Here is a 70,342-nt window from a genome sequence, read left to right on the forward strand (position 1 = left end):
CTGCCTACCTCCAGATAGCACATCTCACTCCAGAGGGGAAGAAAAGAGGATGGGACAAACCCCAGAACTTCGGAGCCTATACCTCCTTTTAATGGATACTAGCAGTGTCCTACGGTGAGAGGGGGCTGGCAGGGAACCTCACAGACCACAGTTTCATTTGAAGACCCGACGTGGGCTGCAGAGGGAGCGAGACTGGCTCTCAGGCACCTCACCTGCACCATATGGAGAGTAACAGTGACTGACCATGAGGGCTGCCGCGCAGTTAAACATCAAGCACTTAGGACGATGCTGGGAGTTATTCAAGAAGTGATGATGTTATTATAAAAAAGAGGGGAATCTCTCATTTAAAAAATCACTCAGTCCTGACACGTTCTGGCTCACAACACATGCAGCCAGGTGCTGGGGAAGACAAGTGGATGGGCAGTGTTGGGGCCAAGACCCAGGATAGGCCAGTGCCTGCACCAGAGGCCCCTCCTCTTGGCTTAGCTGATGGGGACTCACCTCCTCCCTCCTGGGATCTCCTCCTCTGACCCCTGGGGGCTCCCCCTGCACTCCTGACCTGGTGTCTGGACCTGGCCTCTTTCCCTGGGTCCCAATCGTGTTCTCAGCTAATGTCCTCATTTCTGTTTCCTCCCACCTCCTGCCTTGCCACAGGTGTGCCAGGGAGTGTGCAAGTCCCCAGAGATGACGGAGTCATGTCCACAGGAAGGAGGATGGGCCGAAAGGGGACCTCTTGCATTTGTCTTTAAATTAACAGCTGCCTTTGGCTGCAAACTCACCATATGTCCCCACCTTGGCTAAACCCTTTTCATACCCAAGCTCATCCCAACTTTACCAAATCTCAGGTGCCAACTAAAAATTGGCACTGGGGAGCGCTGGGCCAACTGACGTCCTTCAAAGTCTAACGACTCCTATCCCTGGGCTCTCAGATGTCTGACATTCTTTACCGGGCATGTTTGCCCTAACAAACTAATAGCCCTAGGTAACGCCTAATCTTACCATAGAGCAGGCTGGCTTGTTTCAGCACACCTTCTCAGAGTCAAACGCCACTGCCCTTCATGGACCCTAAACCTCTTACCTTACTTACAGCCAGTCAGAGACTTGCACACAGGCCAGTCAGTCACCTTGTGACCCAACCTATAAAAGACCCCAATAACCAGCCCTCAGGGCTCACACAGGCACCTCTCGTCTGTGTGGCCTGCTGTTATCTATGATAAATAATAAACTCTTTTCTATTCTCATACTTTATCTCTGGTAAATTCTTTTACCAACCCATGTGTCACTGGCTTACCAACTGGCCGCCCGTTGCACCCACAACAGGGAGGGGGGGAAGTACAGCTCAGTGGTAGAGTGCATGCCTAGCATGCATGAGGTTCTGGGTTCAATCCCCAGTACCTTCATTAAATAAATAAATAAACCTAATTATCTCTCCTCCAAAAATAAATAAATTTTCAAAAATAAATAAAAAAGCAAAAATTGGCACTTGCCATCTGTCTCTGCACAACCTGCTGTAGCCGCTGACCTTTAACACCTCCTGAAAGGAGTCCAGGGTGGAGATTAGGAATGAGGTGCTCTGTGCTCTGGGGAAAACCGGCATTAAAGGCCTTCAGATAGTTAGATATTCTCAGGAGAAGATTTTATGAGCCCTAATTCTCTCCTCTCCTCATATTTAGAAAAGAACTAAAATCATTAATGGTGACATCTGCCCCTCGTGACTAGCAGCAAGCCCCTGCCTAGAGGTGTGCTTGACTGCGCGTGCCCCCCCTCACTAAAATCATATACATATGAAATAATAAAATCATATTATATATATAATACTGAGCTCCCCCTGCCTCTTCGGAGCAGTTACTCAGAGCTACCTGAAATGTTGTCTCCTGGGCTATAGTCCTCATTTTGCCCCAAATAAAACTTAACTCTCATATTGTGTGACTTTATTTCTGTTGACACAGGACAGGGAATAACTAGCACCATTTTGCTATGAGGCAAAGTCCTCTTTCCCTCTTCCTAGCGTCTCACAGGAAGGATGTGGTAGAGCCCGGAGTCACACCTGGGTATATGCCAGTCTGCAGCCAACACTGAGGGGCGTTTCTAAGGACAGGCTACTGTGAGTTATATTAGGGTACACAGAGAGGGGCAGAAGGAGGCCGCAAGCAAAGCTGGGGTTTTCAGTGCAGGAGTCTGGAGTTTGGCTGGTCAGACCAGAGAGCACATTTGGGAGACTCCAGGGCAGAGGGGAGGGACAGAGACAGGACCAGATCCCAGGGGAGATGTCTGGAGTGGGCAGAGGAGGGGCAGGGCTGAGGGCTGGAGGAGGCCGGGAGTGAGAGGACAGGTTCATTCAGCCCTTAGGGATCTGGAGGGGAGTATCTTTGACATCCTGGAAGCCTGTGAAGGTGTGAGGCTCTGTGCTGAGGTGTCAGTGGGCCCAGACACAAGCCCTTTAACAGAGGACTGCTAGTGACAGAGAGTGTGTGCCCAGTTAACTTGATTTCAGATAAACAACACTTTGGAACTTACTTAACCAAAAATGTATTGACATTTAAATGGGGTCCTATACTTTTGTTTGCTAGGTCTGGCTGCTCTATCTGTGCAGGAGACACGTACAGAAACTCCCATTCTGGTTCCAGAGTGAGGTGGGCTGAGTGGGCCCTGCACACTTTCTGGGGGTCCTTGAGCCTCAGTCTGTTTCTTTAAGAGCTCCCCTGAGGCACTCTAGCCGGCCCCCGGAACAGTTTCTGGCATGCTCCAAACAGGATTTCGGTTAACAAGGGCCTGCTTCGTGGCTGGTTGTGGAATGTCAAAAGAGGGAAGTCTTTTGAATGTGACATTAAGAGACTTCTTTGAGATGCACCTGTGTCACTGCAACACTGTGAAAGGAAGGGTAACTGCTCACAGAAGACAAATATTTGCATACCTTTAAACCGCAGAAAGTGGTGGGTGTTTAACACAGCAGAATATTTGTTCTGAAATGTAAAATGAAAAGCTGAAGCTTCAGGGGAGAGAGGCTGGGAGGTGTCACAGCAGAGAGAAACGCAGGGGAGGCTGTGTCCTCCTTTCACAAACACAAGAGCCAAGGGAGACTGTTCGTAGTTGGCAGAATGAGGAATAGAGTTTAAGCTGGAGGCTGGATGAGTTGAGGGTCTGAGAACAGAGATACCACTTCAAAGGCAGAGAAGGTGAAGGGAAGTGGTGTAAATTCTCCCCGATCGTAAGTGACGTCTAAAGGTCAAGACCCAGAAGTACGAGCACATGACGTAACCACATGGAAATGACCATGGAAGTGAGAGAAGCAGTTACAAAGCAGTGGTGTTTGGCAGGCCTGGAGATGTCAAGAATGATGACACAACTTTGCTTTGGGTTTAGGGTTTTCTTGTCATTTTGATTTTTAATGGTGTGTCCTTACATGAATCCCTTCTAATTTCATTCACAGTAGAGACAAAACTGTAGAAAATGCTTTGTAATAAATTTAATAAGTGAATAAAACTAAAGTAATATATAAATTTAAAAGAAATCCACACAATAATAGAAAAACAGAATGACTGCTTTTGCTTTTTTTTTTTTAACTTGGAAAAAAATACTCCTTAGGTTCAAATGGTAAAAGAAAGGAGTTATATGTGATGGAGGGAGATGCAGCCAGATGGCTCATGGGCCTGAAAACACAGCAGGGGCCCAACTGTGAGACAACTGGGAAGGGGGCCGGATCTTGGACATCGCCCTGTGACAGGGAGATGTCCATTCCTGTGGTCTCGGTGAAACAGGGAACCAGAAAGCCCAAAGGAACCCTGGCAGGAATAATCTAGCACCTGGCTTTTTCCTAGGTGCAGGAGGCTCAGGTTAAGAATTAGCGTGTCTGCAGAGCTCACCTTGGGTTGCTGGTGCAAAGGAAGGTTAAGTAAAAGTTGGATGCGAATTCCACATCAACTTCATCAATGCTAAGCATTTGCTTGGACACTGATAAGAAACGTGCATTGAACCTGATGAGAATTCATTTGCAGCTGAAATGCCTTTCTTCTGTATTATTAGTCGTCCAGTCCAGCATGCCCTCCTTATGCTGTCTGGACAGGCAGCTGTTTGGCACTAGGCAAGCTGGGTATCTTTTGAAGGATATACTTTTGAAAACTATGGCACAATATACATATAACATAAAATTTACTTCAATTAACACTTCTTTTTCATCTCCAAATTATGTCCCTTAAATGTCTCACTTATTCAATTTTGATGGCTCGCTTCTAGTTTTTAACTTGATATTTAACTTTTCAAATGTGCCTGGATGTTCATGAGCCCAGAACTCTGGGTGGGGATCCCATCCCCCAGCAGCTATGCTCCACCTTGCTCAGCAGGGCTCCATGTGCAGGAAGCAGGTGTGACCTACATGTGTATTCAGATGTCACTGGATCTATGAACATACCAGGCTGTTGTGGGATTTTTGATTGCCATTTTCATCAACATCATTAAATATAATTTCATCTATATAATTTAAACTAAATTTAAAACTTAAAAAATAGAGAAAGAAAGGTGTCAGACTAGCCATACCTGAGAAGCATCACCCAGGTCTTGGGGTTTGCATTCTCCTCCTGTCTGACGATCCCAGAGCAGCTGGCACACACAATCCGCTGGGCTGGACTCTGGTCACCCTTGACTCTCTAGTCTCCTCACGTTCTTGCTGCTCCTGCCATTGGTTTTTGCCTTTGGTGCTGTTGGCCCTGAGTGTGTGCAACCATATAACCTGGGAGCTAATACTCGGTCATCATGACACTCCTGCGTTGTAAGCTAAGGACTCAACCTGAAGCAGAAATAAGTGAAGATAAGCAACTTTTACTGAGCACTGACCATCCACGACATTCTTGTCCTCATGCTTCAATGAGAGTGAGTGGTTCACTTAAACCTTCACCCAGCATAGCAGTGAAGATCAATCATTCTCACCTCCACTGCACAAGTGGGAAAACTGAGGCTCTCGGGGTTAGAAGTCACAAAGCAGAGCTGGGATGTGAACCAGTTGGCCCGTCTCAGCCCACGTGTTTGAACACTTTGCCTGGGATGACTGAAGAAAGTCTGAAATGAATAACCAAGTTTTCTTTTTCAAATAAAGATTTAGGTAATTTTACAAGCAATATCCTTATTTTAGATATAATTTCAAAAAAAAAAAAAAAAAGCTTCCTTGTAGAGGAAGAAGTTACACAGTCTCCTACTGGGAAACTATGACTTTTTAGAAAGGAAGTCAACTAGCCTTTTAATTACACAGACAGAACTTTCCAAGATCTACAATCTAGATCACTCCCATCTCAAATTTAAGTACAGCATTAAAATGCTTTTAAGTTTAATTACACACTCAATATAGAAATTCTTTTATTTATACGATTTAAATGATACTATGTGAACACCAGGTGCTCACTCCCCAACTTAACAGACACAAAACAGCCCATTGCATTCCCTACCCCTCATCTCCCTTCAGCTAAAAGATTCAGGAAGATCAATCACACCTAACTTGTAGCTCAGAAGTAAGTCAGGAACATTCCTCTGTTTCTTCTGCCTGATTATTTTTCTGCCTGATATGATTACAACAAAGACGATACAGCCGTCAAAGGCATGGGCTGTGGGTACAGATTTCCTGGGTTCAGCTCCCAGCAGCGCTTCCTCCTACCTGTGTGAACTCAGCTGAGTGATTAACCCTCTCTGCCTCAGCACTAAGCTCATGGTGGGAAAAGGACTGACTGGGTGAGCAGGGGCACAGCCCTGGGAATAGGGCTTCCTCTGGCCACCAGGTCATAAACTGTACCGCACCTGAAACCACACTGTGCCCTCAAGTTGGAATTCTGCTTTTCCTCCCATAGCATGTCATAAATATTTCTTCAAGTCTTAAAGATACATAAATGCGTAAAGTTCAAATACTGAAACGGATGTCCCAATATTCAAAAGCTTGCATAATTCTCTATGTGTGGCTATTTCCTGATTTACTTCACCCAAGCAACTCCCTAATGGAGCACATTTAAGTAGTTTCCACATTTTTTATATTAATAAATCAGTAAACACTGAGTTTCATAAATTCTCTGGCATTTTGGACAGATGGTCCTAGAAAATTTCCTAAGAGTTGGACACTGAAGCTTCCAGTACACTTAGACGCACTTCCCTATGAAAATCTTCTTGGAGTTTCTCTCCCAGCAGGAGGGTGTGAGAGGTGCCTGTGGGACCATCATCTCCCAGCTCTTCTGCATCTGGAGGTGTCCCGGGTCAGTTGAAGAACTGGAGCCAATTCACAGGCTGAGAGGAACTCAGCCCCAAACCAAAGTCCTGGCCAATATTCTGGAACAAAATACTTGGTCTTTCTGTGATTTGATAGCTCTGGATTGAAGGCTCGACCTTCCACTCCAGGGCTCAGCAGAGTCACCCAATTAAAGAGCCCCATGTGTGCTAACGGCTGCTCCCTAAAAGAGGAGGTATCCAGGGGGGACCTGTGGGGATGCGCAGGGGCAGAAGCCCAGTGGACATGGGGCCAGAGAGAGCTGGGGGCAGAGGTCATCACACTGAAGAGGGCAGCCCTGGGTCGCAGGGGTGATGACCACGTCCCCAACCACATAAAGCAAAGGATAAGATGTGCCCACACATCTTCATTTGGGGACAGAGTGATCTGGAGGCCACCAGCAAAGGAATCAAAAGCTTTTCGGCTGGTCCCAGGTGGTTGGGGGCTCAGAGGGGAACAAGTAACTGCATGGATCCTGGAGGGTGCCCTGCACCTTCCTTTTCTCTCTCGGCTCTGACGCCTGATGCCTCTAGAGGTCTTCAACTTCCACCACAGAAACTGGCGACAGGACGAACGGCAGGACAAGACTTACCTCCGCTTTCGTCTGGGGTAACTGACCAGTGTCACCCAATGACTTCGATGTCCTTCACAGCCAGGTGTCAGACAGGGACAGGAACAGACACGCCCAATGGGCAGGGGAAAGGCTAGGCTCTGGGTAGGTTTTTCTCGATTGTAAGCCTTTCCTCCCATCATTAGACCACAGATCTGGCAGCGTGGAGACAATAAAGATGGAAACCCGAGTCATGGGGTGCCCCTCACAGCGCCCTACGACAGTGGCCAACGCTGGCCCATGAGGTAACCGTTTTCTCCGGCCCCCGGGGCGGAGCTGCCACCCGGGGCCACCAGCAGCACATCCTCCCCGGCTCTGACCTGCCTCGTCCCCAGGCCTGGCCCCTGCTGCTACCGAACCATCCACAGCGAGCGAACGGCTGAGACGCCGAGGTTTGCAGCAGAGACAGGGTTTATTCAAGCGAGGACAGGGGAGAACAGGCTAGGGCCGAGGGATGTTTGTGAGATAAAGCTGAGGCCTGGGGGGCGTGGGGAAAGCTGATTAGAGGCCAAGAAAAAGGTGACGGACCCCCTCACTTTTCGCTGGCGTAGCTAAACCACAGGGCCTCCCCCAGGCGTGTGTCCAGAAAATGGCGGCGCGCGCCACAGGCAGAGGGTGGAGCTTTTGACCCTCTGACGTCAGAAGGTCACCCAGCAGACACTCACGCATGCCCAGTTGGAGGGTTAGTGGTCTTAAGCAGCCTTAACCCGCTGAGCTCGAATTGGAGGCAGCTGACTCCAAGTTCCTTAAAAATAGAAAAAACAACAACTTGGGCAAACACCTTATTGTTTAGGCTACCTCGTGCATGGAGGACATGCAAGTTTTGTAATTGTTTTTACAATTAAATCAAGCTTGATCAGTGAAGGCAGGTTACAGGTTATTATTTATTAATGGCTAACTGATGGCTACCCTCAGCTCCACCCCAACTTGACTGCAGGTGTCAGTGACACCCCCACCTACCTGTTGGGGCAAAAGTCCAGACTGCTGGGTCCACGGGCAGATATAGGAGGGGTCTGTGGGATAGAGAGGGTGGGGGTCACGGTGGACCCAGACTGTGATCTTCTCGAGGGCAGGACTGTTCCTGGCCCATCCTAGCATCCCAGGTTCCTGCCTGAGGTGTGTCCCTGAGTAGGTTCTCAGTGAGCTGTTGTTGAACAGTGAAGGAGTCAATGAACGAACCTTTTCTTCCCAGTAGGGGAAGAACAGGGTTCTACCAGGCTGAGCCTAGGGACCTCCCATCCGGCAGGAATCTCGCCACGTGGAAATATGTTTCATATTCTCCTCAAACATTCTGGAGATGCTAGAAGCAAAGAGGTGCTGCAGGGTCCTGTAGTACATTGCCTGGAATCCTTGTTCTGAATAAGCCCAGACCCTGACCTTGTTCCTGATGAGACTGTGGCCTGAGGACTCTGTGGCCCCAGCTCTACAACAGCAATGTCCCAGGAGATGGCAGGAGCTGAGACCCTGCTCAAGGGTGGGCCTCACAGGATCAGGGCCTCCAAGGTCAGCTGCCCAGTGGGGGTTGGTGGGAAGGCCCAGCCAGCCCTCAAGGGGAGCATGGGGGAGGGTCCTGGGTTAGGTCTGCAGATGACACTGGAGACAAGATTCGGAGTCCACGTGGGAAGGATTGTTCGGTGAGAGCAGGCAGTGGAGAGGGGTCTGTATGGCGGGGTGGCCTCTGCCCCACTCATGGAAGCAGACTGTCTCCTCTTCCATCACAGTTTGTGGAAGGCTGGGAGGACTTAGTGACCCCCAAGGAAGGCCTTTGAGCCTGATGCAGTCTGCACACAGATGCCTGAAGGCACCAGGGTGTGAAATGCCCCCCAATCCTGCCTCCTCGGCCCTCCTCTGTATCCTATCATACGAGTAACAATGCCAATTTACTCATCACTGGACCACCCACACTTTCTTGGGGGACCTTCCTTCCTGTGGGCTTTCCTTTCACTTTGATGTGCCTGCATCCTCTCATCTGCCCTCTCTGTGCTCACTTCAGCTTCATTCTCTGCTTTATCTCCTGCTGCCTGCCCCTCCTTCCCTCCCTCTGCCTCCTGGCAGCCATTCTTTCCTCCTTGGGCCTCCCTTGCTTCTCTTCATCGGCCCAGAGTGTTTTATCTTCCTCTCTTCCCCCTCACTTTCCTCCTCTCCTCCCTCTTGGCGGCTTCTTTCCTTCCCTTCCAGTTCCTCTCAAATTGCTAGACTTAATTTCTCTTTGTCCCTCTCAGACCCAGCATGAATCAAGGCCTTTAGCATCTTCCACCCTCTGGGGCTTTCATCTCCAAGATGACCTGGTGTGAGTCATCTCACATGACTGTGGCCTGAAGAAGCCTTTCTTGGAAATGCCACCCTGGACCCTGAGTCATGTCACTGGATTAAGGGAGATGAGCAAATGCTGCCCTGGGTGTTGCTGTCCTTCCTGCAGGGAGGCAGTGAGGGGTCCAAGCCTGGCTTCATCAGAACTGTGTTCTTTCCATAGAGCATTGCTCATGTGTCCATTCAATCAATCTCTTCAATCTTTTTCAGTCCTATATGGTAATGGACTCTTTTACTGGTCCTAATTTGTATTTCCCTGATTTCCAGTGTTAGAACCAAACTTGGGTACCCGCTCCCTCACACGTAGTAAAGCCAATCTCCTGACACCGAGTTGTGAAGGAAGGTACAGTGTTTATTGCAGGTCCAAGCAAGGAGTCCAGGCAGCTAGTGCTTCAATGACCTGAACTCCCTGGACGCTTTCAGGAAATGGTTTATAAAGCCAGAGTGAGGGCAGGGCTTGTGGGGTGTGTAATCAGCTTGTGGACATTCTTCTGACTGGTTGGTAGTGATGTAGTTGGGAGTCAACATCACCAACCTTCTGGTTCCAACCAGTCTGAGGTCTATGTGCTGTGGGCAGCATACAGTTAACTTATTCCACCTAGTGGGAGTTTTAGTATCTGCAAAACAGCTCAAAATATTATCTATAGCCCTTGGGGAGGAACTAAAGGTCCTTGACTTTGTTTAATGGCTGAACTATTATCATCCTTGTCTTGCTTGACTGTTTTCCTTTATTTCTGTATTTTCTCACTTCTCTGATTAAATTTATTCTTTGGAACTGGGGAAAGCCTAGGAGGCTAAAATTTTTCTACAGACAAGAGGCAGGCCTAGGACATGGTGGGGGAGCTGCTCGGGTACACTAGGGACAAGATGAAAACAGTGTCTTTGTTTTAAACTCTTTTTAAGGGAAATCCTACCTACCTCTCACTCCCTTTCTTCCTGTAAAATTTGACCTGACCAGCCTGCTACTGGCTTTCCCACTAACAAATGACATTCCATGGCCTCATTCTAAAAAAATTTGTTAATCTTCATAAATTCAGAATCATGTAAGACAGAGAAGAAAATGTCCCTCCCCACTTCCCCCGCACAGCAAGTGTGAGAGAACTTGCTGTGTCATAGAAGTAATTCAAAGAGCTAGTTCAATGAATCTGAACATAAGATTAAATCTTACATTCACTGAGTATCAGTTTTGATTTTTGTGCTCTTGGACTCTTGTGTGAACACTGGTAGCTACTACCAAGTAGGATAAGGTAGGGTGGGTGAAGGGGCTCTGGAGCCAGCTGCCTGGGTTCCAATCTTGTCTACACCACCTGCTGGATTTTGACTCTTGGCAAGTTACTTAGCACCTCTGTGCTTCAGTCCTGTCATAGAAGAATAGAGACAGTAATAGAACTTCCTCATAGGTGGTCGTGGGGCTTAAGTGAGTTTGTTTAAATTCATATCTATGTGTCTTATAAAGAATGGTATAGAAGTGTTTGCAGTTATCTATCACTAGAAATCTGTCTCTGCAAACAAAGCATTAAACATCATCTTGCAAAAGTTGTATAAAACCCAAACACTGAAAACATTACTAAGAGATGATAAAGAAGACCTAAATAAATAGAGAGATGTACCATGTTCATGGATCAGAGGGCTCAATATTATTCAGATGTCAATCCTATAGACTCCATGCAATCCCAATCACATTCTCAGGGTCCCACCCCCTTGTGGTAGCTTTGTAATATGTGGACTTGGTCAGGCCAAAGGACATTTTTCAGAATTTCCTTCCCAGCAGTTTTGGATCAGGCCACAAGAAGACTATTCTGGCTGATTTCGAGAGAGGACATGAAGTAGCACCTTTTCTAGGTGCTCACGTGTTGGTGTGTTGACTTGACTCATGCCCTGGTGTGAAGCAGCAACCACACTTGGCTGCAGCTGCCCGGACTTCCCCTATGTCTCCCTGGAGCATGAGATCTTTAGCTCTGGGAGGAGGAGCCCTGGCAGGACATGCAGACCACTAAAGTCAGCGGCATGAACCCTTGTATGGGCTCTGTCCAGCCTCATTTGCTCCACAGCTCATCCTGAGGGTTCCAGCTTGTTCTCACTCTCTCACACTTTACATCCGCCTTCCCTTCCCAATTGCTTTCCTGCAGACTTCAAGCTGCAGCATCAGACATTAAGGCAACACCTTACAAGCGACTGCTTAACCAGGCCCCACAACTGCAGCAATTTGGAGTTCTTATATGCACTGTGTGATCCAGTAGTCCCACCTCTGGGTATATATGGGAAGGGAATGAAATCAATATGTCAAAGAGAGAGAGAGATCGCCTTGTGATGCATCCCACATTCACTGCGCCATTATCATGATAGCCAAGATATGGAAACAACTGAAGTGCCCATTGATGGATGAGTGGATAAAAAAGATATGATATATATAATGTATTATTATATTTTCAGCCATAAGAAGAAAATCTTGCCATTTGGGACAATGTGGATGAAGCTGGAGGGTATAATGCTACTTGAAATAAGCCAGACAGAGAAAGACAAATACAAAGTATGGTATCATTTATATGTTAAAAAAAAAAAAAACAAACCAGACAGACTCATAGAAACCAGAAGTATAATGGTGGTTGCCAGGGGTTGGAGGTGGGGGAAATGGAAAAAGTTAGTCAAAGGGTACAAATTTTCAGTTATAAGATGAATAAGTTCTGAGGACCTAATTTACAGCATGGTGAATATAGTTAATGACACTGTATTGGCAACTTGGAATTTGCTAAGAGGAAATCTTAAAAGTTCTCACCATACAAAAGGTAGCTATGTGAAGTGTTGGATGTGTTAACTTGATTGTGGTCCTCATTTTACAATGTATATGTATATTGAGTCATCACATTGTATACTTTAGACAATTTTATTTGTCAGTTATACCTCAATAAAGCTGGGGAAAAAAACCCCAAAAGTCCTTATATGAGATATATGTATCAGAGATGCTATGATTCATGGTTGAACCCTGACTAATGCATCCTTGAAGTGTTACCCACCTCCTTCAATCTCTCCAAACACATTTAATAAAATTTTGATGCTCATTTGGCTTTGTGTGAAATGTATTTGCTTCTTGGGGAATGTGATCAGGGCTGAGCCCTACCCTGGTACTAGGGAATAACGGATATTGATTTCCAGTGGGTTCAAACTAGATCATCAGGATTTGGATCAAACCCCTGCCTTTACCTAGACCAGCACATTGCTAAATAATTTCTGCATTAAAGACAAAATTGTAAAGGCAATTGGGCATATTTGGAACTCCCTGATTATTTAAAACAATACATAGAGAATTTGTAGACTAAAACAAGAGGAAATTTGTGTCATTATATGCATGTATTAGAAAAGAAAAAACTGATATTTGAAGCTTAAGTGATCAGTTCAAGAAGTGAGAAAAGGGACTAAAAAGGATTATCATCGAAACCTAGTACATTGAAGCAGATAAAGCTGAAAAACCTCTGCAAAAAAAGAGAAAAGAAAAATAAAAACATTATGAATAAAATGGGATCATAATTATAGAGACTGTAAAGACTCTACATTTTACATAGGTGTAAAAAATCAGAACAGAATACTATGAATATACATGCCAATAAATCTGAAAAAATGAGGCAGAATGAGCAACTTTCTAGAAGAAAAATGATAGAAATGATCCTATATGAAACAGAACACATGAATTAACCCTAAACCATTAAAGACATGCAATTATTGGTTAAAATGTCCACATAAACAACCGTATCATATTGCCAGCCCAGGAGGCTTTATGCTGATTTCAGTCAACTCTGTAAGGATCAGAACTGAACTTTCTCAGAAAATAGGAAAAAAAATTAAACCTCCCTCAATTGATCTTGGGCAGCTACAATAATCTTGATTTTTAAATGCAAAGAACATGAAAAAGAAATTCATAGTCATATTCATGTATAAACATAGATGCAAAAAAATGATAATTAAACCATCCACAAACAAATATTCAAGCCAACAAGACCTAAAGAAAATGGGACTTACAATTTTTATTCCTCTGTCTGGAAAAGAAAAAGAATTACTAGAAATAGCAAGCAAGTTCTCAGCAAGTTTGGATTATATCCAAGTTCAATTCAGAAAAATTAATAATGTACCCAGACACTGGCAACAAACAAAACTTTAAAGATAGATGAAGTCTAAAATATCTCCAAGAAAGTTTACTAGAAATAAGCCTAACAAAATGTGTAAGATTTTTGTGAAAAAGTATGACTCGTTGAAAATGTAAAAGAAGACCTACAAAAATTGAGGTGTATACCATGTTAATGGATGGAGAGGCTCAGTGCCACAAAGATGTCTGTGCCTCCCCAAAATGATCTGCACGTTGATATTAGAATTTTTCATGGAACATGAAAAAGGCTGTCCAGAAATTCATGTTGTTCTATGAGGGGTCAATGCAATTTCAAAGAGTAAGAAGATAAGGTTGATCTCCGTTCCAGATATTAAGACTACTTGAAAGACATAAGGAGACCAATGTGGTGGCAGCACAAGCTTAGACAATGGAGCAGATGAGAGAGTTCAGAGACAGCCTGCATACACACACACACACACACACACACACACACACACACACACACACACATTAAATAAGTTTGTGGGCTTATACATCAGTAGGACAGGAGGACAAGGATAGAAATTCATTAAACAGTTCTTATACTACCTCTACATATACAAGATTAAAAATTAGATATCTATGTTATATACCACGTACATACCTGAAAAATGGATACATTTCAAAGCATTACAAATTCAAACATCTACACATGGAGAGACAACATAAACTAAGAGCCTAGTCACAGACCGGAAGAGAGTAGTTGCGCTGTGTACGACTGACGAAGGATTACTATGCAGAATATCTAAAAATTCTTATAAAGCAATAAGGAAAGACAAATTGCCAACTAGAAAAATGTACAAAGGATGCGGCCAACAGGTCTATAAAAGAGAAAACAGAAGGAACAGAAAAATGTGAAAAGACGCTTGGTCTCACTAGAAATCAGGAAAATAGAAAATAAAACCTCAGTGGGATGGCTTTTCACATCCCAACAGGTTGGGAAAATGAGAGGTCTCATAATACCAGTATTGGTGAGGATATGGGGAATAGCAACATTCTTCCTTTCTCCTGGAGGTGTGTGTTGGCACAAGAGCTTTAGAAAGCAATTTGGCAGTGAGTGCCAAGTATGGCATTTTATTCCCATTGAGAAGATCTCGATCCTGCTAAGGGCAGTAATAGCCCAGCTAAAGGTACTCACGTTCCAGGCCTCCTGTAAGGTAGCAGCGAACATGACCTCTGGAAAGGCAGCTGTAGAACCTGGAGTTTTAGCTCTGAGTGGAAGGCAGCTCCCACCCTACTGAAAGCAGTGATAAACCATCATTGTCTGGGATGCAGCCAAAGGAATCTTATTGTCACAGTCTCCTGTGGGCTAAACATCTCTGTCAGTTGTGCACAATGAACTTTTGTGTGCAAATTTGTATGTTGAAGCCCTGTTACCAAGTCCAAGCTGGTACAGCTCGCCGCACAACAGGCAAGTAAATTGAGAGATGAGTTGTTGGTGCAAGGAATAGTGACTTTATTTGGAAAGCTAGCAGATGAAAAAGATGGTGGATGAGTGTCCCAAAGAACCATCTTCCCAGAGTTAAAATTCAGGTTTCTTTTATACTAAAAAGGAAGTGAATGTGGCTGGTTGTTGCAAACTTCTTGGTGCAGGAATCCTTTGTTCTTGCAGCTGTCCACGTAGGTCTGGTCACAATGTTTCTATAAACCTCCGACAAGACAATTGTTATTTTCTGTTCTGTAGCTTTTAATCTCTATATGAATGGGAAAGGGTATACCTTTAAAGGTCAGAGCCTTGAGAATGGGCTATCCTGTATATTTCAGGCAAATTCTTTTACAGAAGTGCAGAGCCAGCATGACTAGGCACAGGTGACAGAGCTCAAGGGTCAGCGCTAAGGGAATAGATCCAATATGGAGTCAGGTTTGTTCTTCTCTGTTACAGCCCTGACCGCTAATGCGATGGAATTAGGAGGTGAGGCCTTTGGGGATGATTATGTTTAGATGAGGTCACGAGGGTGGGACCCCCATGAGGGGATTAATGTCTTTATCTCTCTCTTTCTGCCATGTGGAGGCTGAGGGGATTCTTGCAGAGGACCAAGCACAGAAATAGGAACTCAAAGCACATTTTTCCCCTCACTTCTGGCTGTGCTGGGAGAAAGGAGTCCTGATCCAAGGTCCACACTTTCTCATTACCTCTGTTCATTCAACAGGCAGGTGTAGAGCAACACTGGACACAGATTTGGGCTGCAAGCAGGGGTTGGGTGGAGAGGCCTCCAGCCTGCCCTCACCCCAGAGGTGCTGGCCTCTGTCCTGCACTCTTCAGCCAGGGTCTGACCCATCCCCTCTCTCTAGCATCTTTACTTTCTCTTTCCCTTTGCAATAATGTTGGGGCCTGCTGCACAGAGGGGCCCTTCTCCATCAGAGACTGAGCTCTGCCAAGAGGGAGGGCCCAAGAGAAGGTGGGGTCTGAGCCTGAGGAAGCAAACCACCCTAGGGCCCTCCCACCCCTGGTCCCACAGCAGGAAGGAGGTGGGGCTTCGGCTGAGCCCGCCTGGGAGGTCACTCACAGATGAGAGCCCTGGGAGAGGAAATGGAGCCCCAGCGCCCCAGACAAAGGGCAGGGCTGGGACTAGCCAGCCAAGGAGGCTGCAGCCAGATGCCCTGGATCAGGTACGGCTGCCGCCTGCTCTGTCCCACTGGGCCCCCTCTGCAGTCCTTTCTTTGAGGTGGGCTCCACTGTGCCTCTGTCCTCGGCCTCCATCTCCCCGCAGTCCCGGAAGTCCCAGCCTCGCTACTTTCTCTCTCTGGGCTCTTCCTCTGTAGGACCCACTCCCGCCTGAGGTTTTTGCTCTGTTCTGGGGCTGCCCGCACTATTGCTTCTGAACTGGCCCTTCCGGCTCCTCCTCCCAGCCCTGAACTGGCCCACCTCTCAGTCTGAAAGGCTGTGGGGCTAGGCGGTCCCCTCCCTGCCTGTCCCCTCTATTGGTCGGAAATATCTGTGCTCTGTGAACGCTTAGAATTTGGCTAAAGGATGATTGAAGCAGTTGGTGAATTTTGTTTAAAGCACATTGATCGATTGTCTGTAATATTTACACCATTGTGAACATCGTATGAGAATAGGTCTCTGGGGCTAGAAGGTAAATCATCTCTCCCAAGGAAGTCTCTACTTGAGCAGAAAAATAAACGCAGACTGTTCACAAACCTGGCCACGCTTCACATTTATAACTGTACCACTAACACGGAATTGGAGGAAAGACCAGGAGAAACGCTCCTATATTAAAATCAAGTAGAAAAGAAAGCCATGTCCAAGACTGCACACAACTGCGAGGTCACACAGTGTAACAGCTGGAAATGGCTTTGACTGGTCCGGAGACCCAGCTCCATCACTTACTGCTCTGTGACTTGGGCAGGTGGCTTGTATCTGTGTGTCCCTGCCTCGTCCTCTGTAAAATGGGCATGGCTCCCACAGAATTTGAGAAGGAATGGATGAGTTTACATACAGAAAGCACTTAGAGCAGTAGCCTGAGCCTGTGCATTTAGGCGTTAACCTGACATTAAAAAACAAAACACAACAAACATGCACAAGTGAAAAGTCAGGAATAAATTCAACTGACATGTTAAAGGCTATGATTTTGGCGTGGAGAGGTTTTTATTACTCTTTGATATTTTTTGAATCGGTTGGGGGATGGGTGGGCAGGAAAACTGGAGTTGGGGTGGGGGGTGCTATTGGCAGGAGCAGAGCCTGGGCCCTTGGACAGGTCACCTGTCCTAGCTGTCCCAGCACCCTCTCCTCTCCGCCTCCCCGGGTCTTTCTGCCCGGAAAGGCAGCAGGAAATTCTCAGGGCCCAGGTGGGTTGAGGGGAGGCAATGCACCAGGGAGTCCAGGGGGTTGGGCTCTGGAGACACCAGCCAGGAGTAACTCTTAAGGGGCCCTCTCTACATTTTTCCTTTTCTCTCTTTTGTCCCCAGTAACCCAGTGGAGCGGATAGTTCCCCAAACCTTCTCCTTCCACTTTAAAAACTTGATGTTTGCCTCTGGGCGGAACTGCTCCTACCTCTGCTACCAGGTGAAAAGAAAGGAGCACTGCTCACCTGTCTTCCCCGACAAGGGAGTCTTTCAAAACGAGGTATGGGCCCGACGACACTCTCATCACAGGCAGGAGCTAAGTGTTCACCAAGAAAAGAGCTGCAGCAGAAAGAAACAAAAGCATTTATTTGGTGTCTTAGAATTGCAATCCGGGGAGCACAGATTCTGGTGCAGGGAAGAGGAGGCAGGGGCTCTTATGAGCCTAGTGCCTTGGAAGGAAGCCTGGCAGCTGGTGGCGGCTACTCAGGATGGGGGCCTAGAGTTGGTTTTGCCAGGCTGGCCACCAGGCTGCTGCTTCGGCATGGCTTCCCGAGCCAGGTCACAGTGATGGTGCCGGTGGACGTCTGGGGCGATTCTGAGTGCTCTGGGAGCCTCAGCACTGTGGCCTTGAATGGGAGAGTGGACTTCTCAAAAAAGAAGCTAGCCCACCAGTGTCCGGGGTTGGCTTTGGGGAGACCCGGGTGGTGGGGGATGGCTTCCTCAGGGTACCCTGCACCCCCGCAGCAGCTGTTACTGGAAGTGGAGCCCAGGCGGTGCTGTTAGTAGTCAGGGGTGGCCCTGAGCGAGCCGCTGGAGGGGATGGCTGCCATGCTCTTGCTTGTGGGCTGGTGAAAACCTTGGCGGCGACCCCTTGCAGGCCTCAGCACACGATCACAGGTGGCGGGGACGGAGAGGCTAAGCCACGGAGCCCGTTTGTAGCGGTGACTGCCAGTGACCGCTCCACAGCCCAGACCTCTGTGTCACTCGTTTAATGGTTACACCCAGTGCCCTTCCATCCTGTCTCACTTGCACAAATTTTTTCCCAAAAATTATGATGGGGGTTATAATTACAATCGCATTTCATGGGTTTTCTGACTATATCATGTCAGTTACCAGGAAAATGCCTTTTGCAGTGTCCAGTTTTTATCAAGGATGTGGATATGGTGGTGATACATTCTGTTAGATGCCCTTGCCCAGTGCAGTAGCTCAAATCGAGTTCTTGTTTCAAAAATGGGATGAAATGTTAGTCCCCAAGTGGTGTCCCTCATGTCAGACGTGTTACACAGGTTCACATAAGACAGTTGAGGATGTGGGGAAGATTGTGATAAGTACAAATGCCATTTGGGGGCCCTTGGTGGTGTAAGCTTTTTCTCACACATTTTCCATGTCCTTGGCCCATGAGGTCCCTGCTTGACCCTCCTGGATGGAGGGTCAAGCAGGCAAGATGATGGCGTTTGACTTACCCACTGGGCCTTGTTTAGAGAATCTGCTGGTATTGCGTCTCCGAGTCTTGGAGGAAAATGCATCTTTAGAAAGTCCAGCCTATTGTGCACCAGTGCCTACTAGGCCCTAGGAACTGCTCTGCTGGTTGGGTCCTTGCTCACCACAACTCTGCCTCCTCCCAGGGCCTGTGATCCCGCAGGGGAGGACCCTTAACCCATACCCCTGGTCCTGCCTGCCACCGGCCGGCTCTGAGCTCATGGCCAGGTCTCCCTGGACGACCACTGCAGCATCAGCAGTCACCAATCAAGCCCACCACCCTGCAGCCCCCCTGCCAACCACTAACCACTCCTGCAAAATGTGCCCCACTCACCTGCCCCCTTTTCCACCCAGAATGCAGCCTTTTCTGAACCTGTGTGGGGAAGGGGGCCATCTTGGATGGGCGGGGTGGGGTGTGTGTGTGCTGGAGCAGTGCTATCCCACAGAAACATAATTGGAGTCACATATGTCATCTTTCTTTTTCTACTACCCAGTGTTCAAAAAGTTAAGAGAAATTGATAGCATTAATATTGATAATGTTTTAGGCAATATAGTCATCCCTCAATATGGGAGCGGGGTTGGTTCCAGGACTTCTGTGGATACCAAAATCCACGGATGCTCAAGTCCCTTGTGTAAAATGGTGTAGTGTTTGCATATAACTTATGCACATCCTCCCATGTACTTTAGATCATCTCTAGTTTACTTATAATACCTAATACAATATAAATGCTGCTATAATTGTCAGTACAATGTAGATGCTATGTAAATAGTTGCCAGCCTGGCAAATTCAAGTTTTGCTTTTTGAAACTTTCTGAAATTTTTTTTTCTGAATAATTTCAATGGGTGGTTGGTTGAATCCGCGGATGACGAACCCACAGATGTGGAGGACTGACTGTATATCTAAGCTACTATTTTAATGATATATTATCTAATATATAACTAACTTAAAACTTCTTCATGAGATGGTTTACATTCTTTTACCTTCATACTAAGTCCCTGAAATGAGGTGTGTATTTTCATACTTGCCGCCCATCTCCGTTCAGACGAGCCACATTTCAAGGGCTCAGGAGATATGTGTGGCCGGTGGCTCCCCTCAGGGACAGGGCAGCTGTATGGCCCTCCCAGCAGACAGCACAGAGAACAAGCCTGGACCTTAGAGGGCCTGGCCTGGAGCAGGCACTCAGGATACTTGTAGAATGAATGAATGGGAGAATGGATGCTGGAATGAATGGATGAGTGGATGAATGTGGGAAGGGATGACTAAACAAAGGAAGGGAGGAGAGAGATGGAAAGAAGGGATAAATCATGAATAGAATGCCTCTGGGACGTCTGTCCCTTACCCCTCCTCCCCACTCCCTACCCTCAACGCCCCACCACACAGCCTGCTCTGACAGCCAAGAGCATCCCTTTTCCTCCTCCATCCTCCCAGGTCAATACTCCCTGCCATGCCGAACTCTGCTTCCTCTCTTGGTTCAACAAGAGGCTGTCCCCTGATGAGTGTTACCACGTCACCTGGTTCATGTCCTGGAGCCCCTGCTTTGCATGCACAGAGCAGGTGGCTAAGTTCCTGGAGAAGAACAGGAACGTGAGACTGAGCATCTTCGCTGCCCGCCTCTACTATTTCTGGCAACCAGCGGTCCAGCAGGGGCTGCGCAGGCTGCATGGCGTGGGGGCCTGCGTGGGCATCATGTCCTACCAAGGTGAGAACAGAGGGGACCAGGGGGCTAGGGGACGGGGTGAGGGGAGGGTCGAGGGGACTTGAATGCCCTTCCGGGAGGGGGAGGGAGAGGAGAGCCTGGGAACCTGAGGCAGGACTGATGGCCCCTGGCAGGAGTGGGCAGGAGGGGACAGGGCACAGAAGGGTCAGCAGAGAAAGGCCTCCCAGGGCCGTGACCTGATGGCGCTCTCCCCTCTTTATCTCAGACTTTAAATACTGCTGGGAAAACTTTGTGTACAACCAGAGAATGCCCTTCAAGCCTTGGGAGAAACAATGTGAAAATTCTAAGATCCTGGTCACAAAGCTTGAGGAGATTCTCAGGTGAGGGCTTCCTTAGCCTCCCCCATCTTCCCCCTCATCTCTGATGACCTTCATCCGCCTTCTCAGCCTCCCCTCCTCCTGGCCCATGTCCACTGCCCTTGGCCTGCCCCGCCCGCCCTCAGCTCCTTCTCTCCTTTCTTCGCCCAGCGTATCCATCCCGCTCCCAGAGAGGGAGCCCCCTCCCTTCCGTCTCGCGTTTACCAAATCTTGTTCTTGCACTGAACACAAGTGGGCATGAATGTGTATAAGCGTGAAAATCAGATTTCAGAAACATCCCTTAACACAGACGTGACTTAGAGGACGGGGAGGCTTGGTGAGAATGGCTGTTTTCATTTGCCAGGGCTTCCGTGACAGAGCTCCGCAGACTGGGTGACTTCACAACAGGTGTTCATTTTCTCACGGTTGTGGAGGCTAGCAGTCCAAGATCTGGGTGGCGGTAGGTTGGGCTTCTCCTGCGGCCCCTCTGTGGCTGCAGACGGCTGCCTTCTCACTCTGTACTCAGATGGTCTTTTCTCTGTGTGTGACCACTGGGTCCCTCTGTGTGACCCAATTTCCTCTTCTAGTAAGGACATCCATTACATCGAATTAGGGCTCACCCTAAGAGTCTCCTCTTAAAACCATCATCTGGAGGGGGAGGGAATAGCTCAAGTGGTAAAGTGCATGCCTAGCATGCATGAGGTCCTGGGTTCAATCCCCAGTGCCTCCAAGAAAAAAAGAAATAAGTAAACCTAATTACCTCTCCCTGCAAAAAATTAAAAAAACAAACAAACAAACATCACCTCTTTAAAGACTCCACCCCACCACCTTCATGCTGCCTCAGGACCCCACCCCCACCCCACCTTCACTCGGTCATCATCACCCCGCACCCTCACTTGGCTCTTTCTTCATCCCATTCCCAAATTGCTGCCAGAGATGAAGCTCTAGGGATGGTGATGGAGAGCGAACAAGGAAAATAAAAGGTAATAGTTAAGCATACATTTAAATAAGTTTTTAGAAAAAAGTAGCCTTGGGCACATGAGGATTGAGATTATTAGAGATTTTTCAAAAAGCAGAATAAAAAGTGGAAGGTTGGCCAAGAATCAGGTCAGAGACAGCAGCTCAGTTGCTGAAGGTAGATCAGGAAGCGAGCATCTGGCCCTTGGACCACAGAGCCGACGCCCCGTGAAATCACTGGGAGGATCTCGGTGGAAGTTCCAGGAAGGTTTGCCAGGACTGTGGCCTGGCGAACAGGGACAAGAGCCTGATAAGTTGGGGTTCTGGGCAGGCAGATGCAGAGGAAGAGTGAGTGGGAAGCTGTTGGGTTTGGAATCCGTCTGTAAAATTATTGTGGAGAAGGTCTTGGGTCCCAACGATCTTGCCGTCGTGGCAACGGACAACTGCCCCTTCACTCTCCCCTCCTGTTTGCACTGCTGCCTGGGGGTCTTGGGCAGAATCCAGAGGGGGATCTCTGGCTGCTTTGGCTCATCTGCCTTGTTTCTTCCCTGTTGGCATTTCCTTCAAGGAGGGAAGCAAGGGGGACACGGATGTGGACCATACACCTCCTGACTGTCTCGGTCATCGAAATGGGCCAGAATGGTCAGCATAAAATGTCCCGCTCCCAGCACACCTCCATGCACAGCCCACCTCAGGCAGCTCGTAGGAATTCTCCAGTCCAGGGCTGTAGCAGTGCTGTCATTAGGAAATGCCAACAAAGGGTTTCAGCCTCCTTGTCCCTCCTTCCTGCTTCTCAGGCCAGGGGTGACTTAGCTCTCTGAGTTTGATCAACACCTCACTGTGCAAATCTGATCACTCTTCCTGGAAGGACCCAGCTCATTCTTGTTCTCTGTGGCTCTGGACATTAGGACAGATGGGGGTGAAGGGGACCCCATTCCTGCAGATCCTCTGACCTCCTGCCCAAGGTCTTGTTACCCCTGAGGCCATACCAGGACCAGTGGGGCAGAAGAGGGTGTGTGCAGGGCCAGGGAGCAGTGTGGTGACAATCTGGGAAAGGTTAACTTAGGAATCATTTGTGTGCAGTCTAGCCTGGAGGTGGCTGTGCTCTAAGACCTCCTCTCTAGGTTTCAACTTTCCTAAGAGCTCTTTGTTTTTTCATCTGTCTGTCTTGGTGACCGTGTGACAAGGTAAGCAGACAGCTTTCAGGATGCACACTTCAAGTCCAGGTCCTCAATCCCTGACCTGAGAGGCCCCATGGGGGCAGCAAGACCCCTTCTCTTGTGCCACCACCGCCCCCCCCCCCCACCCTTTTTCATGGAACAATGAGGAAGCAGGGGGAGGGAGCCAGGCCAGAGTGCCTGGACAGCTTTCCAGCTCTGCCATTTATTTGCTGTGTGACCTCAAGAGAGTATCTTAGCCTCTCTGTGCTGGGACCTCATCTAAGAAGTCAGGATAATAATCCTCCCTTTTTGATGGTATTGGGGTCTGGGGTAGTGGACGGTGCACAGGATCTGCTCAACACAGGGCTGGAGATGAAAATTTGGAGTGCTGACCTCCAGCCCTCATTTTCCATCTTGTCCAGAGTCTTATCAGGATATTGAATGACAACTAAATGCCAAGCAGGGGTTGGGTGGACAGGCCTCCAGCCTGCCCTTACCCCAGAGGTGCTGGCCTCTGTCCTGCACTCTTCAGCCAGGGTCTGACCCATCCCCTCTCTCTAGCATCTTTACTTTCTCTTTCCCTTTGCAATAATGTTGGGGCCTGCTGCACAGAGGGGCCCTTCTCCATCAGAGACTGAGCTCTGCCAAGAGGGAGGGCCCAAGGGAAGGTGGGGTCTGAGCCTGAGGAAGCAAACCACCCGAGGGCCCTCCCACCCCTGGTGCCAAAGCAGGAAGGAGGTGGGGCTTCGGCTGAGCCAGCCTGGGAGGTCACTCACAGATAAGGGGCTGTCCTAAAGCAAGGGCCCGGGAGAGGAAATGGAGCCAGAGTGCCCATGACAAAGGGCTGGGCTGAGACAAGCCTTCCCAGGCAAGGAGACTGCACTGGACTCCCAGGATCAGGTAAGTCAAGAGCCCAGCAGGAGGAAAGAGGTCCAGGCCGAGAGAAGAGAACCACCCTAGGGCCTCCTCGCTCTGATTACTGAGACAGGAAGGGCATCCACCACTCCGACAGCTGTAGGAAGACAGTCTCAGAAAAGGGGCTTTCCCAAGGCCAAGGGCAGCCTTGTGAGAGAGAGGTGGAGCCAGAGAGCCCACGTCCAGGACAAGTTGGGACAAGCCTGCCAGGGAGGCTGGGGCTAGGCTGCAGGGACCAGGTACCACTGCCTGCTCACCTCTCGGCCTTGGGCTCTGCTTCCTGCCTCTTGCCTCCATCTGCCCTGCTCCCAGCCCTGGGTTCTCTCCTCTCGGACTCCTTCCCTGCAGGGCCTTCTCTCACCTCAGGCCCCCCAGCCCTGCCTCTGCCACAGCCTGTCTCTGTGTGCCTGGCCATCTCTCTGTGTCCCTGGCCATATTCCATAGGCACAGCCACCAGGGCTTCCTAAAGCTCTTTGTTCACCCTCAATCCCAGACTTGAGGTTCAAGGATGATTGAAACAATTTTTGGAGTCAGCTATAAAAGCATGTTTATAAATTTTATTTTAAAGGCACCATTTTGCAAAGAATTTCTCATTTCTGCTCTGTGGAGGGAAAACTCTCCAAGACAAGAAGGTAACTCATTTTCCCTGAAGACAATACCAAGTTTGAAAAATTAAATTGGTCTTTAAATACTTCTTACAAGTTGTTTCTATTACATCTATGATTTTAGCTATTCAAGGTCAAGGTTCAACACTTGTGCCATGAAGATAAGTCCTCTTGTCTAAAATTTGAAATTTTTTAGCCTTGAGTGTCTGGGTTTCCCCAGAACTGGGCAGTTTCCCAGAACGTGGGAACTTCAGGGCTAAAATTCAGAAGATTCCAGGCAAATGGATCAGTGATTGTCTAAAGTGTGCGGTGAATGGGGTTTCCCTCCTTTTTTAAAAAAAAAAAATATTTATTGTAGATTTTCTTCTTCTTTTCTTTCTATTTTTTTAAATTGAAGTATAGTTGATTTCCCTTCTAATCCTTACCCTGAGGGTGGCCAGTTGCCCTAATGGGGAATATGAACTTCAGGTGAGGTCACTGGATCATCAGCCACGGTCCAGAGATGGTCTCTTCAGCAATTGTTATCCAAGTCCACCTAACGGTTTACTAATTAACACAAGGGATGTTAGAGATAGGTTTCCATTGACGAAATTAGTGGCTTTGTTAATTAGCGTAACAGATATCAGAAATGGTTTTCCGTTGGTGGAATTGGTGGTGTTTCGGTGAGTTGCCTGGAAATATGGCAAGGTTTTTCTGGCCTTGCAGGAACAGAGTGTTGTGCCTTGTGGTCTGTGCCCTGAGGGCACCCTTGGCTTGATTCCTGTGTCCAGACACAAGTTCCAAGGACCTGAGGTCACTTGAGCCTGATTTGATGGTCAGCCAAGTCACATTACCTTGGGTGGAGTGTCCAGGACAATGGGATGGGGCCATTGAGCCTCCTGAGGTCGTTCAGGCTGGTGTCCGCTTGGTTATGAATGCCCAAGTACAGTGGAGCTCCGGCCAGAGCATGCCTTCATGCGCCTCTTGTGGGCATGGCAGGAACACTTCTGGTTATATCCACCTACTTCTAATGCAGAGCCAACAGCATTTATCCAAAAGAACCTGCTGGTTCTGCATTCCCACCTGGGTCGGGCCACTTTGCAATATAATGTTAAGTGAAAGAACAGCAAGATACAAAATAGAATATTTCACAGGGTATAATCACAATTAGGAGAAAAAAGTTGCGTGAGCCCTTCAGCGAGAAGTCTCTGTCACCACACTCTCTTGGTGAGAACAGTTTTTCCTCTTCACACTCCTCTGTGCTCTTTGTGCAGACAAAATTGTGATACACACGCCTCAGCTAAGAGCACAGTGCTAAAGGAAGCACCAGCTTGCATCCCCTGACTCCCCAAAGAGAAGGGTTAAGCTGTTAGACACAGGGTTGAGGTGCCTGTGGGTCCTGAACAAGGGTCTGGGGCTCAGGACAAAGATGTCAGAGCTGGAGATGACAGGCAGTGTCCAGTTCTTAGCCCAGGGGTCCTGCCTGCAGTGGCTGTGGGGGAGCTCTGCCAGGCTGGAGATGGGACACTGTGTGAGGTGGGAGAGCTCACTCTCTTCCTCTCCCTCCTGAGTTCTCCTGGCCAACAGAGAAGGAAGAGACCCTTCCTAACCTCCACTTAGGGGCCCAAGTGAACCCAAGGAATTGGGTTCAGAACATGACAGAGCCTGGGTGATGCCAGAGAACGCTCTCTGCAGCCATGATTTTCTCTTGTTGCACAGGAACACAATGAGCCTGCTAAAGGAAGATATATTCAACAAACAGTTCGGCAACCAGCCCCGGGTCACGGCGCCCTACTACCGGAGGAAGACTTACTTGTGCTACCAGCTGAAGGGGCCCAATGGCTCCATACTTGCCCAAGGCTGCGTCCGAAACAAGGTGCCAAGTGTGTTCTCTGGGCATAGGGCAGGCGGGGCAAACCCTGGCCGTGCAGGGAAAATCCTGAGGCTTAGCAGGGTCTGAGTTAGCCCAGCTTCTCTGGAACCCTCCAGACTTGTTCCCATCCCTGGACCGACACAGAAGCCCTTCCCTCCAGCAGAGCGCTCTTCCTGCCCCTCTTGGAGAAGTTAATGTTCCCTCATCCTCCAGGTCTCAGCTCCTTCACCACTTCCAGGAAGCCAAGCACTCTTCCAAGGGCTGAGCGCTTAACCTCACCGACAAGATCTCCATCACATTTCTGCCTTTCTGTCTATCTTCCTCCCTGTCCCCTCCTTCCACCCTCCCTCCCTTGGTACCCTCAGGTTCAAACATCTCCAGACAGCCTCCTGCGTGTGTCCAAAAGCCAGGTCCCAGAGCATTCTGAGACTGGGCTGTGGGAGTGTCTGTTCTACAGCCTGTCTCCCTCTCTGGCCACTGGCACCCTGATCCGATTCCAATTAAGCTATGGATGAGTGAGACAGTGAAGGAGTGAATAATGAGGGAAGGAAGGAGGTTTTCTCCTTGTCATAGGCAAGTTCACATACTCGGAAGTTCACAGGATAGAGCCTCTCATCCCCAGCTTCACCCTTGGTATGTGACCTCTGGCCTCTGCCTTCTAAACCAACCCTTCCTTCTCTCTGTCTGGGACTCTCTCCAGAAACAGCGACATGCAGAAATTCGCTTTATTGACAAGATCAACTTTATGAATCTCAACCCAAACCAGAGCTACGAAATCATCTGCTATGTTACGTGGAGCCCTTGCCCCACCTGTGCCGAGAAACTGGTTGATTTAATCAACGATCAAGTCCACCTGAAACTGCAGATCTTCGCCTCCCGCCTGTACTTCCACTGGGTCAGGAAGTATCAGATAGGGCTGCAGTATCTGTGGGCTTCTCAGGTCACAGTGGCTGTCATGAACCGCCAAGGTAGGTAGAGAGACAGAGCTGTCAGTGGATGGGAGGGGCTGCATTTCTGAGAGAGAAAGCCACTGAGTGGGAGTTGGGGTAAGGGGGTGCTGGACAGGAAGGATGGTGGCCCAGCTGAGACCCAAAGTGTGATACCACCTGAAATGAAAATTCCAAGGACAGACTAATTCCAGGGAGAAGAAGAGAGGGAAGAGGAAAGAAACAGGGGACCCTGGCCCTGTGGGGTACAGGCTTGCTGCCCCGTGCCCTTGTGGCCTGACTCAGTTTCCTTCTCTCACCTCAGAGTTTAAAGACTGCTGGGAAAAGTTTGTGGACAACCAGGGGAAGGATTTCCAGGGCTGGTATAAGCTGGAGGAATACAACAGAAGCATCAGCCGACGGCTCAACAGGATCCTGATGGTGAGAAGCTGTTCTCAGCGCAGGCCCCCGCCTCTCTCTCCCTGCCCTTCTGTCCATCACCCTTCTCCTTGCTCTCTCCCCACTGTCCCCTACTCCTTTCTCTTGTCTCATGACAACCTCTTTTGCTCCCCTCTCCCAGGGGCTCCCAGTTTCTTCCTTGTCTCTCTCTTCATAGACTCTTGCTGGCTTTCTGTTTCTCTCAAGGCCTCCCGACCCACCTTGACCCAGTTCTTTTCTTGTCCCAGCATTTTGAGCATTACCTCTTACCTCTCCCCACTTTTTCCCTGCACAGTTTCCTGCCAATCGAAGCTTTCTCATCTCTCTCCTTCTCTCTCAGCAGCCCTTGAAGCAGAATAATTTAGAGGATTCCTTCAGAGATTTGAGACTTGGATCCCCATCACCTTCGTCAAGAAGCTACTCAAGATGACTATTCTTGGGGCATCTTAGTGCTTCAGAAACTGCTGACTCTTAGGGGCAACTGGCAACTTCTACTGGCATACCTGGCCCTCAGCCAAGTCAGAACCGTCTTTCCTCTTGCATTCTTCTGTTTCCTTTTCGACTTACGTAAATATTTTTATAGTTGAAAAAATAAAAATAATTCGAAAGCTTGGGTTACTTTCTAAAAGAGGAATCAGGTCTTTCCTTCATAAAAAGAAAAAAATGAGTATAAAGAAGCTTTATACTACAGCACCAAGAAAAGATTTACTTGAGAACTCCCAGTATGGTATAGAATAGTTAGATCATTTTGTGGTTCAAGTAGTCTCTGTTCCTTCTCAGTATCTAGTATTTGTCTAAATAAATGAGGTAAAACTTTATTGAGTGGAGTTGACCATAGTAATGGGAAAAAATATGCTTGGAAGTGTGTTTTTCAGTGTTCTTGGTTGCAGCAACAGGCTCCAACTCTGGCTAATTAAAACAGAAAAAAAAAGACTTAATAGAAAGATGTTGAGTGGCTCCCTGAATTGCTAGGAAAGATAAAGGACTAGATCTGAAGCTTCAAAGCCAGGAAGGATATGCTGCTAGTTGGTCTAGTCATGACAGGATTGCTGGTGGTGGAATACTCCATCCACACCAACCACACCTGGAAGCTGGATGCTGACACAGAACCCCTGCTCTGGCTGCCTCCACTGCCAACAACCCCACCAGAATGGAGGAAAAGGAGGGAGGAAACAGTTACAATAAATAATGAACACAGCATAAGATGAAAAGAGTAAAGTCAAGTGTATCACACTAAATGTGAACAAAATTAATTCTTCCATGCTGCTTACAAAAAACACTCTTTAAATAATAGAGATCGAATCTCCTAGAAAAGAACATGGGCAAAATATTCTCTGACATAACTCAGAGCAATGTTTTCCTAGGTCAGTCTCCCAAGGCAATAGAAATAAAAGCAAAAACAAATGGGACCTCATTAAACTTATAAGCTTTTGCACAGCAAAGGAAACCATAAACAAAATGAAAAGATAACCTATGGAATGGGAGAAAATATTTGCAAATGGTGTGACTGACAAATAGTTAACTTCCAGAATATACAAACAGCTCATACAACTCAATAATAAAAACCAAACAACCCAGTCAAAAAATGGGCAGAAGACCTAAATAGACATTTCTCCAAAGAAGACCTACAGATGGCCAACAGGCACATGAAAAGATCCTCAATATTACTAATTATCAGAGAAATGCAAATCAAAACTACACCAGTCAGAATGGCCATCATTGAAAGTCCACAAATGATAAATGATGGAGAGCATGTGGAGAAAAGGGAACTCTCCTACACTGTTGGTGGGAATGTAGTCTGGTGCATCCACTATGGAAAACAGTATGGAGATTACTTAAAAAACTAAAAATAGACTTAAAATATCATCCAGCAATCCCATTCCTGGTATGTATATCCAGAGAGAAAACTCTAATTCAAAAAGACATACACACTGCAATGTTCATAGCAGCATTATTTAAAATAGCCAAGACATGGAAGCAACCTAAATGTCCATCATCAGATGATTGAATAAAGAAGATGTGGTATATATACAATGGAATATAACTCAGCCATAAAAAAGAATGAAATAATGCCATTTGCAGCAACATGGATGGACCTAGAGATTATCATACTAAGTAAAGGGAGTCAGACAAAGAAAGACAAATATCATATGATATCACTTATATGTGGAATCTTAAAAAAAATGACACAAATGAACTTAGTTACAAAACAGAAAGAGACTCACAGACATAGAAAACAAAATTATGGTTACCAAAGGGGAAAGGAGCAGAGGAGGGATAAATTAGGAATTTGGGATTTGCAGATACTAACCACTATATATAAAATATATAAACAACAAGGACCTACTGTATAGCACATAGAAATATATTCAATAACTTATAATAACCTATAATGAAAAAGATATGAAAAATTATATATATATATATAACTGAATCACTATGCTATACACCTGAAACTAACTCAACATTGCAAATCAAGAAAAATTAAATAATAGAAATTGAAACTGATGGGATGAACAAAGAGATACCAGGCAAATTATTTTGTAAAAAAAAGCAAGAGTGGCAATATTACACAAAGTGGAGTTAAAGGCATCAGACAGGTTAAAGAGGGACTAAATATGATAACATAAAGGAACAATTAAAGAATAAAATGTAACAATCATAAACTTGTATGTACCAAACAACATAGCAGCCATCTACATAAAGGAAAAATGATTGTAAACCCTAAGTTTGGTTGTAGCAGCAATGTCTCTAGCCCAGGAGATGAATCACAATTGGCCCAAGTCTGTCATGTGACCCTCTTCCCCTTTTCCAGAAGCTTTTTTAGCCTCTGTTAAAGCTAGAAGTGGCTGTGCGGCCCAGTTACAACCAATCAAACATAAGAAAATGTCTGCTAAGAGAGTTTTCTAATTTTGTTTCAAAAGACATTTCAGGCAAGTAGGGTTTGTTTTTCCTGCCCACGAGTGGGATAGAACATGAGATGTTGGGAACTCTTGACAGTTTCCATGCAACCATAAAATGAAGAGCATGGGAACAAAAAGCCAAAATGTTGAGGATGATGAAGCAAAAAACTGGAAAAAGCATGAGTTCTTGTGGGTTTTGTCCAGCGAAAGTCCCACCACGGAAGAACAAAATTACTCAAGACTTTATTAAGTCAAGAGAGTGAGAAGGAGCCAGAGACCAACTCCTCGACCTCTTTCAGGACTCGTATTTATTGAGAATAAGCAAACAAAGGATCAGAGTAAATACATCTTAGGCATGTGAAAAGGGAGCTACAAGCATAGCAGAACGTATAAAGTTTAGCAAGTATGTAAATAGGCAAGAGTCATAAATTCTTCCAAAGAGGCACGAATGGTTGTTTTAAGCCCTAAGCAATCACAAGAGAGGTTGCGATGTTCCTGTTCCAGGGACTAGATAAAAACAATCAATACTGAGGAACAGACCACCACAAAGTTTCTTCACAATGATCAGAGATAATCTAAGCAAGCAAAGCAGCCCAGTTTTTCTGAGCTAAGGGCTAAGTCACAGTGTTCTGTGAGCGTCAGCAGCTCTACTCTATCCACCTACGCCTTAGATAAGTGAAGCGTGTCCTGCTGGTTAGAGCAAGGGACAATGCATGAGTTTTCCATTTGCAGAAGCAGCCCTCAACCTATGACCTCAAGCTATGCCAACAGGCAAAGCATGTCTCTGCTTTTTACGGCTAGGAGACGGATTGTAGCAGTGTTCTGCTAGTGAAGCGGCTTTAAAGCAACTAAACTTATTTAATTATCAGGGTAGTATTTTGGTCTGTTAATCAAGGCTTGCATTCTTACATGATTTTCACAAAGCGACATATGAAACTGATTCAATTAACAGAGTGATATATTTAATAGTATTAGAGGTTTGTGCTTTTATAAAGACCACAGAATAATATGTGAAACTTACTCAATTAAACATATCACAGTTTGTTAACCCAAGTTTGTACTCCCAGAAGTTCCTGATGTCATTGTTAATATCCGCTCTAGAAACAGTAACTACTCTAGAAATATTTACCTCTAGTATCCCTGTTAAATAAAATAATAAATGTCTGCATTATTCAAGTCTACTGGTCAGGTATTTTGTTATTAAAGATATTTGTAGCAAAATATGCCCTTACTTATGTAACTTTAAACCCAAATCTAGAGAACATAGCAAAAGCTATACTGAGAAAAAAATTGATAGGCTAAATGTTTTTATTACAAAAAAAAGAGATAAATACAGAAATTTACTACTCATTTTAAGACATTAGAAAAAGCAATGAAAAGCCAAAACCAGGAAGTTAATAAAAACCAAAGCTGAAATTAAATAGAAAATTGTAATTGATAGGTCAAATAAATACAAAAATATGTTCCTTGAAAAGACCAATAAAGTAGATACATCCAGAAAGAATCTGACAGAAGACAAAGGCAGCAAAAATATACAAGATAAGGTATGAGAAAGGAACAATAACCCTGATACAGGGAAGACTAGAAGGATTATAAGAGAACATTACATGCAAATTTATGGAAACAAATTTGAAAACCTTGAGGAAATGAACAATTCCCTAGCAAAATATAAATTAACAGAAGTCACCTAAGAAGAAGTAGACTTGAGGGATCTATTATCATGGAGAGGATTGGAAAGATAAAGATCCACCACCTGAAAAAGAAAAAAGAAAGAAAGAAATGCACTAGGACCAAATGTATTCACAAAACTTTCTATCAAACCTTTAAAAAGTATATAATTTCAGTGTTAATCAAAGATTACAAGTTACATAAATTTCTCCCAACTCACATTGTGAATAAACATAGTTATAGATCAGGAAATAGATCAATAGAATTCATTACACAACAGATTAAAGAAGACAAACCATGTGTTCAGCTTTTCACCCTTGAGTATGTTAGCTGTGGGTTTGTCATATCCGGCCTTCCTTATGTTGAGGTACCTTCCCTCAATGTCTGCTTTCTGTAGAGTTTTTATAGTAAATGGATGTTAAATTTTATCAAAAGTTTTTTCTGCATCTATTGACATAATCAAATGTATTTTTTCTTCCTCTAAATTCAGCAACAAGACATTGATGTCCACTCTCGCCACTTTTATTCAACACAGTTTTGGAAGTCCTAGCCACAGTAATCACAGAAGAAAAAGAAATAAAAGGAATCCAAATTGGAAAGGAAGAAGTAAAAACTGGCACTACCTGCAGATGACATGATACTATACATCGAAAATCCTAAAGATACTGCCAGAAAACTCTAGAGCTCATCAATAAATTCAGTAAAGTTGCAGGATACAAAATTAATATACAGAATTTATACAAAGGAATGCTACTCAGCCATAAAAAATGGTAAGACAATGCCATTTGCAGCAACATGGATGGCCCTGGAGAATGTCATTCTAAGTGAAGTAAGCCAGAAAGAGAAAGAAAAATACCATATGATATCATTCATATGTGGAATCTATGGAAAAAGAAAACACAGAACATAATGCTATTGAACAAGAAAAGTTAAACATGAAATTCTCTCTCTGTGTTTGCTTGGGCCTCCTCCCTCCCTCCCTTATGTGCAGTACGCATCTGCACGTTAACCAGAGCTCTTCAAAGGTGGGAGCGCCTGCTCAACCAGAAAGATCAATTTTTTTCCTTTCTTCTGATGCTATCAACGTTACTTCTTAAGAGAATAGTGATTGTTCCCACCTCTGTAGGGGGTCATGGTGACTTGCTGCTCGCCTTGTCTGTGCTTACCTGGACTATGTATCCTTGGTAAACTTTATGTAAAATATCAGTATGTCATTTTGATGTATGAGCCTTTGTCTCAAAAATGTATATGACTGTGCCTCTGACTTCTAACTAATAGGTGGAACAATTCTTAGAGCTTTCTGAGAATCTGCTTCCTGGGTTATAATGCTCAGTTTGGCTAAAATAAAATTCCCTCTTTTCTTCTTAACTTAATAGTTAATTGAATTTTCGTTGACACGAGGAAACATCAGATGAGCCCAAGTTCAAGGGCCCACTTCAGATAGCTCACTTACCTGTCATTGGACATACAGCACCCATAGCTGGGGGGAGCAGGGAAGGGAATTGGGAAAAAGAGCATTTTGTTGGATAACTGCCACTTCCTCTCCTCCCAAATAATGAAGGTTCTGTCAGCAGAAAGACAAATTGCGTGTTGGTAGGTAACTGTCAAGAGCTGATTTGTGTCTCCACTTAAAATTCATGTGTTGGAGTCCTAACCCCCAGGACCTCATGTGGCTGCGTTTGGAGATAGAGCCTTTAAAGAGGTGATTAATTTAAATGAGATCATACGGGAGAAACCTAAGCCAGTGTGAGTGGTGTCCTCATAAGAAGAGGGGAGTAGGACACAGACACACACAGAGGGAAGACCAGGTGAAGACATGGGGAGAAGAGGGCCGTCTACAAGCCAAAGAGAGGCCTCGGGGGAAACCACTCTACCGACACCTTGATCTCAAACTTCTAGCCTCCAGAACTGTGAGAATATAAATTTCTACTGTTTAAGCCCCACCCGTCTGTGGTCCTTTGCTCTGGTGGCCCTAGGACACTGATACGGCAACTAAGGCTGTCAGCATCAGTGCGGCACTGCGTTGGGGAGCGCAGGACTCAGGAGACAGTCAGCCCAGCCGGGCCCTTCTTCAGCAAGAAGTGGGTACAAAGAACCAGAAGCCGGGGTTGGGGGTGTAGGTGCTTCATGGCTGTTGGAAGCACTTTATTCCCTCTTATTGTTTGTGTCCTGACCTTGACGTCCATGTCAGAAGCCTCTTGGGAAGAACCTCCCACTCCCATAGGAACTAGCCTGGCTGGTTATTTCTGGAAAGCTGACCACTCTGTTCAATTTTAGTATATGTGCTGCCAAAGCGAGCACTGACCACTCTGTTCAAATGTCACAATGTCCAGAGTGGGTGTGTTCCCGAGGTCTGTTTGGAAAACCAGACTTTGTTGCTCAGGAAGCCTGTTTCCACCCCTTACCAATCCTCCTGCGTGCGCCCTCTACTGGCTGCCCGTTCAGCTCCTGTTGGTTCCTCTCCCGCTCTGACCTCAGCCACTTTGCTACCTTCTGGAAATTCCTCACCATTTCTCCTTTGTTGGATGCCTCCTTTCCTGTTTTCCAGTCCTGCTATCCATCTTTCTCTCATTTCAGCTTGCATTTTATTAACTGGTTGCTTGACTGACATTTTACTGGGATTTTAGGAGGGAGGAAAGAGAAATGCTTGGGGTCACTTTGGCATCTTGGACCAGAGCACTCACCATAGAGAAAACTCTTAAGAAATGGGAGGATAGGATGAACTATCTACCTATCTGGTGGTGGATGACAGCCAGCCCCTGTCCTTGTCCCCCCAGGGCCTGTACAACAAGCCCAGCATGGAATGGCCACGGTGGAAGAAATGGAGACTACGAATGGGGCCAACAGCATGCGCTTCCTCTCACAAAGCCGGTCCCAAGGTTCGTTACTGCAGCTGATGAGTGTCCAACCTGTCAGAGGTGGACACTGAGGGCAGGCCCTCGATGTGGTGCCATCCTTCAAGGAGATGGGCTGGAAATTTCATGGCAAGTTGATTACATTGGACTTTTTTCCTACTGGAGGGGTCAGCTGTTCACACTTACCACACCGGACACCCACTCAGGATGCGGGTTTGCCTTCCCTGTCCTCAGTGTCTATGCTGTCACCACCACCATCATCCTGCGGAGCTGGGGCCGTTGAGCTGTTTCTCCCTCTTTCACTGACACTTTCATGGCTGTGGCCACCACCATCCCCTGCCACTGGGTGGCCACGTGGCCTCTTATCTGTTCTTCCCACTGCCTGTCCTGTTCCCATCCGGTCTCTACTCTCTTCCAGGGACGAACCCAAGTACAGATGTGCTTGGAGGGATCTCCTGACTCATGTTGGCTCTGACTACTACTCTCTGGGTTCAGTCAGGTGTGCTGAGCTTGGCTGAACAGAATAGTATATGAGAGTCAGCCCATGACAGTCCTGGGTTCCAGAATCTGCAATGGCAGAGACCTGGGATGCTGACCACTCCTAGGCTCCAGGACGGAATATTCTTGGCAGGAAGCAGAGAAAAGATGGAGAAGAAATCAGAAGCACTGCCCAGCCTCTGATGAGACCCTGCAAGGACCACGACAGTGGGCGTCCCCCTCCCGCCTCCGTCTCCACTCCCATTTCCAGCTCCCAATCACTTTCCCACCTATCACCAGAATTAATCTGTACACTACATCTGGAAGTCTAAGAAAACTAAAGGACATGTCCAAGATCATGGCCAGTGACTGGCAGACCTGGGGCCAAGGTCCCCGTCTGCTGCCCCCAGAGCTGGAGCTCTTTCGCTGGCACAACTGTGACACAATCACAAGGAATGATCGGATGCTCAAGAGCTTTTTTAAAATCATCTTTAATGTACTTTTAATAATTTTTGCCTCATTTACCAGATAAATCATCTAAATAAATAGATGCTATACAGTCTCTTACCAATAACTATCAGTACAAAAATAAAACCGTGCTCTGCGTCCACTCTAGCTCTCCCCGCACACACTGTCGGAAAAGGCATGTGCTTGGAATTGACTCGTGCCCCCAACCCCTCCCAAATACATTCATTTAGTCTGAACAAAGCTCATGCTCATTCTGTGCAAAGGAAGCGTTCTTGTGCTAAGACCTTGAGGCCAGGCTGGCCAATTATAAAGCAAAAGCTACACCACCTGACAAGCGAAGCGCCTTCCCTGGGGCAGGAGCAGAGGAGGAAGGTGGCTATGGGACCACAATCCTAAGAGCAGTGGTGGTCCTCGTGTGGCCCGGCAGCATTACAAGTGCCGTGCCAGGGTGGAGAACATTCTCCTTGCCCCACCCTGCAGCAAAAGAAAAGTACCAACCGGTCTCTCTACATTCAAAACAGGTGGGGCTGGGGGAAGGCAAGGCAGGTGGTCCAACTTTTTCAATGTTCCCCCCCAAGTGAGTACTGGCCTTCTCGGGTGGCGGTGGGGTGGGGTGGGGGGGTCATGTCTGCCTTGCCCCTCTCACCCAAGCCTGCTGAGTCGCTCAGGGCCGGTGGAGGCCTACAAGGCCACTCTCAACCCCTCATGAGGTCTCGTCCTGGGTCCTGGGCAGGAAGGTCCTAACAGCCCGCAGTCCTTCCCCCAGGGAGTCTCCACCACAGCTCCTGAGTCCTGCTCCCAGGGTCAGAGAGCAGGGAGCCCTGTGGGCCCTGAAGGCCTGAGAGGGAGGCAAGAAGTCTTCTACTGCAGCAGCCGCCTAATCCCACAAAAGAGCTGGGCAAACCTGCAAACTGCACAAACATCTCTTCAACGTGAGGAAGGAGGAGGCCCCATGTCCCCTAAGGGAGGGGGAGTGTGACTTCTGTTGGAAGCTGCCAGCCGAGTCCCAAAGCCAGGGCCAACAGCATTCTGATAGAACGAGGCCCCTGCCTACTGCCCTCCTCCCCTCTGCTGGGACCCCCTGTTCTGGGACAGCCCCCAGATCAGGCTGCCCTTCCCCTCCGCAGGGTTCTTTCCCTGGTCCACCCCCACATACTCCTCTAGACTCAACCCCCTAGGCTCGGGGTGAATCAAGTCATCTGGTGGGTGGGGGAGAGCCATCCCCCAATGGAAGCACTGAATTGACCCTGGACAACGAAGGAATAAGGAGGAAGGAGAGACAGAGACTCAGGGATCTGGGATCTTGCCAGCAGGGCACCCCAAACAAAAATGGGGGGCAGGCTCTCTTTGGTTTGGGAACTTGGGAAGAAAGGGTCTAGAGAAAGAACTGCCCTATTTGAGCCTCAGCAAGATTCTACTGACTTCCTCAAGTCAGGCTGTGGAGACAGCCCTGGAAGAGGGCAGCAGGGAGACTGGAGTGCCTGGTCTGAGGGGAGGGAGCCAGCCTTTCTCTTGCTCCCCTGGTGCCCACCCTTAACCTGGCTTTTTCTCTCCTACAGGGCCTGGAGAGGGGAGCGGTCACTCCTCACTGCCAGAGAAGCTACTAGGCCACGGGGCACATTTGTATAGACCAGAAACTGAGTGCCCCCTCCTCTGGCAGACACAGCCTCTTGCCAGGGCGTGGGGCTTGTCCACACCCTGATGCACCATCCACTACAGCATGACCACAGGAAGACATGGCAGAGGTCCCCCTGACAGGAAAACAAGGTTAGCCCCAGCTGCAGCACTGAGGGTGGATGGAGAGGAGACAGAGTGGAAGGAGGAATGGCGTCAGGAGTTGAGGGCTGTCCTGAGAAGGTGGTGGGACGCTCCCTCCCTCCCTGACCACCCACATCTGGGTTGGCTGAGTCAGAAGGGAGGGCAAAAAAAGAGGGAAAAGGTAAGGGCTGGAAAGTCACCTGAGTCAGAGGGAACGGGAGCCCAGGGATGGAGGGGAGAACAGAGCTCAAGTGCTTCAGAGCTGGTGCTGGTGCACAGCACACCTGCACGGAGGACACTTGCGCACCTGCGGCTGGCCAGGTGAATCTGCAAAACTGCATCCGCATGCCTGGAGCATCGGAGGCCATCCCCTTCCCTCAAACACACACACCGGCTGGACCCTTGCCCTCCACTGACAGCTGCCAGCACACCGAGTTGAACAGATCCTGTCAGGTGAAGTGCTGAGCAAGGTGCGGTGAGTGAGGGGTGCCCGTGGCAAACTTTTGTGCTGTGGATCACCCTCTCCATTCACCTGGTAAGAGTTTCTAAACAGGAGGTTTGCAAGACGCACTGCACACATCTGTGGACATGTGCACGCAGTCATGTGGGCAGTATGCACACACCCACGCAGCTGGGTGTGCAAGGGAGCAGTTTTCACAGGTCAGGTGAGGGGGGAGCTCTCAGTGGAAGGAGCTCAGCTGGCAGCCGCCCCCAGGGAAATGGAGAGATCTTTCTAAAGGGACAGGGTGGCCCACTCCACAATCTCAAAGCCTCCTCCAGCCCCGCAGCTCTCTGACCCAATCACTTTTGGTCAAAGCCAGCCTCCATATCCCCCCCACAAAGCTGGAGTGGAAAGTTAAAAATAAAGAGCGCCCCCCACCCCGCCCAACATACACACACACACACACACACAAACACACATACACACACATCACACAAGAAAAGGGGAAACCAACCAGAAAGGCTGGGTGGGCTGCTCAATGGGGAGGGTTCAGGCCTTCCTCCTTTGTTCTGGGACCAGCCGCTGTCTATCTAGAGAAGAATCGTGACAGAAGTGTCCCTATCCCCAACCTGCCTTGGAGATGGTACCCCACCTGACAGAGCAGCGCCAGGCCCCCCCCAGGCCCAGCCGTGGACACATCTGCGGCCTCTCTGTAAACATCCGCGCAGAGAAAGGGGCGGGGCGAAGGGAGAGTGTGGGGATTTCACCCCCTTCTCCTGTTCAATGTTTCTTTTGTTAAATAAAATAATTATCCCGCCCCTCCCCCTCCCCCTTTCTGGAAATCCCCACCCCAAGCCCAAAAGAAAACAGTTTAAGAAGAATAAAAATGGTGATTCAGAACTTCCCGCTGCGGTCTCGGAAGAAGCCCTCGGCTGCCTGGGCCTCGCGGAAGGTGACGGTGATGGAGTTGGCCGTGATATCGGTCACTGTCACTTCACTTGGGGGGAGCGTGGGTGTCCAGGAAGGGGGCCCCTCGGCCAGATCTGCATCTGCTGCAGCCACGGGACAAAGAAAGAAAGACGGGGACAGCGTTGGCAACAAGGTGGGGAAGGTGGGAGTGGGCGGCAGCATGTCGACCACCTCCCATCCCACCCCCAACACCAGACCATCTTCTGAGTCTCCAGCCAGGGCAGGGCTGGTTCAAGGACGGACACACAGGAGGAGGTAGCTACATTTATCTTCCCAGGCTGGACACGAGCTCATCCCGAGCAGGGCCATAGGAAGAGCGCCGGGCTGGGCGCCAGGGCCCCCGCAGGCTGCGTGGCCTACAGAGCACCCAGGCCCTCTCTGGGCATGGGGCCAGCTGGGCCTGACGACTCGAGGGGCCTTTCCAGCTCTGAGGGGCCCTGGGCCTGGCCGCCTTACCCTCCTCTTCGGGGGGCTGCTCAGCAGGCTCCCACTCGCTGGCCGCCTGCAGGACGTCCGTGGCCGGTGACTCCTGAGGGAAGAGCTCCCGTCGATGGCTGTGACTCTCCAGGTTGGGCCCGCGGGGCGGGAACTTCTTGCGTGAGAGCCGCAGGTACTTGTGGGCCTTGCGGGGCTTGCGGAGCGGGAAGGGCAAGGTGGGCACCAAGGGGCCCTTGTCCACCAGCTCGGGCGCCCCCGCCTTGACCACCCCCTCGGGGCTCCCGCTGCCGAGTGGGCGCGTCAGGGAGAAGCAGAGCTTCTCCTTGCCCTTGGCCTTGTGGGAGCTCCGCAGGTCCATGCTGTACAGCCGCTGCGGGGGCAAGCCAGGGCACGGCGGGTCAGCCCTGCCCTCCCACCCACTGCCGCGCCTTTGCTCATGCTGTTCCTCCCACCCGGAGTGCCCTTCCCCACGTTTCCCAGCTAGAAGCCCGCCACCACCCCACCCCCCACCAGCACCCCTCACCGCCCAGAGTGCTGCCCTTGACCAGACCCAGCCCTGGCCCCACGGCCTGGCCCAGCGCAGCCCACGGGTGCGGCCTTATCTCCCCAGCGCTCTAAGTGGCTCAGGGACAGGACCACAGGGCATACTCCTTTGGTACACAGCAGAAGAGCACACAAGGCTACAAACTGAAAACTCACCAACAAAAACCAAACCTGGATTGATGAGGCATATAAATTAAGGAATTATTCTTCACTATAGGATAGGAATCTTTGTTTCTAAAGGGCCCCCAAAAGCTGAAACAGCCAGCTCGCCAGGGCTATGGTGGTAGGCGCAGGGCTCTGAAATTTCTTGGGGCAAGTCAACCAAGGGGCACACACAGCACTAGGTGCACCGTGTCACCCAGCCACAGGGATGGTGCACTGCCAGCTGCCTGCAGACACCCTGGGACCCCTCCAGGGCACTCCTTGGCTCTGAGCTGCAGTGGCCCTACCAGGGTCCAGCCCTCTGTTGACATCCTGCTCACTCTCGTTAAAATGGGCTGGGAGGCACATTCTTCCACCATTCAAAGGCTGAAGTTTTGTCATTTGTGGATCTGTCTTATTGACTTTGGGGGAAATTTATACAAATCCAAGAAAGATCCTTGATGCTTAAATGTTGGGAGGGCCTGGATCACTCTCGGACAGTACCTTCTTCTATGACCTGTCACCAGAGGCCAAGAGCTCCCAGGAAGAGAGTGAGGCCATCAAATGGGACCTGTAAGTCAAAGTTTTGCCCCATCTCAAGTTGGGAGCAAAGATCTCATGTGCAAACTCCATTCCCAGTCCCACCTGCTAATGGCCATCACTCGGCAGGGGGTGTGGGTTGTTACGGTAATGGGAGGAGGGCTGAACCCAGAGGAGATTGCGAAAATACTGCAATGTTAAGAGGGCTTATCCTATATGCAGCTTTATCAACACCCACTCCTTCAGCCTAGCTCTTAGGCTATCATCACAGGACTAGTAAACTCTCATACAATTCTGTCCTCCTCTACTTCACCATGGGAAAATTACAGCCAATAACAGATCCAGGAGCACCAGGAGTCAGCTCTGGGCTTTAATCCAATTGTGTGATTCTGGGTAAACTACTGGCCTCCCTAAGCCTCAGTTTCTTCATCAGTGAAATGATGCAGAAACTGACACAGCCAGCCTCCAAGACAGCTCCAAATACCCACCTCTGGGAATTCACACCTGTGTGGAGTCCCCTCTACACTGAATACTGTGGTGTGGGACTTTCGAGGTTAAGTCACTTAAGACACTGTGCTTTGTCCTTGCTCTCTGTCTTGGATTGCCCACTCTGGGGGAAGCTAGTGGCCATACTGGGAGGCCACCCAGTGGTGCCATGGAGAGGTCCAGTGGTGAGGAACCAGGCCTCCTGTCTACATCCAGCACTGATACACTGGGCATGAGTAGCCACACTGGAAACAGATCACTCAGGCCCTTGTCAAATCTTCAAGTGAGTGGTTCCCAGAAGACATCATGGCTGTAACCTGAACTAGAATCACTAAGGACCAGCTAAAGCACTCCCAAATTCCTGACCCACCAAGACTGTGTGATACAGTAAGTGTTTATTGCTCTAAGTTAGCTCAGTTTATTGCTAAGTTGTTACACAGCAATAGATGACTGATACACCTTCCCTGTAGGTTTGGTGTGCAGATGAAGTGTGTTCATTTGTGAAGAGCATGGAGCCCAGAGTTTAGCGTGGAGAAGATGTTTGACTGATGCTACTCCCCTTCCCAGGACCCAATTCACACCAAATTCTGTGGAACCTGCCCACCGCTGGAAGGCAGGCCCATCTATTCTGGCAAAAGCCTCAGGTGATTTACAATTAAGAGTGAACAGGAGGCTGGGCACGGCTCACACTTCACGTGGACCAAGAGGCCTTGTTTTTTGGCTTTAAATACCTGGGTGAGCCTTATTAAATTAAGGGCAGCACATAATCTTATCATCCTGATTTTACACATGAAAAAACAAGCTCAGAGGCTTGCCTTCAATCACATAACTACATTACTTGAGGCTCCATCCTCTTTTCAGTGCAAACCAGAGAAGGCAGCAAAGTGTCCCCAAGACCTGGGTAATACGGGCTGCCAGAGTCTAGACCCCACCTGGGGCAGAGGGTTTCTTCTCACTCAAAATGACACATTTCTAGGACATTCTAAGGGTATGGTTTCAGAATCCTAGGACTCTCCTTTTCTTGGATTCTAAAATTCCACACACTTCAGTTTCCTCTGAAACTTATGTTTCTAAGGTTCTCAAATACTACAATTTTGTATTTTAGGGACTTTGAGCATCAAAAAGGCTCATTTACAAGATTCTTAGCTTTGAAAATTCTAGGATCCCATGAGCCATACATTCACCCCACCTCCCTCCACAGCATCTCCCACCCACGGTGTCTTCTCGGGCACCAGCCCCACCTTCTGACTTTTCCCAACTCCTTCCACTGAAACATACTCATTAAGTGCCTGGCTCTACCCCACAGAGCCCTGGGCAGAGGCCAGGAGGGTTAGTGGTTCAGCTGAATTAGCTGGTGCAAATGCTCTAATGGGGCAGGGGCTGGTGCAAGGAGCAAGGGGGCCCTGTGGGCGGGCACCAGAGCTGGCGGGGTTACCTGCAGCAGAAGCCGCTTGGGTTTCGGACCTCTCTTCCTATACCCCGACGCTCGGTCTCTCTCCTCCCTGGGGTGCAAAGCAGATGGCAGAAGAAAAGGAAACACTGGTGACATTTAAGGGAAAGGCATCCGCTCCACCCGGCCCCCTGCTGTCTATGGGGAAGGGGGACACTCTCTACAGGCCATCCCCAAACCTGCCTTACGGCTTCTCCCATCACTTTCTTTAGGCCATAACAATGGGGTCGCATGTTCAACTCCCAGGGCTCCGCCTTCCCATCTGACTAAAGGTGAGGACACAGCCACTGGTCCCAATTGCTGAGGTGGGACTTGGGGGCATCTCCAAAAATATGTGGGTCTTCACAGCTCCAGGGGCGTGCCAAGCTCTGCTCTTCATGCCACTGGGAACGCCCCCCAAAACAATGCAGTTCCAGTTTCTGCTCTTAGGAAACTTGTATAGAAACCTCTCAATCAAATTTGCCTTGAATGTCCCAGGGGAGCTAATGAGAAGGCAGGCGAGTCCTTCGTACCTACATGAAGCTCTCCCCAGATTTCCCCCATTTGGCCTCTGCACGGACCACTCCCACTTGTCTGTACAGTCTGGCTGGGGAGGGGACAGAAAAACTAGCCCATATTCAGGCCCCAGTAGATGCCACTCTCTGCTGGATGCCCTCCTCACATCCAAACACAACACATGAGGCACAACCTGAGGGCGCGTACAAAGCCACATGACACACAGAGGCCCCAAGGCCATGCTGGAAGTGGTGGGAAAATTCATCCTGTTTCACTTCATTCCACTCATACTTTCTGTGGCCTTAGGCCAGTCTCTCAACCTGAGCCCAGCTAAGCCAGTGGATCTGTGGAGTCTGTTTTCGAGGTTCGCTCCTCCTGGAGGCAGCCCAGACATCAGACTCCAGGAGCACTGAAGAAGGGCCCTCCCTCCCCATGGAGTTGGCCTCAGCAGGTCTGCTGTGGGGCCCGAGAACCTGCTTTTGAGAGAAGCACCCAGGGCATGTGATACCCATGCCAGGCCAGGCCTCCCAAACCCCGAGGGCAAGAATCATCTCAGAACCCGGTGCTGGGCGCCAGGACACCCTGCTCCAGGCCCAGCTCTACCCTGACCGATGGGAGACCTTGGCTGGGCCTCAGTTTTCTTGTCTGGGCCTCAGTTTTCTTGTCTGGAGCCAAGAGCTTCCCTTCTTAGATGACCCCAGGGCTCCTGGAAGGAGCAAGGGAGGTCCTTGCTATTTCTCAAAATGCGGGGTAAAAAGACTGAAATAACAGAGGAAGAGAGAGGGAAGGAACAGAAGAAAGAGGAAAAGGAGGAAGAAGTGGGGGCGGGGGCAAAAGGAAAGGACCTCGGGGTGGGGGAAGGATAATATGTATTTATTACATTTGTGTAAGTGTTGTTTATTATTATTTTTAGTATCATGTCCTGGACACTCTGTACAAGGCACTGCTCTCAATGCTTTAACCCTCACAGCCACCCAAGAGGGAGGCACGATTTCTAGCCTCATTTTATCGCTGAGGCATAGACAGATTAAGTCAGTTGCCTGATGCCACAATTTTAACAATTTCTGCCACTGAAGATGCTGAGCTCTGGGCTCCAGGCCTGGCCAGGTCAGGCCTGGGGGCCGAGACAGGGCCAGCGGGGCAGGCCCGGAGCCCAGGCCACATGACCTGGCCTCCCATCTGCAGCATCCCTGCTCCTGCCGTGCAAACTGTGTGAGGAGGGCTGGGAGGTTAAGGTGGGGGCATTCATTCTGTCCAGTCCTTACCTACTGAGGGCCTGGTTTCTGTCAGCCTTGGACCCTCTGCCCATCAGTATCCAGGGCGTAGCCCCAGCAAGCCCTGACTGCCCTCTTGGCTCCTCCATTAGAGTCCCCTGGCCAGACTCCTGAGTATCTTAAATACCCTGCAAAGCAGGTGTTAAAATGGTCATCACCCACCTTCCACCCCCACCTCACCAAGACCCAGAAAGAAGGAGGAAGTCAAGTCACACAGTGGGTCTGTAGAATCCGCTAAGCTCCTCATTTGTTCCTTAACTATTGACTTTTCTGGCTCATTCAAAACAACATCCAAGTCCTCTACCAGCATTCACAGGGCCCTCCCTGGGCTGCGTTCCTCATTCCTGCAGCTGTCCCCCCCCTCCCCCATGCCTTACCCTGCCTCATCACTGACCCCTGCCCCACCCACACCACCCAGCCAGCCACACTCAGAGCCCCACTTGCCTCCATGCTGGCCCTCACAGGCCCTCACCCCAGGGCCTCTGCACTCACTGTGCTCTCCACCCGAGATGTTCTTCTCTAAAATACCTACTGGGCTTATTCCGTTACTTAGCTAAGGCTCTGGTCAAACACCACCACCTACCACCCCACTGAAACCAGCAGCCCCTGCCCAGCCCTCACTCCCTGCCCCGACCCTGTCTGTGCAGCAGTCAGCACCATCCGTATCTGGTGTACTTTTCACTGCAGGTCTCCCTCCACACTGGAATGTGAGCCCCGTGAGAGCAGGGACATTAGTTGATTTTGTTCCTTGCCCCCAATTCCTGGAGCAGTGCCCGGCACATAGAAGGACCTCAATAAAGATTTGTTGAACAAATGAAAGAACGAATTAGCTGACTCCTTATTACCCTTAGGAAGACATTCACACAAGTCCTTTGAATCAGCAGCACGAGACCTCCTAGGGGAGAAGCCATCAGAAGGGGGCGAGGAGGGGCAGAGGAGCAACAGCGACTTGGAGTCAGGAGCCTCCCCAGGCTAAATCCTACTTGGGCTGCTTCCCAGCTGTGAGGTTCCCAGACAAGTCCCTTAGCTCTTCAGAGCCTCAGTTTCCTCATCTGTCAGATGAGACCCTCATCCTTGTCTCAAGAGGTTATCAAAAGGAGACAAATAAAAATGATGATTTTATAAAACGGGCCCAAACGGTACAGGGTCGATGGGTCAGGGTGAGGCAGAAAGACTGGGCAGCTGACTGGTAGGGAGGTTGGTAACGTTGGGGCTCATGCAGCGAAGGGAATGGCTAGATTATGCTCACAAGGCCCTCCCACAAGGAGAAACAACATTTTTATCAAAGGCTCCCTGCAAAGATGTGCCCTCATGGCCCATCAGAGGAGCTGCCAATCACTGACCAACCTGCAGAATCACAGCAGAGCACTGGCAGAGCAGGAGACTGGGGCCCGGAGGGGCAGCTTTGCCCAGGGCCACCCACCGAGGAGGTGACCAAGCAGGAGGCACCAGAACTCAGATATCCTGGCTCCAAAGCCACACTCCCTCCTCTGGCCTTTCTTGAGTTCCATCAGACTTGGTGAGAGGGTCACTTGGGGGAGTCTCTCTCTGGTCCATCACTGGGCATGGCTGGGCATGACTGACCCTGCTGCCCCATGCATGCAGGGTGCCTCTGTGTCCATTTTCACCTCCTTTGCTGCAACTGAAACCCCTACCTTGAAACTCCTACATTCTGGGGAGATTGGGGCAGGTGTTATTGGGGGTGGCCAACAACAGCAGAGAGACTGAGGCCTGGGGTGGTCAGCTGAGTGGCCAATATCACCCAGCAGCAGGAAGGAGCCAGGGCCCTTGCTGTCCCAGAACCTGGTGCCCACCACCTTCCCCCAGCTGCAGACTAGACTGGGCTGTCCCTGCCAGACCCCTGCCCCCATGCCCGTGCCCTTTGTTCAGAGCCAAGCCAGCAGCATCTCCCTAAGAAAACCTCAGAGCCTGCCTTCCACACAGCCCCATGGCAGGCTGAGCCCCCTTACTTCTCCTCATAGGCCATGACCAGGCGGGGGTCCAGGATGTGCTCCTCCGGCTCCCACGTGCTGTACCTGTGGAGAGGAACAAGAGGTCAGAGCTGCTCTGCCTACCCTCCCACCCCCAATTAGGAAGCCATAGCTGCTCCACCAGGGCCACTGTCTGCAGGACTCTGTGCCCTCCTGGTCCAGTGTAACTGTCACCTAATCCCATGTCCCTGGCCACCCAGGCTAGGTTGGGGGCCTCCTGGGGGCTTCAGTGACACCGGAACTCCCCCCATTCTGAGCACTGATCACACCACCCTATAAATGACTGTGTCCAGCTCCCAACTAGACCCCCCTGTTCACTTCAGGTGAAGAGGGCAGGTCCTCTAAGTCCCCAGATTCCATCCCAATAAGAGGCAAGAGCAAGTGAAGATCAGGGGCTCTGGCGTCAGACTGCCCAGGTTCAAAGCCCAGGTCTGCTCTTGCTAGCTGTGCAACATTAAACAATTTATTCAACACCTCTGTACTGATTTTCCCATCTGTAAAGGGCTCTTGTGCTGATTAAATGCATTCACGTGTCTATTTTGAGCAGCGCCTGGTGCACAGGAAGTGTTCCGTGCTTATTATCGTTCTGGTACCCAGCCCCCCCCATACCCCAGCCTGGCCTCTGCCCCGGCTGAGCTGCTCCCTCCCTCTCCACACACATCTGCACACAGCAGGAATTTGGTGACTGAATGGTGCAGGGATCCTACAGCAGACACCCCCGAGGTATTTCCACAAGGGATCTTCCACCACTTCCAGACCAGACAGCATTCCCTGTGGGACAGACCCGGGCATTTCCAGAGCTCAGCCATCCTCCTTCCACCTGCACTATTATTTACTTAGTATCTGCCTTTAAATCAGTTCACTTTTTTCTTGTTGTTTAAATAATTTTCTTTGAAAAGCAGATTTTATATGACTTCCATAAATGGAACGAGTGCCCCAGTCCTCCGGTCAACTGCTTCACTCATCCTTTAAGAGTCGGGTCCTTGTAGCTTTCCCTGACATCCTTTCTAAGCTGTCCCACTTCCAACAGAATGAACCCTCCCCTCTGCTGCTCTCCAGGACCTTGCTGCTCATGGCACCTGCCATACTTATTGATAAATCAGGCTGGTGTCCTGGCTGGAGGATTGCAACCCCTTCCCAGAGCGCCCAGCCCAGGCCCCAGCCCCCAGGTGTTCTAGGAATGGCTGGAGAAGCCACCGCAGAGTTTTGCTCACCCTGAAGAAATGCTGAAAGTGAAACCGAGGTTTAATAGTTCACGTAAAGCCCAAACTACAAACAACCAGAAGCTGGCAGACTTCAAACCTTCCTCCCCCAACAACAAAGGCTCAATTTCCTCAACTGTAACCAGTAAGAAGAGAGAGGGCATTTTGTGTTCCTCTTTTGTCCCCTTCCTGGCCCTCTCTCTTTCTCTAGTTCAAGTGTCTCTTCAGTGCTCTCGTCTGCTCTGCCCTGCCCATTTCCCCACTGCCCTGCCTATTTTTTGTTGATGTAGCTGCTATGTGGTTCCTGGCAAGTCCCTCACCTTCTCTGTACTTCAATTCCTCCTCTTAAGAATAACCACCACCACCACCACCACCACAGTAACAGCAAGAGGCCGGAGCCCGACTACCACAGGGACTCAGCCATTTCTTGTAACACCCTTATGAGGTAGGTTATAGGTAAGAAACTGAGGTAAAGAAGTTAAGCATCTTGCCAAGGTTACTGAGCCAGTAAATGCCAGTCTGCAGTTAGAACTAGTTGAATCTTGGTTACCCTCTCCCTTTGGGTCCCTCACATGTCAAGGTATCTGGTTCACCACTGGATCGTGAAGTCTGGGAGAGAGGCACTATTTGATTGGCCACGTCTTCATCGTCTGACCCGGGGCCTAGCACATAGTGGGTGCACAGAAAGGGTCAGAGGACTTAGCGGGACTATTTCTGGCCTGGGGCAGTCGGGGTGACTAAGGCAATGGCAGAGGGTGAGACTTGGCAGCAGGAAGCCTGGCCCTGCTCGATGGTGGGGAAGGCCGGGGAGTGGGGGAGCGTTGCACAAGCGCCTCACCCTCTCAGACACCCCCGCCCCTCCTAAAGCGGAGGCCATCACCGGCTCTCCGCCCTCCGCAGTGTGGGGAGCTAGAGGCCACAGCGAAGGCCAACAAGCTTTTGAGAACAGCTGGGCGCAGGCAGGACGGAGCGCGCAGCCGGCGGATTCCACCCTGGGAGAGGTCGAGGGCTGGGTCTCCGGGCCCGTGTGGCCGGGCGCTGCGCGCAGAGATACGGAACGTCAGCAGCGCAGGGACCCAGCACTCAGTGGAGGGCCGAGGGATCCACTTCACTGTGCCGCGCGCCCCGCCCACCGAGCGCGCGCGCTCGCACGCAAGCACGCACGGGGGTGCGCGCGACCAGACTGCCCGACCGACCAATGGGGGGCGGGGGCGGGGACGGCGCGCGCCGGCTTAGAGGTAAACACGGCCACGTGACCGCCGCCCCGCCTCGCCCACCACTGCCCTCCCTCAAGCCCGGGTAAACAGGCTCCAGGCCGCCCCGCTTGGGACCCGCCGCGCAGGCCCCCATCGGGCCAGGGGCGGGGTGCCCCGCTGAGCCAGGCCCGCCCCAGCCCCCTACTCTGATTTAGAGGTGCCCAAATGAGAAGCCATGCGGGGGGCTTCCGGCGAGAGTGCCCAGGGCGGCGGTGAGACAAGAGAGTCCGTTGCTGGAGCCTCCATTTCCTCATTGGTGAAGAGAGGCTAACAACAGTATCTGACTTCTAAGGTTGATGTGACGATTAGATACGTTAAGCTGCATAAAGCACTTAGATCAATGTGGTACATAATAAAAGCAAACAAGCGTTAATTAAATCAATATCAAAAGCCTAGAGAGCGCAAACACACACCTGCCAGGGCCAAACGCTGGACTCTGTGTTGCCACTACTCAACCTGGCCTTGGTGGCCAAAGAAGCGCCTCCTCTGGGTCTGGTACTGTTATGAACCCTTTTTTTTTTGTCTCAGACAGCCTTCCGCAGGGCTTCGTGAGGCTAGAGCTCCGTCTTACAGGTAGGGAAATGGAGGTACCCATAGTTCAAATCGTCCCACCTGCATGAGCCTGGGCAAGCACTCCAATGCGGAGGGTTGCTGTTTCCCCATCTGTAAAATGGGTTGCCATGAGGCAATGCTATGGGCTAATGTCTGATATTAATAGGGGTTTATTGTTAGGTAGCCTGGTTATTGCTGTACCCACTGATAATATCATTACTAAAGCTCCATGGGGGTTATCCTCTCTCCAGATGGGGCAGCATCTGAGGGTAGGACAGAGAAAAGGAAAGCGTTTGCAAAGGGGTAGCAGCAGGGTCCTGGGCAGGCTGAGATGAGAGTGGGGTATCTGTGGGTCTCTTCGAGGCTAAGAGCACCTGTAGCTGATTATTTAACATCTTCTGCCTTGTGCCCCCAGACCCTCCCTGTGCCTTTTGCTGTTCCTTCCTGAACAAGCAAGATAGCTCCTCTGCCCCATCTGCTGGGGAGGAAGGGCAGTCATTTGTCTGCTGTTCGGAGAGAAAATAGCCAAGGCATGAAAAGGCTTAACAGGGGCCTGGAACAGAGTAAGTGTTCGTTTAAATCAGGGTTTCTGTTATTAAGAATAAGCTTCCTTAATCAGGGCGATAAGGGTGCTGCGGAGCATGAGACTGACTCCCGTCTCACCCAGGCTGGCAGTGCCCTAGCCAAGGCTCCCAGGCTCGCAAGGAGCACTCTGCCCAACTACTCACTCCCTACTCTTTCTCGGCCTCTTCTCCAAGTAAGGCCCCCTGAGGAGGGGAGACTGAAAACCAAGTGGGTTACAAAGGAGCCCTGGTTCTCCTGCTTCTCCAACTGAAGCTGTTCTCCCAAGTGAAGTGGAGTGTGGTGCAGTGGATGGCATAAATTGGGTACCACACTACACCAGGTTGGCAGTTATATTATTGTAATGATCTCCTTTCTCTGGGCCTCAGTTTCCCCATCTGAAAAATGAGAGGACTGATCTAAATGATTGCTAAGGCTACTTTGGGCTCCTGTGAGGAATGGAATCCCCCAAATGCCTCTCCCACTCAGGGGAGACCTAGAAACCAACATTTACTAAGTACACATTCCCTAAGTGCTTGGTCTGGCCTAAGCATGCACCAGGTACTCTATATCCATCATCTAATCCTCAAAACAATGCTGTGACAGAGACTTTATTCCAATTTGGAGATGAGGAAGCAGAGGTCCTACCATGTTGAGGAACTTCCCAAGGGCTCACAGCTGTCTAGCTGCGAGCCAGGTCAGGAACCCAGGACCAAAATGTGGTGGAGCCAGAGATGCTCCAGGTCATCTATCCAAACAGGGCTCCCAGAACCCCCTTGGGGGTCACAAAAGGCAGTCATGAGGGCCCATCTGGTGGTCTCAGCATGTTAGGAAAAAAGTGGCCTCAGGGCTGGGACACAAACCAGCAGAACCATGGAGGGACTGCTCCTGGAGTGCCAGGTCCTTCCCCCGACTGAAGCTCTGATGGGCAGATGTATTAATTTGGGATTAAGAAAAGTGGGAGAAGGAAATTTAAATAGATAAGTACCTCTGTTTAGAGAAGGGAGTCTACAGAGGAGGAAGAATAGCCAACAGTGCCTTGAAGGCCAACAGACTGGTGAACACACTCCCATGTAATGCCTTCTGGTGCAGAAGCTAAGGGGGGAGTGAGTACCCAGGGAATATGCCCCCCACCCCTAGCATCATCTTTTTCTAGCTCTCCTGCTCCTCTTACTGCCTCTTCACCCAGGCGGGAAGTCTACCTCTCATCTGCCCAGTGGAGGAGGGGACTATCCTTGTCCCAGGTGTTTGGGAAGCGGCAGCAGGGGCAGCAGGAATGAACAAGTGCATCACCTGGTTGGCCAGCCATCAAACCTAATCATCAAGATCCCTGCAGGCCATCCTGAATACGCCCCAGGCCTTTCAATGCACAAAGCGAGAGAGCAGGGCCTGGACTATTGAACCCATTTTGCAAACAGGGAAGTTGAGGCAGCATGGGCTGTCTTCCCCCCTGCTGCCTCTCACTATCACATGTCCAAGACACTCCCAGGACCCAATACCTGGTCACCCCCCCTCCCCCACCCACCAGCAAAGCAGAACAGCACTAGCACAGACAGGCAGCAGAGCCCTGGGCAGAGGGGGATTCCAGGAGTCAGTCTCCAGGAGGCAGGGCAGGGAGGTGGGACACCCACAGACCAATGAGGAGGCCCCAGCACCTGCTCATTCCTTTCCTAGTCCCAACAACTCCCTGCTGGGAGGTGATTGGTTAGTGAGGGGATTCCTGATTGGGCCTTAGCAGGAGGGTGGAGCACCTGGGAGAGGTCCTGGACCCAGCCCCCTGCCCCCTAACTGGGAGATGGAGGAGGCACAGAAGAGATACCTGAAAGTGGAGAGGCCCAGGTCAAGCCTGCCTCCACTGGCTATGTGCCCTAAGGCAAGCTGCTTACCTTCTCGAGGCCTGTTTCCTCATCATTAGAGATCAGGACCACAGCTGCCTCACAAGGCTGTACCAGAACCTACTCTGTAGACTGGCTCCGTCCCTAGCTCTATGGCACTGAGGACTGGTGCCCCACTGGCTAGATTTGTCTTGCCTAACCCCATGAACAGCCACCTGGCACAGTACTTGCTGTAGTTTGAGGGCCCCTCCACCTTGCAGGCAGCCATCTCTGAAACCAAGATGCTGGGCCTTCACATCCCAGGTGCCAGGGGAGCCCAGATCCAACCAGAAGATGGAGGGCGACTGAGGGTGGCCCACCTTGACCCTCATGTGCTTCAAGGCCCTCAACTGGCAGAGGGGAAATTGAGGCCCAGAGAAGATGGTGATTTAATCAAGGTCTGCTGGCCATTACTACGGCAGTGGGAGTGAAAAGCTAGGCAGGAGAGAGGGTAAAATGTGGACGGGAGGAAGTACAGGCAGGCAGACACTCACACACAAAGGAGACTTACTTTGGAGGCCATCCTTTCCACTTCACCAGATATTCGACTTTACCCTGGAAGAAAGAGAGAGAAGGAGACATGGTGAGATACACAGATGCCCCTATGACCACTCGCAGGATAGTAAGGCCCAATCCCCTCTGCAGACAGATGTCCCCTAACATAGTCAGGGACCTCCCCACCAGATCTCCACCAACCAGAGATCCCCAAACTTTGGCTGCTGCATAACCACCCTAGACTGTCCTCCCTACTAGAGCACAGGAGTGCACTGGGCCCCAGTCACCTCTTGGGCTTCTGTGGCAGGAGCATGGAGCTCGCCTTGTGTAGGGAAACTGAGACCCTGTGGGGATGTGTGTGGCCAGAGACCCAGTGTCCAGTGGCCCAGTGCTAAGACCACAATTCTCTTTCCTTTTTATATCAGAAGACTCTCCAAGTCCTAGAAAACTCCTCCCTGGGGTGTCCCACATGGCTCTAGCCCTGTAAGCCCCATCCCTATGAGAGGCTGCCTCTGGCACAGAGGTGACAGGCCAGTGACTCCAACTCTAAACCCACTCTCAACTCTGATCCTGGCAGGCCCCTAGAGAAAGCTGACAAAATCTTCACCTTGAGACAGGATGATCACCTCTCCAGTAGTTAGAAAATAAAGCCAGTTTCCTTCCTTCCTCATAGGTGACACAGGAAGTGACAGGGGCCTTTAAAAGTTCCCAGTCCAGCCCTGTCTGATGGGTGATACCCCTCCACATTGGACCAAGACACGTCCACCTCCTCAGAGGCCTGCCCTGGCCACCCTTCCTAATAACCTCCCTCCCACCTTACAGTTCTCTTCCCAATACAGCCTAGTTGGAAGGCATCTGTATTTTCTTTCACTGTGTCTCCTCTGCCAGGATGCCAGCTCCATGAGGGAAGGAGCTCCCTCCCTGGGGCTTAGAATAGTGCCTGGTACCTAACAGATCCTCAATGACTTTATTTTGAATGAATAGCTAAAGGAATGATGCTCCTGGCTCTACCCCCTCAAGCCCCATGTAGAAGGAGGGTAATTATTGTACCTGCTTAGGCTACAGCATGGAAAGCACTGGGCTTTGCGGAATAAATTAAAATCGAGGAAACCCTGGGGAAGGGAGATGGAGGAGGGGCAGCCCCGACTTGAAGACAGAAAGCAACCCCATTGAAGCTAGGGGAAGAAAAGAAGGTCCTGGCCCACCCTGACTGTCACCCTTAGCCCAACATGCCAGGACTGAGTTTTCTCTCTTGAAAGATGAGCTGGCAATCAGCCAACTGGAGCTCCTGCTCTACCACCATCTCTAACTTGCTGTGTGACCTTGACCAGGTCACTTCTCCAGCCCAGGCCTCAGTTTGTGTCTTTGTCAAATGCGAAGAGATGAACTCTAAGACCCCTCCCAGCCCTGCCGCTGGAGCCTCCCAAGGGGCTGCAGAGAGATAAGGGCAAAGGACGGTGATGAGTGCCGGGACAGGAACTTTCCCCCAAAGACTTCCATTCCCAACCTCCTGTCTGGGGCCAAACCACTTTGCAAACGTGTGCACAGGAAGTGTGCACGGCCAAAGTCCAGCCTGGAGGCGTGGGGACCGAACCAAGCGGAACAGAAGCCTCCTTAAATTGCAGCGTGTATGTTTTGGAGGCGGAGGCGAAGGCGAAGGGGGAGGAGCTTCCAGGATGCCCAGGCGCTGTAGGCGGCTTCACTGAGCCCTGCCGAGAGGGGCTGGGAGTTGGGGTGGGGAAGACAGAGGGGTGTGCACTGGAAGAGGGGGAGACACGTGGAGGTGGGGGTGTGGAGGGGATCGGAAAAGGTCGAAGTCTGGCAGTTAGAGTTAAGAGGCTGGAGAAGGCTTTTCCAAAGCTCCGCCTCCAACTTCAAAGGACTTGGCACCAGGAGTCCAGAGTCCTGTGTTCAAGACCCAGCTCCGACGCGAACCTACGAGGCAAGCCGTTTCTTCAGTTTGGGCCTCAGTCTCCCCATATTTGGAATGAGGGGAGGATGAGAAAGGATGGCATTCAGGATCCCGACAATCCGATCCTAATCTCCAGCTCTGGCGCGTTCAGCTGCCCCCAGCATGCTGGGGCGACAACTTTTATACTACTCGCCCTACAAGGTGGCAGGGGAAACTGAGGCACGGGCTGGGGGGATACGAGTCCGGCAGCGAGGGGCTGCCTGGGCCCACTCGCCTCACTTTCTCCCTCGCCTCCAGCGTGGAGGGAACAGTGCTGGGGACAGGAAGGGACCCCACAGGGGTCCTGGGAGCCGCCCCCGGGCAGCCTCACCTTCCGCACGCGCTTCTTCCGGATGCTCTCCACGGCGAACACCTGCTCGCCGATGGCTGACAGCTCCATGCGGGGCGGCGGGCGAGAGGGCCCGGGGCCGGGCCGGGCCGGGGGCGGAGCTGCGGGGCCGCGGCTGCGGCGCGCGATGCTCGGGCCGGCGGGGTCCCAGTCACCCTCGCCCGGGCGCGCACGCGCACGCGCACGCGCGCACACCCCCTCGCGCTCCCTCACGCTGCCGACGTTCCATTTTTGAACCTGCGCAACGTTTTCCTCGGCGCGCGCGAGCCGGCGAGCGAGCGCGCGGGGAGGGGGCGGGGCGGGGCGAGGCGGGGCGGGGGCTCGGCTCGCGCCGGGCAGGTCACGCCCCTCCCTCCTACCCTTCCTCCCCGGCTCCGCCCCCTCTAGGCCCCGCCCCCGACGGAGCTCCGCCCCGCCCGAGCCGCGGGCCGCGCGCCGCTCACTGGAGCCGCGGGCTCGCGGGACTTACTTGGCGCGTGCGCCTCTCCGCGCCGGGGTGGGACGAGATCTTAATACCCAGACGCGTTTCCTAAAATCCTCCCGGTGACTCTGAGGGGCCGGAAACGGCATGACTCCAGTTGGGCAGGTGGGGACCCGGGCAGAGCGGAGAGGCCATTTTCCGCACCTCCCGCCAAAGACAGATGGGGTCGCTGCGTAGACCCTCGGGCGGCGGGAGCGCGGGGACGGCCGAGGTTTCCCAACCTGTCCGGGCGTCACAGCACCGTGGTCTCTCTAGATCCGGGCTCCGGGGCGGCGTGGTTTGGCCAGCCCTGAGCAAACGCCTCCACCTCATCCTTCCGTCCGTTAGTCCGTCTGTAGGCGGTTGTGCTGAGACGCCCAGATCTCACGCGGCCGCTGCTTCGAGGACCCCCGCTAGGCAGTAATTGGCGGCAGGTGTGGCCGCGGTGGATCTAAGGTGCACAGCGGAACAGATTTTGCTGCCACGCAGCCCAAGTCCCCAGTGACACGCGGCTGTTGCTCGGCACTTAGTAGGTGTTCTACTGTTTGTGGAATGAATGGATCTTGAGGGCAGACTAACTCAGTATCCCCACCTACTCCAACCCCCTTGTTTCCGCTATGGCACCACCATTCATCCTGCTAGGAACCCGAGTCATCAGTGCCGGTCCGGCTCCCACCGCCTGCCTGCAATGACCCCGAGTCCTGCCTCTCTGACCTCCTCCTCTCCACACCTATTGTCCTTTTTCTGGACTGCAGCAACAACCTTCTCCCTGCCATCGCCTCCGATCCTGAGTCTACACAGTGCCGGAGTGCGCTTTCTAAAATGCAGATCTGACAGGGTCGCCCTGGTGCTTAAAAACCTTCCATAGCTCCCTGTTCCCCTCAGGATAAAGTCTAAACCGCCTGTCTGGGGTACAGGAGAAAAAAGAAATGATAGATTTACACTGCCTTTTTTGTCAGGAGCAACGGAAGCCAGCCAGAAGGCTGTAGAAAGATACATCCAAAGCCCTGAGAGAAAATAACCATCATCTGAGAAATTTAGTGAAAATGTACTCCTAGATTTACGTACCCAGTGAAAATATCTTTCCAGAACGAGGTGAAACAATAACATTTACAAATACAAAAACTAAGACTGCCCCGAACAGAGACCCTCCCTAAAGGAAATTCCAACGGAGGAACTTCAGGCAGGAGGAAAATGATCACAGACAGACGTCTGATGCAATAGGGAGTAAAGAACAATGAAGAACATTGATAATGTAAAACAATAACAATGTCTTCTGGACAAAAATAGAATTAAAATACACAACAACGGCATAGAACTTAAATGGAGTAAAGGGTTCTGAGATCCTCATATTCTTCAGGAGGAAAAATGAAAATAAATATCAAATGTACTTAGACTTTGATGAGTTAAGAATGCAAGTTGTTATTACCAGGGTAAACACAAAGAATAGAAATGCAGAGTATAGTATTTAGCCAAATTATTAGAGGGGGAAAATAGAATAAGAAAATCAACCCAGTTGATCCTAAAGCAAGAAAGAATGGAGAGAAAAATAAATACAAGACAGGTGGGACATATAAATGACAGATATAAATTCAAATGTCCTATAATTCAATAAATGCAAGTGGACTAAATTGTAGTTAAAATACAGAGATTATCAGACTGGATAAAAATCCAACTACATGCAATTTACAAGAGACATCCACAAGAGACATTTCCAAAACATAAGGATACTGAAAAGGTGAAAGTAAATGCGTGGTTAAAAAAAAATATATATATATATATATATATATATATATATCATGCAAAGGCTAACGAAAAGAAGGCTGGCGCAGTTATTTTAGTATCAGGAAGAAAAATCACTAGAGATAAAGAAGCTCACTTCATAATGCAGATGGCCCAATTGACCAGAAAGATAGAACAATTTCAAATTTGTATACAAATACCACAGTCTTAAAATATAAGAAATATGAAGAAAAGAACTACACACAGAAATAGACAAATCCACAATTATAATGGGAGATTGAAAAACACACCCCTCTGTAATTGGTAGAACAAGTAGAAATATGTTCAATTAGGGTATTACTAAGAAACTTCACTAGTGGACTTTTACAGAACACTATGGCTAAAACTGCAGAATATTCTCCTTTTCAAGACGTGAAATATTTACAAAAACCAGTAGATCTCAAGAAATTTCAAACGTCTTAAATCATACAGAGTACATTCTCTGACCACGGCACAAATAAACCAGAGATCAATAACAAAAAAATAATTTCAAAAGCCCCATATGTTGGGAAATTTAGAAATGTGTTTCTAAATAACAGATGGATCAAAGAAGAAAGCATAATGGAAATTATAAAATATTTGAAACTGAGAATGGAAATATCACATATTAAAAATTGTGGCTACAGCTAAAGCATGACTTAAAGGGGCATTTATGGCCTTTCGTGCTTATATTAGAAAAGAGAAAAGGCTGAAAATAGTAAGTAAGCTCCCATCTCAAGAGAGTAGAAAAAGAACAGTAAAGTAAACCAAAGAAAATAAAAGTGAGGACAGGATACAGTTAAGAGCAGAAAGTAATGAAAAGGATCAACAAAAGCAAAACTTATTTCTATGAAAACACTAGTTATACTGACAACCCTCTGGTGAAACTGATCAAGAAAAAAAAGAGAAGGCACAGTCAATCTATATCCAGAATGAAGAGCTTAAAGAGTCTGCAGACCCTAAGAAAAAGAAAAGATAAAAATGAGTATGAATAACTATTACAATAGCATTAGCGTTTTAATGAAATGAATAAATTCCCAGAAAAATATACCTTACCAAAACAGACTAAAGAGAAAACTTCACATTGTAACTGATTATACTTCAATTTAAAAAAAGAGAGAGAAAACCTAAATGAGCACCATTCCTGGTCATAGTACCAAAGTATTTAACAACCAGGCACTGAATATTCATAACAAGTGCCAGCCTTAGCACTGAGCGGAGTCCAAGAGCCCCCTGGCTATGCACACATTCTCTCTTCGATCTGTGTGTCATCAGAAGGTCTGGGGAATCTGGAGCAGCCATGGAGGGGTTGTTGCACTTAGTGGGTTGGGAGTGGTGGCTGTGTACCAACAGGTATGAAACTATTTTGGCACATTAGCAATCTGACATTCCATGGCGCCAGCTGAAAATCAGACCTCCTCACAACCATTAAAGGAATTGATCATCAGTAATGTTCCCACAAAGAAAACTCAGGCCCAGAGGGCTTCACCTATGAGTTGTTTAAAGAAGAAATAATTCCAGCTGTGCCCCTAGTTTTCCACATTTTAGAAAAAGAGGGAATCTTTCCCAATTCTTTTTACAATATAAAAAAGAAAATTGTAGGTCAGTGTCACTCATGAATAGAAATACAGAAATCCTAAACAAAACATTAGCAAAGCTTAGAGTGGAATCACTGGGTTGTAAATGGCAACTATTTAAGAAACTGTCAAACTGTTCTCTACAATGGCTGGACTATTTCCCATTCCCATGAGCATTGTTTGAGAGTTCCATTGTTCCACAGCCTTGCCAACACTTGATGTCATCAATTTTCATTTTAGCTATTCAGTGCATGTGTACTGACAGAGTGTAGAGAATTTGCATTTCTCTAATGACTATAGATACTGAGCATCTTTTCATGTGCTTATTTGCTGTTTGTATATCCTCTTAAGTAAAATGTGTTTTCAAATATTTTGCCCATTTTAAAAATCAGTTTGTCTTCTTATTTTTGAGTTACAAGAATTATTTAAATAGCCCAAGTCCTTCACCAGATGTATGTTTAACAAATATTTCCTCCCAGACTGTGGCTTGTCTTTTAATTTTCTTAATAGTGTCTTTCAAAGAACAAAAGCTTTTGCTTTTAGGTGCATGATCTATTATGCATTAATTTTTGTATATGATATGAGGTAAGGATCTGGTTTGCTGTTTTTCCATATGGTTATCCATCTGGTCAACTTCTATAAAAGACTAATAAAATTTTATTAAGATTATTTTGAGTCTTTAGTTCAATTTGCAAATGACTGACATCTTAGCAGTATTGAATTTCCAACCCATGAAAATGTTATAATGCTCCATTTAACATTTAACATTTAATTCTCATATAATTTGTTTCAACAATGTTAACATTTTCAGCAGTGTTCTGTAGTTTCAAGTGTGTAGTTGCTACCCATTTTTGTCAGTTATCCCTAAGTGTTTCATGCTATTGTAAGTGGTATTTTAAAATTTCAATGTCCAATTTCCAATTGTTTCATGACTAGTATATATAACTAAATTTACTTTTTTTATATTTACCTGTAGCCTACAACATTGTTAAACTCACTTATTAGTTCTGCTAGCTTTTTTGTAAATTCTACCCAGTTTTTTTATGTAGATGATCATGTCTATGAATAAGGACAGTTTTCCTTCATTTTTAGTCTGTATGCCTTTCTTTCTCTTGCCTTATTGCGCTAAGCTCTCCAGTATGATGTTGACTAGAAACACCAAGAGAGGACATCTTTACTTTTCCCCTGATCTTAGGGAGAAAGCGCTCAGATTTTTTTTAACGGTATTGATGATATTAGCTACAGATTTTTTTGGCGACATCCTTTATTAGATTGGGAAAGTTTACTTCTCCTCCTGGGTTGCTGAGAATTTTTTATTATAACAGTATTGAATTTTGTCAAATGCTTTTCCTGCATCTTTTGGGATGATTGTATGGTTTTCCTTTTTAAGTTAATTAACAGGGTGAATTAACATTTAATTTTTAAATCATTATGAATTTAAATATATTTTTAATTTTGATTGGTAAATATTAAAATATGAATTCTAAGGCCCTGAGGGGTGTCCCAGATCTTCTTTCTGACTCACTTCCCACCCATCTCTCAATTCCTTCCTCTTCTCCCAACCCCTGTGATCACCACCACCACCACCCTTCCTCAGTCCCAGAGCAGCCACCAGCACCTGTCAACTTAGTCCCTGCCACCTCTTCCATCTCGTACTTGTAGCCAGAGTGACCACGTCATTCCCTACTAACTACCTGTGATATCATGACTGTCATAAGAAATATATATTTGGTTTCCCCATTTCTGACACAGAGCTCCTAAAACCCTTGGAATTTCCTGAGTGATAAAAGTGATAAAGGTATCTTGATATTCATAACAAACCCCTTTCAACCACATCTGAGTTTATGTTAATAGTGATTTTTGAATTAAACTTAAAAGCTATTGTACAGCAAAGGAAACCATAAACAAAATGAAAAGACAACCTACGGAATGGGAGAAAATATTTGCAAATGATGTAACCAATGAGGGATTAATTTCCAATATATACAAACAGCTTATACAGCTCAATATCAAAAACAAACAAACAAACAAACAACCCAATCCAAAAATGGGCAGAAGACCTAAATAAACATTTTTCCAAAGAAGACATGTAGATGGCCAACAGGCACATGAAAAGATGCTCAACATCGCTGTTTATTAGAGAAATGTAAATCAAAACTATATTAAGGTATCACCTCACACTGGTCAAAATGGCCACCATCAGTCTACAAATGATAAATGTTGGAGAGGGTGTGGAGAAAAGGGAACCCTCCTACACTGTTCGTGGGAATGTAAATCAGTGCAGCCACTATGGGAAACATTATTGAAAGTTCTTTAAAAAACTAAAAATAGACTTACCTTATGATCCAGCAATCCCACTCCTGGGCATACGTCGGGAAAAGACAAAAACTTCAATTCTAAAACATACATGCACCCCAGTGTTCATAAGCAGGATTATTTAAAATAGCCAAGACATGGAAGCAAACTAAATGTCTATCAACAGATAAATGGATAGAGATGATGTTTCTCACACACACACACACACACACACACACACACACACAATGGAGTACCACTCAGCCATAAAAAAAGAATGAAATGTTGCCATTTGCAAAAACATGGATGGACCTAGAGATTATCCTATTAAGTGAAGTAAAGTCAGAGAAAGACAAATATCGTATGATATCACTTATACGTGGAATCTAAAAAAAATGATACAAATGAACTTATTTACAAAACAGAAAGAAACTCACAGACATAGAAAACAAATTTATGGTTACCAAAGGGGAAAGTGGGGAGGAATAAATTAGGAATCTGAGACTAACAGATACATGCTACTATATATAAAATAGGTAAACAACAATGACCTATTGTATAGCACAAGGAACTATATTCAATATCTTATAATAACCTGTAATGGAAAAGACTCTGAAAAAGAATATATATATTGATAACTGAATCACTTTGCTGTACACCTGAAACTAACACAACAATGTAAATCAATTATATTTCAATTTTAAAAATGCTACTACTAAGGTGAATTTTGGAAAGCAACCAAGGATGGGAACTGGTTTCCAGGGGAACCAACCAGATGGTTAGAGAGTTTGAGCTTTCAGCTCCAAGGAGGGGAGAAGGGATGAAGTTTGAATCAATAGTCAGTGGCTGATGATTTAATCAATTGTGCCTATTTAATGAAGCCTCCATAAACCCCCAAAAGGATGGGGTTCAGAGAGCTTCTGGATTGGTGAACATTTGGGGGTCTTAGGAGAATGGTTCACCCAGAAGGAGAATGGTTCACTCAGAGCGAGCATGGAAGCACCCCACCCCTTCCCTATACCTTGCCCTCTGCATCTCTTCCATCTGGCTGTTCCTGAGTTATATCCTTTTATAATAATCTGGTTATCTAGTATGTAAACTGTTTTCCTTAGTTCCATGAGCAAATTAATCAACCCGAGGAAGAGGCAGGAAGAGGTTGTGGGAATTTCCGATTTATAGCTGGTGGCGCAGAAGCACAGGTGACAACCTAAACTTATGGTTGGCTTCTGAAGTGGGGGATGGGGCAGGCATGGCAGTCTTGTGGGACTGAGCCCTTAACCTATGGGATCTGACACTATCTCCAGGTAGAATTCAGTTGTTTGGTGGTGAAAAAACACACACCAGACCACCATTCATTGGCTCTCAGCTCAGGGCCTCCATACTCTGCCTATGCTCTTCCCTTCATGACTTTTTTCCCCCATCCCTCTTCCTTTTTTTGTGGTGAGGGGGCAGGTAATTAGGGTTTTTTTTTTTTTAACTCAAGACCCACTGCATGCTAAGTATGAGCTCTACCACTGAGCTATACCCTCCCCCCATCCCTCTTCTGATTACTAAGAACCTCTACCATCTATGAGAGGCTGGCCTTCAGCAAGGCATGGAGAAGAGGGAAGTGAATGGGGGCTATGCAGCAAGAGGTGGGAAGGCTGTTAAACCGTCAGCACGGATTGACACAATAATTGCAGAGGAATGGCTACAAGATATGGAGTGTCCAGAGTTCTCTTAAACCCTGGAGGACAGTGGGATGAGCTCTGACCACCAGGTGGCGCCAGGCTCCCAGGCGTCTGGCTGCCCAGCCCATGCTCCCCAACCTCCCTCTTAGGATGGAGCCCCTAGCAGACCAGAGCCAGAAACTGCAGGACCCACAGCAGCAACGCCAAGAGAGTTCCTCTAGACTGGCCCTTGGTGTCACCTCAGGTTTTCAGGGTATCCTGCCCCATCTGCTTTTCTGTGCCTGAGATTCCACCCCCTGGAAATGGGATGCCTGCTCTATGCTGCAAAACCCACCAGGGAGGAGCGCCCAGGGATGGTGGGTGTGTCACAAGAACAATGGAAGAGAATGGGACCTGGATCTAGGAGACCTGGGCTCAAGTCCCCACTCTGACACTTACTGGCCATGTGATGGGGACTCTAAGGCTGGATCTTGCTCTGTGCAGGCTCATTCTGAGGGCTTCACATATGTTACTCCATTAATCCCTTCACTGCCCTAGGATGTAGGAACCACTATTAGCCGAATTTTAGAGATGAGGGAACTGAGGCACAGAGGAGCTAAGCAGCTAGCTAAAGATTACACAGCTCAGAGCGGGATCCTGCTGGGGAGGGATAAAATGAGGATGCAATTCCTGAGGCTGGGAGGAGAGAAGAGAGTGGATGCAGACGCCCCAGAAAGAGGGTCCAGGCTGGCAGGGGAAGCCAACCAGACTGAGGAGGAGCTGCTGAGGAGTCAGAGGAGAATGGCAGAGGGGGCACCTTGGAGCCAAGTGGAGACATGGAAGATGCTGAAGGCTGATGAGAGATGTGTGACTTTGAAGGAGGAGAAGTGATGTGGATAAAAGGAGAAGGGGGTGGAGGGTCAGCTGGGACCCGGGGGTCAAACGGCTTGTCTGTTTCAGGGCAGACACCTGAGGCTGAGTCTGGGCTGTGGGCGGAGAACCAGTGGAGACACGGTGGCTGGTGGAAGGGGAGGAGCTGATGATTCTGGAAGTCAGGAGAGAGGAGCAGCACTGGGAGCTCTTCCTGGGTGCAGGTGCAGCGCCCCCCCCCCACCAGGTGATGTCCTGGGGTCCCCATGCTTCCAGCTCTCATTCTACAAGGAGCACACTGAGACCCTCAAAGGCTAAGTGACTCACTGAGAAACCCAGGCCGTGCCCTCTCCCCCAGGGCCCAGAGCTGCTCAGGAGGCTCCTGCTGTGTGTGTGCCAAGCCCCCGCCCAGTCCGGGGAGGGAGACCCACAAAGCCAGAGCCAAGGGTTTGACCTCACGATGACTGTGACCAAGGCCAGGAGACAGAGCCTGAGGGGACTGTCCCAACCTGTCGGTCAGACAGTTTCCCACTTTCTCTGCTTTCTTCTTTGCCCGTTCCCCTGTGTCCTGAGGGCCAGGGTGGGCACAGAGCCGGGAAGTGGAGCCCTCCCAGGGATCCCCAGTTAGAAATGGGGATGAGCTCTAGGTGCTTACAACCTGCTCGGTGCTATGCTGCCTTCATAGGTATGTTAATATGTTAACTCTCTGGGTCCTCCAGCATCCCAGGAGGTCCATGCTGTTCCAACCCTCTTCTTGCAGGTGGGAAACCACACAAAGACATTGAGCATCTTACCCAAGTCATCCAGCTAGCAATAATGGACCCAGAACATTGCCACACTGCAGACCACCTCCCATGCTGTGTTGTTAAAATCCCTCACCATTGAGTCTATCTGATGTGGCCACGGAGCCAGGACTGAACCCAGAAGCTCCAGGTGCCAACCCACACTCTTAAGCATTAGGCCAACCGACTGCCTCTCCCTAGAATGAGAGCCCTTCTTTCACAGAAGAGGAAACTGAGGCTCGAAGAGGGGAACAATTTGACAGAAACCCCGCCCCTGGTGTATAATAGGACTCTGGTCTGGTGGCTCCAAGGCCAGTGTCCCTTCCTCAGCCATTTGTGATGACCCTTAGTCACTTCCTGTCCTAGGAGCCCTGCCGTATCCCAGTAGGGCCTCCGGGGTCCCCTCCCTTCACCTTCAGCTGGCTCCGGGCACAAACCACCCACAGACTGTATCCCCTTTCCTGCAGCCCATTCAACAGCCCCCGGGAGGATTTCCACCAGGGCCTGGGCAGATGCATGAAGGCACCGGATGAGGAGGCAGGAGGACAGGTGTGGGCGGGCAAGTCCTTTCCGGGTCCCACCTGAGGCCCTCAGGTGCAGCTCCAAGCCCCAGATGCTGCGTTTGGGGCCTGGCTTCCGGCTGAGCAGGCCCAGGGCCCAAAGGCCAGGGGCTGAGACTGAGCTTCATTTCCTCCAGGGCCCTGATTGCACCCGTTCCTGCCTCTCGCCACATCTGCTTCTCCTTCCCCCTCACCGAGCCCCGGTCTCTGTTCCTTTTCCTGTGGGACACCCCCCAGTTATCCAATCTCTTCTCAGGTGCCCCTCCTCCCCCCCTCCCTCTCAGCCTTCCTTTCCCCCCCGTGGGGCCTGGGCAGCCTCCCTGCTCTCCATGGTGTCCACCTGGCTCCACTTCCGCAGCGCCTCACTGAGGCTGGAGGTGGGAGAGCTCTGAGGGGCCTGGGGCTTCCTCCACCACCCGTCAGTCTAAGGCTGGGAAAACTGGGGCCACTAACCCAGGAGCTCCTCAGAGGCATGGCTGGGGCTTGATCATCTATGTGCCCCCAAGTCCCAGTGTGGAGCCAGCTCAGGGCAAATACTGCAGTGAGGCATGCTTGAGATGACAGATGGAGTCAGTTGGGCTGGGGCTGTGCAGACTGGGCAAGTCTCTCAACCTCTCTGAGCTTCATTTTCTCACTTGTAAACTGGGAAGAATGAAGCCTACTTCATAGGGTTGCAGTGAGAATTAATAAAAACAATGTATGCAAAATAAATATCTCCGTATAAGGTGGTTATCTCTCATTCAATCAACAAATGCTGACTGAACACCTATTGTGCATCATTCTTATTGAGTCCTCATCTCTCCAGAGAGATCTCTCTAAATTATCCAATTGCCTATGCCTGGAGTATCAGGCCTCGACTCCTGAGTGTGACCCTCAAATCATCCGTGATCTGACTCCAAACTCTCTACCCCTTTGGGTCTCCCCTTGTTTTGTTCCACTGCAGTCCCCTGGGCCCAGTTCCCCTGCCCAGAACATACCTCCGGGCTTCCTATACCCTTGGGTAGAACAGCCACCTCTTTCATCACTGTCAAGCAAACTCCTACTAGGTTTTTCTGGTCTGTTTCCTCTGTGTGGCCTCCCTGCCTGCCTGGGGAGGCTCTGAACCTTGGTCAGCCTCCTCACTTAAGACGTCCATCAAGCCCCAGCCCTAGTCCTGCCCTGCCTCCTTCTGTCACTAGCACGGGCAGGTGCTGGAGCAATTATTGCAGAGGATGATCTGCACTCTGCCACCATCCAGCCAGCGTCACTCATCTTCATCACATTCCCAAGGACTTGGATGGTGGCCCCCTCTGCCCCAGAGCCTTAGCTTTGTCTGAGGTCCTGGTCCCCTTCCAGGTAGTGCAGAGAGTGCCTCCAGCTGCCCTCTGGAACTGCAGGCTCTCCCCCACAGTCAGGGCACAGGCACCAGCCTGGCACAGACTAGACTGTATCATCCAAACAGATGGCTTCACCACAGCCCTCAGCTGGTGGGAGGGAGGGAGCCTTGAGGATCCTGCACTGCACCAGCCTCGGGCTCAATCCCCTCTACAAGATCCCACCAAGTCTCCGCAACCTCTGTCTGCCCACTTCCGCTGACCAGGAGCTCGCTCCCTCACAAGGCATCTTGTCCACTTCTGACTCTTAGTTCAACCTGAGCTGAAAATTTCCTCCATGGAACTTCCGCCTGATCCATTCATTCTTTCACTAGTTCATTCAACATGCAAGGAGCACCTGCTGTGTGCCTGCTGATACACCAACTCATTTAAACTTCACAACCCCTCAGTCAGGTGGGAAGGATGATGCTGACAATGGTGATGCTGGTGATGCTGGAAACAGAGGTTGAGAGAGATCATCACTGCGCAGAAGCTCACAGCCGGCAGCAGTGGGGCTAGGGGTTGAGTTTCCACCTGAGCGCCCCGAAGCCTCTGCCCTTTCCTCCCCAGATCCAGATGCTGCCCCGTGCAGGACCGAGAGAGTAATATCCGGTGGAGAGACTAGCCCATCTGGTCCTCAGAATTTGGGGGGCTCAGCAGAGGAGCCACTGGGAAGGACCCCTCTTCCCCGGCCAGGAGTCTTCTTCTGAGAAGGAAGTATTATTTAACAGACATTGTGTTGAGAGGGGAAACACGGGGTCCCTGGAGCTCAGCCAGGCTCCTGCCTTCAGGCTGTTTGGCTTTGTTTGTTTTTTCGACCTTTTTTTTTCTTCCTTTTTCTTTGGGCTAATTGTTCTCATTAAATCTTTTTGTCCTGTTTTGTTTTTTACGGGGCTGACAATGCTGCACGGTGCTCAGCGCCGCTTCCTGTGTTTCTGCCACGGCTCAGGCCTCCGTGGGGCCTGGCTTCCTGTTGTGAGCTGTTGCCATGGAGACCCAAGGCCCGGTGGGCTCCATGAGGGTGGGGAGGGGGTGACATGGTTGACATCACCGGGTGAGGAGGCAAGGGGCCGGGGTCTGAGGGGGGTGAACGGGGGCCGGGCAGGCAGTGGCGGGAGCCTGGCGCATTGCTGAGGGGTGACTCACAGCCTGGGAAGGGGAAGAATGCCCTCACATTCTTTCGGGAGGTAAACAAGGTCAGGGAGTGCGGCTGGGATCCTGTTTACCTGACCCTGGCCCCTTGGGGGACCAGGAGCCAGTGCAGGACAACACACTGGAATAGAACCAGCCAGACCTCTGGGGCTGAGGGACCAACGGGAAGGCTAGGGCAAGGTGAGGGGCTGCCGGCTCCAGCCCAGGCCCCCTTGGTGACAGCGGGGGATGGGGGGGGCGGACACCAGAGACAAGACCGGGATTCAAATCACAGCTCTGCTAGGTGACAACTCCGTGACTTCAAGCAGGTCCCCTGGCCCCCTGAGCCTTGATTCTTCTACTTCTGATGGGTCAGTCTCCCTGTGTAGGTGGTCCCTTGTTCTCCCATCACCCAGGGCCTGGGTCTGGGCAGCCTCTGAGGCACAGTCCAAGGTTCTGTAGTCCTCCCTGTCCCTATCTACCAACAGGGTCTGGTCCAGGTCAGGGGATGGGAAAGCTACACCTGAACTGGCCAGGGTGATGCCCCAGAGGCACCACCTAGCCAAGGGGCTGGAGGAGCTGGCCTCAGGAGGGAGGAGATGGGTGCATGGCCTGGGGAAGGAAGGGAGGTGGCACCTCCACAGTCACAGGCTGGAGCCTGGTGCAGCGCATGCTCCCTCACCCCTGCATCTCCCTCCAGCCTTCCCAGAACCCTACTTCCTGTCCCTGTCCCCCCAGCAATAGCCCCCCTGCCCATCACCAGGCTCCAGAAAAAGCTCTTCCTAGAGCCAGTGGCCTGTACCCTGGTCAAACTCTGGGAGTCCCTGATGCAGGAAACCCGCAAAAATGGCCAGGAAGGGGCTTTAGCTGAGCCTCTAGCCCTTGTATCTTGGAGACAAACCTCCCACCTTGACCCTGTGCCAACTGCAAAACAGACCAGCTGCCTGCCAACAAGAAGGGGCTGCCTGTCTGCAGCACCCCCCATCCTCTGCAGGTGCCATGGGGGCATGGGGAGACAGCCCCCAGTGGCCACAGTGTAGATGAGGCCACTCGGCCTAGTGGCTGAGAGCGAGGGCCTTAGCATCAGAGCCGCCCAGATCTAGCCTGGCTTTGCCACTTTGCCAACTGGTGCCCTCAGGCACGTTCCTTAGCCCCTTTGAACCTTGATTTCCTGATCTGTGAAACAGAATCTACCAGGGTTGCTGTGAGATTAAATGAAGTGATGCACACGAATCATTTAGCACATAGTAGGTACTCAACACACGCAGAACCTGCATAGATCCATGGCGTCCTCCCCAGCAGTGCCAGACTCCCAGGCTCCCCTGTATGGAGCGCCCATCCCAGGGCAGGAGGGGTGCCTACAACATGCCCTGTGGTTTTCCCATAAAGGGGCTGGACTTGGGCTTCCCTGGACAGGGAATATCCTGTTCTCGGAGTGGGGGGAGGAAGAGGAGCGGGAAGGACACAGCCGCTCCGCATTCCTGGCATTCTTGGCGGCAGCCCTTCCAGCTGCCTGGAGCTGCCGCTGCTGGGGGGGGGGGGGCGCTGGCCCAGTGCCACGCTGTCCTGGCATGGCAGACCAGCATCCCACTTGGGTGTCCCTTGGACTTGGGGTAATAGGGAACCCCTCTTGTACCAGTCCCACTCACCCCAGGCTACCACAAAAGCAGAAAAACCCCAACCTTGGAAGGAGAGGTTTGGGGGGCCTGGGAGCAATCATTCAATAGAGGAGGGGTTTCTGCTCTCAGTTCAGTCTTGTGGGACTCCCTAGCCTGTCTCCCATCCCCAGGGAAGCTCTGGAGAATGACCAGGGGACAGGGGTGTCTGGGTGGGGGGAGGAGAGAGAGAGGCAGATTCTAGTCTTTAGTGCCAGGGACAGTTGCTTTCCCTTTATGGGACTCAGTTTCTCCATCTGCAAAATGGGATGGTTGTCTCCCACCTTTGGGTAATCTCAGCATTGCTACACTGTGGTGTCACAGTCTAGTAATTACCTCTTTGCAGAGTCTCTTCCCCTGACCAGGGGCAGAAACCCAGCCCTTCTCTGCACTGAGGCTGCCCCAGTGCAGGTCATGATGATTTCCACTGTTGACGTAGGGCCAACTCCTTCTGCAGAAATGGTCTGCAGACCTCAGATTCAGGGAGGAGCTGGAAGCAATGCAGTCCCAGGGTGGTCAGGCTCGGGAGCCTCCTGCCTGGATGTGTCTTGAGGGTCCTGGGAGGGAAATGACTTGTCCAAGATCTTACAGGTAGCCAGGTTGAGCTGACTCTGGACCCCACGCATTTGCTGTTCCTCCCCCAAAACTGCCCAGAGCTGAGTTCATTCTCTTCCATGTTTTTCTGCAAATGGCCTCTGGTTTCAGACCTGTGAGAGCTAAAGCCGTCTAGGAAGGAGCCAAGACAGGGAAGCTTCCCAGGGATCTGTCTCAGAAACCTCCTCTCCTCAGGAGACCACGCCTGTGAGCAGGTGACCCCAGACACTGGCCCTTGCACCTCTCTCTGAGTTGCCCTCTGCACTTGGGGAACCATGAGGGATGCTGGGTGGGGAGGGGCAGGTGGGGCTGCGCTGGAGTGGGCGCATCTGGGGTCAAGTTTGGGGCTCCAGTGTCTGGACGCCCTCCCTCTCTCCTCCCCTGCAGCTCAGAGCCCCCCCACCCCCAAGCCCCTCTGGCCCGTCCTAGAGACTTTCCGGAGAAGTCTACTCTCCACACCCTTTCATGCATTTCAAGAGCTCATCCTGGCTCTGGGGACAGAGACCAGGAGAAACTGTCCAGGCCACATGGGGAGGCAGAAAAGTCTCTTTGTCTGAGTCAGGAGACCCAAGAGGTCCCAATCCCTGGACCTCAGCACCTGTATTGACTATTGGAAGGCAGAACCCGTGGTCTCAGGATTCTGAGGTTCAAGTTTGCAGTTCTGTGACCATCCGCCTCCTCCTGTATACCTCTGAGAGGATTAAGCAGAGGAAACCCCAGTCTTTCACCTGTTCTTGTCTGGGGCTTTCCTGGCAGAGTACAGCCTGGGCCCTGCTGCCAACAATCCTGTCTTCCCCATCACCTGATCCCCCTGAAAACCTGGACACCCCAAAGCCATTGGCTCAACTTCCCCTGACCCCACTCTGCCTCCTGACTGTTTTCCCTGTCTGTCTGTCCTGTCTGTCCCAACATCTGTCTGTCTGAGGGATAGTAAGAGGAAAAGGCTGGAACCCCTCCCTGCTGGTCCACATGAGCAGTGCACTGGTCACCCTCTGCTGGAAATCACCTCCACTGTGGAGATCGGGAGCCATGGGTGTGTGGGGCTGGGTGTTTGCCACACAGTCTGTTGTCAGGCCGTGGGGGTGTGTGA

At 49.5% G+C, this 70,342-nt stretch overlaps 2 protein-coding genes and 1 pseudogene across 5 annotated transcripts; 1 reads left to right on the forward strand and 2 right to left on the reverse strand.

The window, feature by feature from the left end:
• Window positions 1-14,620: 14,620 nt before the first annotated feature.
• Window positions 14,621-18,241, reverse strand: LOC123618381 (pancreatic progenitor cell differentiation and proliferation factor pseudogene; annotated as a pseudogene).
• Window positions 15,748-28,056, forward strand: LOC105073202 (DNA dC->dU-editing enzyme APOBEC3). 2 transcript variants are annotated; one of them, XM_010960412.3, is made up of 8 exons: window positions 15,748-15,906; window positions 17,206-17,362; window positions 19,991-20,261; window positions 20,485-20,599; window positions 25,911-26,067; window positions 26,765-27,032; window positions 27,316-27,431; window positions 27,769-28,056. In XM_010960412.3, exons 1-8 carry the CDS (start codon window positions 15,806-15,808, stop codon window positions 27,856-27,858), a joined length of 1,275 nt encoding a protein of 424 aa, XP_010958714.2. In that variant the 5' UTR covers window positions 15,748-15,805; the 3' UTR covers window positions 27,859-28,056. The 2 variants fall into 2 exon arrangements, with proteins under 2 accessions (XP_010958714.2, XP_045376603.1); XM_045520647.2 differs by having other exon boundaries at window positions 27,772-28,056.
• Window positions 28,057-35,803: 7,747 nt separating this feature from the next.
• CBX7 (chromobox 7) lies at window positions 35,804-54,841 on the reverse strand. Of its 3 annotated transcripts, none has more exons than XM_074375572.1 (6): window positions 54,549-54,841; window positions 52,283-52,326; window positions 46,306-46,371; window positions 42,552-42,618; window positions 39,425-39,497; window positions 35,804-39,051 (listed from the first exon to the last, which is right to left on the reverse strand). In XM_074375572.1, the coding sequence occupies exons 1-6, from the start codon at window positions 54,615-54,617 to the stop codon at window positions 38,894-38,896; spliced, it is 477 nt and encodes a 158-aa protein (XP_074231673.1). In that variant the 5' UTR covers window positions 54,618-54,841; the 3' UTR covers window positions 35,804-38,893. The 3 variants fall into 3 exon arrangements, with proteins under 3 accessions (XP_074231673.1, XP_074231672.1, XP_074231671.1); XM_074375571.1 differs by having other exon boundaries at window positions 35,804-39,048; window positions 39,425-39,776; XM_074375570.1 differs by having other exon boundaries at window positions 39,425-39,776; window positions 54,549-54,835.
• Window positions 54,842-70,342: the final 15,501 nt, after the last annotated feature.

This window comes from Camelus bactrianus, chromosome 12 (genome assembly GCF_048773025.1).
Source record: "Camelus bactrianus isolate YW-2024 breed Bactrian camel chromosome 12, ASM4877302v1, whole genome shotgun sequence".
Taxonomy (NCBI): domain Eukaryota; kingdom Metazoa; phylum Chordata; class Mammalia; order Artiodactyla; family Camelidae; genus Camelus; species Camelus bactrianus.

Bases quoted from the DNA above. Each gene is read 5' to 3' on its own strand.
- LOC105073202 (XM_010960412.3), top strand. From the start codon at position 15,806: ATGAGAGCCCTGGGAGAGGAAATGGAGCCCCAGCGCCCCAGACAAAGG. The intron at 20,262-20,484 runs GTGAGAACAGAG...TCTTTATCTCAG, and splicing joins GGGCATCATGTCCTACCAAG to ACTTTAAATACTGCTGGGAA. The intron at 20,600-25,910 runs GTGAGGGCTTCC...CTTGTTGCACAG, and splicing joins AAGCTTGAGGAGATTCTCAG to GAACACAATGAGCCTGCTAA.
- CBX7 (XM_074375570.1), bottom strand. From the start codon at position 54,617: ATGGAGCTGTCAGCCATCGGCGAGCAGGTGTTCGCCGTGGAGAGCATC. The intron at 52,327-54,548 runs GTGAGGCTGCCC...TCTTTCTTCCAG, and splicing joins GGAAGAAGCGCGTGCGGAAG to GGTAAAGTCGAATATCTGGT. The intron at 39,777-42,551 runs GTAACCCCGCCA...TTGCCCCCGCAG, and splicing joins CCAAGCGGCTTCTGCTGCAG to CGGCTGTACAGCATGGACCT.